The 71,912-nt window shown below is 45.0% G+C and overlaps 1 protein-coding gene across 1 annotated transcript; it reads left to right on the forward strand.

Moving 5' to 3' along the window:
* Positions 1 to 421: 421 nt before the first annotated feature.
* Positions 422 to 60,448, forward strand: ST3GAL5 (ST3 beta-galactoside alpha-2,3-sialyltransferase 5). Its single transcript, XM_040224329.1, has 7 exons — positions 422 to 585; positions 29,175 to 29,298; positions 32,147 to 32,261; positions 44,050 to 44,393; positions 48,153 to 48,339; positions 49,546 to 49,704; positions 54,393 to 60,448. The coding sequence occupies exons 1-7, from the start codon at positions 501 to 503 to the stop codon at positions 54,639 to 54,641; spliced, it is 1,263 nt and encodes a 420-aa protein (XP_040080263.1). The 5' UTR covers positions 422 to 500; the 3' UTR covers positions 54,642 to 60,448.
* The last annotated feature ends 11,464 nt before the right edge of the window (positions 60,449 to 71,912 follow it).

Below are 71,912 nucleotides of genomic sequence, written 5' to 3' on the forward strand. Positions count from 1 at the left end.
CAGGAACTCCAATCCAGTTTTGTCTGCAGGTCCATCCTAGAGAATAAAGCACGTGACTCCATAAAGCCCCTGCATTCAGCGGCTCCGCGTCTACGAGTGCTCTGCGCAGTAAAAGCCTATACTCAGTCCAAACACCTTTTGTTCCTTCACCATCTAACCGCGCGCAGAGCTCTAGAGGGCGGTGGGTGCCCGGGACCCCGCCAGCGCCAGCACACAGTCAAACGCGCGTCCAGCTGGGGGCGTCCAGCTGGGGGCGTCCGGCTCCCCTAGGCCCGCTGGGTGGAGGGTTGCGAGTCCAGGGAGCGGAGGCAGCTTCGGGAGCCCTCGAGCGCTCTGATTGGTTGTCGTGTCCTCGTGACTCCAAGGCCCGCCCCCGCCCCTCCTCCGCATCCGAGCCGGGGAGCGCTCCGTCCCGGACTGAATGGGCGCTAGCGCGGCGCTGGGGGCGGGCCGGGGCGCGGGGCCCGGGACTAGAGGCAGGCTGGCGCCCGCTCCCTAATATGCGAAAGAAGGCGGCGGGTGGCGCGGAGCGGCGTCCCCTGCAGCCGCGAACCGAGGCGGCGGCGGCGGCACCTGCCGGCCGAGGTACGTGGCGCAGCCCCCTCCTCGGCGTAGCGGGGCCCGCTGGCCGGGGGCGGCGGCGGCGATCGGTTCCTGCCCCCGCGTGGCTGGGCCAGGCGGCTCCGCCCCAGCCTCCTACGGGCAGCGCCCAGGGCACGGCTCCCCCAAATGCGCCTGGCGGGGGCGCGGGCTGGGTGTCGTGGCCTCGCGCGGAGCGGACCGGCTCGGTACGCCGCGGCCCGCGCAAGTGTGGACGCGGTGGAGACGGAGGAGTGAACGGCCGGGATGTGCGCTCCAGGCGCGGTGTCCCTTTCCTTTCTGTGTTCCGCAGCGACTTGGGGTTTAATTCATTGCTCGAAGCTTCCGAGCCAGGAGAGCCCAGTTAACTCATTTCCCCGGGACAGGATTGGGGGTCCCTCGGTGACTAGCAGCTCCGGCGGCTGTCTTTCGCATCCATCGGCAAGGCGTGATGTGCAGTGTCTGCAGGTAGAAATTCTCCAGTGATCTTTCGTGCCCACTCTGTGCGGCCAGCCCGGCGGAAGAGACACGTTTTGTGGTGACCTTTGGTGTTTCCTGAATTGTAAGGAGTAGCTTGACATGGGCATGCATTGATATGCGCCTTTAGTGTGTTAAGTAATACAAGATTTTCTGAGAGCATCTTCGACTAGGAAGAAGCTAGGTCCTGCCCAATCCCACAAGAGGTGGGTGACCTTGGCCACGCTGATCCCCCTGTAAGACTCCATCTCCTGATCTGTAGTGGGAGGCTTGTCCTGCAGATGGCCAAGGTCCCTTTCAGGCCCCTGGTTCTGTGGTTCTGATGGCAAATGTGTTCACCAATGAAGAGGGTCCTGCAGAATCACTAGCTCACTGGAAAGACATATTTTATGTCCTCATGTCTTGGTTCATGTCTGTGGCCTTTGCTTCATTAAGTATCAGTCTATTTAAAAGGGAAAATGGTTTTTACCTGCCAGCCTACATCTGCCCGTTTGGTTTACCTGCTCATCAGGCCAAGCATGGATCTGACTTTGGGATTACAAAGAGGAAGGAGATGTGGCTCCTGCCCTCTGGTGTTAAGCTGAGCCCTCCACTTGATAATCTGCTTCCACAGAAGAGAGGAACCTTGGGGAGGAATCCTGTCTGCTGAGTGAAGGGGCACAGAAGCAGAAACTGTCAGGATGAGTTGTGGTTTCACTCGCCTAATCCTGAAAGCTTGACAGGTTAGGAGAATGTCTTACATTTCTAGTTGTAGAGCCAGGAATCACCTGAATTCCAGCCAGGGCTTGGATGAGGAGAGACTGATGTAAACGGGCAGAGCCCTGTGACCAGAGTATAGTGAACCGCTTTATAGGTTTCTCTGGTGTCTGAGGGACGCTATTTCTGTGAGATGAAATGAATCTTGGTTATGAATAGTTGTTGGGTCTTCCTCTAGGCGAGAAAAAAAATGGGTGAGGTGAGAAGGCATGAAGGTGTTTGTGGAAGAGAGAGGGAGAGGGCTGACAGGCATCAATGATAAACATGCACATTAATGACTGCTTATTTTGAAAATGCTTATAATTTTGGCTTAAACTGCCAGATTGTTTCACATTAGGTTAGTATTGAATTTTTTGGAATTAACTTACTAGTTTTTATTGGAATATAGTTGGTTTACAATGTCATGTTAGTTTCTGCTGTAAAGCCAAGTGAATCAGTTATATATAAATATGTGTTTGTTGTTATTTAGTCACTAAGTCGTGTTCGACTCTTTTGCATACATGCTAGACTGTAGACTGCCAGGCTCCTCTGTCCATGGGATTTCCCAGGCAAGAATACTGGAGTGGGTTGCCATTTCCTTCTCCAGGGGATCTTCCCAACCAAGAGATTGAACTTGCATCTCCTGTATTGCAGGCAGATTCTTTACCGTGGAGCCACTGAGGAAGCCATAAATATATATATATATATATATATATTAGATTCTTTTTCCATATAGGCCATTCATATACAGTACTGAATAGTGTGTATACTGTGCTATACAGTAGTTCTTGTTTATCTGTTTTATATATAGTAGTGTGTATATGTCAATCCCAGTCTCCCAAGTAACCCTTCCCTCTTCTTTCCCCCTTGGTAACTGTAAGTTTATTTTCTACGTCTGTGATTCTATTTCTGTTTTGTAAATAAGTTTGTGCCATTTTTTTAGATTCCACATAGAAGCGATATCCTATGATATTTGTCTTTGTCTGACTTGCTTCACTCAGTATTACAATCTCTAGGTCCATTTATGTTGCTGCAAATGGCATTATTTTGTTCTTTTTTTCTGGCTGAGTAATAGTGTTGAATTTTAAGACTATGTTCAAGGCAGGATAAGAAAAAACCCTTTGTTCTTTGATGTGCCTCCTCCAGTCCTCCCCTATTTGCCCTGCTGGTCTGTTTGGCAGGAGTTTGTCTAGCAGGTTGGCTCTTGGGAGGTGAAAGAGACAATAGAGAGGTTTCAAGTCCTCTATGGGAGTCCATCCAGGTGCTGGGGGCAGAAGGGAGAGTCTTGGAAGAAGGGTCACGGCTCCCTTTGCACACCCTTCTAGTTCCTGAGAAGCGGTTTAATCAATTTAACTTGAATTGCCTGTGGAGATGCTCCCAGAGGGCATGCTCTGTGTTTTTGGTTCATCTGGGAAGGCTTGGCAGAATTAAAGCAACTGGAAGTATACACACATTAACAATGGTACGCACTCCCTAACTGCCGAGAAGCAGCAGCAAGGGGCTGGATCAGTATGAGGGGTGGAAGTTAGCAAAGGCATCCAGAAGTGGGTGAATCACTGGCTTAGTGTGGGAGGAAACCATCACTATGGATGGTGACACGTAGGCCATTAGGGAGAGAGACCCAGCTTGAGCACATGTACAGAGGGGGAGCAAGGAAGATGTAGCGAGCAGAAGAAAAATGAGGTTAGAGAGGTACAAGGACATTACCAGGCTTGTCTTACTTAGAAGAGCGTTATCTTGTTTTTCTAAGTATAGCATACATGCTAGAAAAGTAGGCCTAAGTGGATTACTGTCCAACAGATTTTACAAATTCAGCATACAGTGCTCTGAGATCAAGAAGCAGGAGCACCCCGTGGGTCCCCTTTGAGTCACTGCATCCTGGAAGAGAATCCCTGCTGACTCTCGAGCTTGTATCACTGGAATTCTGCAGTGTCTGTCTTCTTTCCTTCGGACTTGGGTTTCTGAGACTCACTCCAGATACTGCCTCTCGCTGTAGGGTGCTCACTCTCATTGCTGATTGGGCCTATGGGTGAAAAATACACGATATCTTTGTCTGTGCACTGTTGATGGACACTTGGGCAGTTGGCAGTTTTGGCTATTAGTTAGTGCTGCCATGACTGTTTTCATACCTGGCTTGTGTGTGTGCATATTTCTCTTTTTAACAGCTTTTAAAAATATTATGTTTATTTAATTTTTTAATTTATTGTGGCATTTGGGTTCTGTTTCCCTGGCCAGGGATTGAACCCAGGGCCACTGCTTTGGGAGCATGGAGTCTTGACCACTGGACCACCCGTGTGCTCAGTCACTCAGTCTTGTCCAGCTCTTTACGGCATTATGGACTGTGGCCCACCAGGCTCCTTTGTCCATAGAATTCTCCGGGCAAGATTCTAGAGTGGGTTGCCGCTTCCTACTGCAGGGTATCTTCCAGACCCAGAGATCGAACCTGTGTCTCTTGTGTCGCCTATGTTGGCAGGCAGATTCTTTACCACTAATGCCACCGGGGAGGCCCCTGTATGTGCATTTCTGATGAGGGTTTATGTAGGGGTGTGATTCCTGGGTCATGGGTATGTGTATACTCAGCTCTGCATGGGTAGTTCCTCACTACTAAGTGATTAGCTCAACATTGGCTTTGAACTGGGGAGACGGAGGAAGGACTTGTGCCAGGAGCCACGATGAGTTACCACGTGGCTGTGCGCTATAGATTCTCGGCTAGTGCAGTCACCTCCAGGCTACAGGCCGCCCTGGGTCAGGCGGCAGGACAGGCTGAGCCCTGGGAAGCCCTTTAGCTCCCTGAGCCTCTGTGGTCAGGGAGTGGTTGTCTCTGGCCAGACTGCCACAGACAGCCCTGGGAACGTCTCCCTTACCTTTTCTAACGCTGCACTTTCTCTGCTTTGTTTTTAGTTATGTGACTTGCGTTCCCTGTACCTCTGGGTTTCTACTGAAGAATTCCCCCACGTCTCTAGGAGGCAGGAGGAAGCATACAAGTTTAGTTTAGTTCTGGTTTGTTTTGTTTTAGTCTTCCTGGGAAATCAAAACTTTGATATTATATATATATGGCTTGGGTTCCATTTCTACTGGACAGAGGCACTCCAAAGGAAGAATAAACAAGAAAACCAGATACCAAATCCTGGATGACTAAGGACTTGATTGCAGAAAATGACAAGCAAGTTTATTTCTTGTTTGATCTTTTGAGGCCATGCAAGACATTTTTGCTCCCCTTTAGAGTGTGGAACAATATCCAGAATTAAGTAATATTGGGTGGTTCATCAACTCTTTATACCCATGAATTCTTTCTCTTTTCAAGTTTTAAATATCTGGAATTAATGGTTCTGTTTCATGTGATGTGATATGATTAAAGAGGAAAAAATTGATACAAATAACACATTTGAAAAGTCTGTTTTGATGGACTAGGACGTTGTGTTTTGGACATGAAGTCTGCCTTTAAGACGAGGTGTCATTTTCATAATTAAAGGCTTACATGTGTTGAGTTCAAAGCAGAAGCAGTTTTTCTGTTATTCATATAGTGTTCCTTCTTCTCTAGTCCTTTCTCTCCCCTCAGCTTCTACTTTTATATTCTCTTCTATATTGTTCTCCATCTCATTTCTGCTTTTCACAAACATCTTGTTTTCATTTCCAATCTAGACTCCAGCAACAAAAGAGGAAGACAGAGTTGTGGTACTTTTTTTTTTTTCAAATAGGGCTGCCAATACTCTCTGTGCTTTGCTTGTCGTTTTCTGCAATCAAGTCCTTAGTCATCCAGGATTTGGTATCTGGTTTTCTTGTTTATTCTTCCTTTGGAGTGCCTCTGTCCAGTAGAAATGGAACCCAAGCCATATATATATAATATCAAAGTTTTGATTTCCCAGGAAGACTAAAACAAAACAAACCAGAACTAAACTAAACTTGTATGCTCCTAATAACACAGCTCCAAACTATACAAAGTAAAAAGAATGACAAAAAAAAGTTGACAAATGTGACAACATAATGAGAGATTTTAGCATATCTATTTCAGTAACTGATGGAACAAGCTAAAAAAACCCAATAAGGGATTGATTTAAAAAGCAAAGCAATTAATAAGCTTGATCAAACCAATCAAATAGAAAACATAGTTCCAGCAAGTGAAAAGTATACTTTTACAAAAATTGAACATACACCAGGTCATAAAGTAAGTTCTAACATATTTAAAATAATTAGTATCATATTGACCAAATTCTCTGAATGCAATGAAACTAAATTATGTATCAGTTTTAAAATATAATTTAAAAACATATTTGAAAATTTAAATTTGAAAGTATTTAGATTTGAATGATCAAGAAGTAATAGCAATGAAAAAAGATATGTCAAAATTTGTAGAATGAATTGTACACCTAAAGCTTGTGCGTTGCAACTAAATAAGGTAAGGGAAATATGTGGTCTTAATGACTTGTATTTGCAAGGAAATAGGCAAAAATTAATAACCCAGTCAACTAAATTAAGAAGTTAGGAACTTAGCAATTAAACCCAAGAGATTAGAAGGATTTTTTTAAGACAGGTGAATTAATTTTAATAATTTATTTTCATCAAACCAATATGTATAAAATATTATTAAATTAATATAAAAGTTGTTTTTGAGCTATTTTACATTCTTCTGGTCAAACTTAGTTCTTCAAAGCCTTGTGTGTATCTTACATGAGAACATATCTCAGTTTGGACAAGCCATATTTGAATTACTCAGCAGCCACGTGTGGTTCATGGTATCTTTGTCTCCTATAAACATTGAAGGTATTTATGGTGATAAAGAGGGCAATCAGAGCCAACAGTAGAGGGGTTCAATTATCTGCCAAGAGAATCGAGATTCATGAGAATCTAAGAGTGTTTTGTGGTTCGCGGTGGGTGACTCTTTTTGAAAATCTTATATACTACTCTCTACAACAAACCCACATACTATAAAATATAGGACAGAAATAAAGATAAATGCTGTACTGACTCACTATATCCTTACCTGTTCTAGACATATTATATATGTATATGTATAGGCCATGTTATATACACGTTATATATGTATATGTATAGGTCACATGTTGCTGCTTGCTATGCCCCCAGGCACATATATGTTATATTATGTATATATAGACATATGTATATGTATGTTCTTTTAATGTTCACAGAACCCATATGAGTTTAGTACCATTATTATCCTCCTTTTACAAATGAGGACATTGAGGCTCAGGGAGGTCAAGAAACTGTAGGGGATGGAGCAGGGATTCAGACTCAGGCAAACTGACCTGGAGGTGGTGGATGAGGCAAATGCATCTCTGTTTTTGTAGCACTCAGCGCATTCACACCCCACATCAGAAGAGCTCCCATCAAAATTCCTGAGAGGATGATTTGAGGTGGTCTCTGGTCCAAGTTCCTGCCTTTCCAGGCACAGTATCCTCACTCTGCTGGGTCTCCATGGCAACTTCCTCACTGGTCCTGCCTCACAATGGGACTTCCCCGTCTCCAGTCCTGCCTCAAGAGACGTCTCTCCAAAATCCAGTTCCAGTTTAAATCCCCCTCCCACAGTTGCTTCTTTTATCTTAGGATGAAATTCCAACCCACCATGGCATGGTCTGCTTCCTTTTGCAGCCTCTTGGTATGTTGTTCCCTCCAGGACTGGACCTTCAAACACTCACTTCTGTGCCAACTGTCCCTGCTCAGGGGCACCTGCTTCCCCAACCCCCGCCAAGTCCTATCCATTATTCCTTCCAGAAGTGGGGGGAGGCTTTTCTAAGCTCCCTCCCAAACACACAATACACTCATGTCCCCTAAATGTAAAATATCTCCTAACACTGCCCTCATATCCAATGTAGAATAAGTTAACAAGAAAAATGAGGAAAATATTAACATTGGTGATGGGTCTACTTGTCTAATTTTAAAAATGAGATGAGAGCTTTTTGAAGAAGAGGCTATATCTGTGTTGCTTCTTGCTATACCCCCAGGCACATACTCCCTGCCTGATTAAAAACGAGGTTACGTGAATGACAGTATGCCTGTTTGGGATCCTGCCCAAGAGCTGGTTTTCCAGATTTTTGGAGCAGAGAGTAAAAGGGACATGTGATTTAGGCATAAAAGGAAATTGTATGTTTTAGTGATGCCTCTCACAGGCCTGAATACATGTTGTCGGTTTTAGGAATTCAAACACTCTTAACTTGTTCTGAGCTTAAAACGACTCAAACAAAGGTTTCCTCTGCCTCCTGTGGTTTTTCCCTCTCTTTCAGGCTCTCAGCGGCCAGGGCCTGGCAACCTTTGGGTTGTTCCCAGTCACTGTTCCTCCAGACAATGAACAGAAAGTTCATTGTCACTTTCTGATTTGTCGTTTTATATGACTATTTTGGTTCTTCTGTTCCTAAGGACAAAAAGTGTTCTTGAATATAGTCAGCCCTCCATGTTGACCAACTGCAGATCAAAAATGCTCAAAAAGGAACATTTCCTGAAAGTTCCAGAACACAAAACTTGAGTTTGCTGCGTGCCAGCAGCTATGAACATAGCATTTATGTTGTATTAGGTATTATAAGTAATCTAGAGTTGATTTAAAATATATACGGGAAGAGGTACATAGATTATATGCGAATACTGCATCATTTAATATAAAAGACTTGAGCATCCATGGATTTTGGTATCCAAGAAGTGGTGGTCCTGGAACCAATTTCCTGTAGATATCAAGGGACTACTATACCAGATTACTACAGAAACTGCCTCCCGAATCCTCCACCTTCCCTTCCCCACTTAGCAGCTATCTGCTCCCTGAGGAATATTGCTAAGGTCCTATTTGGTGACATCTCTTCATAATCTCAAAGCATAAGAACCTATACCCCGACTCTTTCTTCTGGGAGGTGGAATCTTGGTTATTTTAGAATTTGCACACTCACTCGCCCATTATACTCCAGTTTAGGGAAAGGTCTCCATGTTGGAGCTTGAGTCCCAGAGTTGCTGTTGTTAACTGTTCATTCTACTGACTTTCACTTTTTCCTATTAAGTATTATTTATGCAGCCTGACTACTTGTATTCCCTTTAGATGAAGAGGGAGATCTTCCACTGAGAAGGTAGCTTTTAGATTTTGCTGTATTTGTGGCATTCAGGAGGGTGCCACAGATGTGTTCTGCTGTAGCACCTTCTGCATGTCTAATTTGCTGTCACATGGGTGCCCACCGCCCAGGAGATATTACATAAGATGTTTTGTTAGAGCTTGGGAGGGACCTGAGCAGTTCTCTGGGCAGTTACCTCAGTTTACTCCAGTGTCCTGTCTTATCCCTTCTGGCCTCCTCCTCTTATCCCCCTTTGTTACCCCTACCTTGGCCGTGAAATCATCTCAGTGCATGGTGGAACAGAGACAGCTGGTGGGGCCTTCTTGCATGCTTTGCTTTTTTTTTTTTTTTTTTTCTATTAGCAGCCTGAATTTGTTATGCAGGCTGGATCTCAGCAGGCTGGGTGCTAAAAGAACAGCTGCTGCCAGCTCAGTCACCAAGTTCTGTGGCCTCTTCCTTTACTACTCTTGTCAGCCCCCATCTCTCTGTCCCTCTCCGTCTCCCCTGCTCCATCAGCCCTGGCTGCGGTGGTCATCAGAGCCCCTTGACCATCCCTCCCGTGGCCTCTTACATCCCTGTGTGAGCTCTCTGCCCTCCTGCTTAAGGACCACTTAGGGTCACCTCCTCCTCTGGGGCCAATTTGGAAGCCCTCATTCCTTCTTTCCTAAAATTTTTGATGTTTATTCATTTATTTGACTGTGCCAGGTCTCTAATGCAGCACGAAGGATCTTTAGTTGGCATGCGAACTCTTATTTGCAGCACTTAGGATCTAGTTCCCTGACCAGGGATTGAACCTGGGCCTCCTGCATTGGGAGCACAGAGTCTTAGCCCCTGGACCACCATGGAAGTCTAATGATTCCTTCTTTGCTACATCTTCTCTCACTTTCCCCAAGATCCCCTGTGACCTGGCCGGAGCAGCCATCCTGGGCATCTTGGCATGCCAGTCCTCCCATCCAGAATACCTGCCCTCTCTCTCCTTTGTGTCTCTGAGGTCCAGTCTATCCTTAAAGGACCCATTTATACTTTGTCTCCTCAAGGAGGCTTCCCTGATTTCATCTGATGGCACTAGTGTTCTGTTGCCTGGGGCACCCCAGGCATACGGCCACGCCTCCGCTTTTTGGCATTTTGAGTATTTAGGTATTTTTGTTTTCCCTGGTTGGAGTTTTCGTTTCAAGAGAAAGGCTATGTCTTAGTTTTCTTTATATTCCCTGTGCCTGATATATGCTTATTACATGTCTGTTTAAAGGATCATTAGGTGAACAAAGCAAATTATACAACAGTACAGACCAGCCCTCCCCAGCTGGGGCTCTGCTGCTGCTGCTGCTGCTAAGTCACTTCAGTCGTGTCCGACTCTATGCGACCCCATAGACGGCGGCCCACCAGGCTCCGCCGTCCCTGCGATTCTCCAGGCAACAACATTGGAGTAGGTTGCCATTTCCTTCTCCAATGCATGAAAGTGAAAAGTGAAAGTGAAGTCGCTCAGTAAGTGTCTGACTCTTCGCGACCCCATGGACTGCAGCCTACCAGGCTCCTCCGTCCATGGGATTTTCCAGGCAGGAGTACTGGAGGGGGTTGCCGTTGCCTTCTCCAGCTGGGGCTCTACAAGAGGATTAAGCCTGAATGCTCTAAGGCCACCATGATAGTGGGTTGACCAAAAAGTTCATTTGGGATTTTCCCATAATATCTTACAGAAAAGCCCAAATGAACTTTTTGGCCAACCCCAATATATTATGAATTAACTTCTCTCCCATGCTTCTGGAGTGATTTGAGTTATTAACCATCCTTGAGAAAATTAAAATAGACACCCAATCCTATTACGTAGCATGGAGAGCTCTGCTCAATGTTGTGTGGCAGCCTGAATGGGAGAGGAGTTTAAGGGAGAATGAATACATGTGTATGTGTGACTGAGTCCCTTTGCTATTCACCTGAAACTATCGAAACATTGTTAATTGGCTATACTCCAATATAAAATTAAAAGTTAAATAAAAAGAGGAAATAGACACATAAATACTTTTCTGTAGGGCTTAACTCTAGTGGAACCCAGCCTGAAGATGTCTAGTATAAGTAATATGATCCCAATCCTGATAAAATATACATATGCCAAGAGGAAAGGCAGATGCAATATAGAGCACAGTGTTAGGGGTGGACATCACTGTGTTGTAGTGTAACAACCAGTGTGTGGTTTCAACATGTTCTTTCTGAAGTTTTTAACTTTGTGATAACAGAGTTTAAAAAATAGTTTTTTGAATAAGCTAAGTTGGAGGTCCTAAACCTGGCTGTGCCTGACTATAAGGCAATGGAGAGTTCAGTTCAGTCGCTCAGTCATGTCCCACTCTTTGCAACCCCATGGACTGCAGCGCACCAGGCTTCCCTGCCCATCACCAACTCCTGGAGCTCACTCAAACTCATGTCCATGGAGTCGGTGATGCCATCCAACCGTCTCATCCTTTGTCATCCCCTTCTCCTGCCTTTAGTCTTTGCCAGCATCTATTCCAATGAGTCAGTTCTTCGCATCAGGTGGTCAAAGTATTAGAGCTTCAGCTTAATGGAGAGTTGGGGCTTTGTTTTTAAATATAGGTCCACTATGAGAACTATATTTAAAAACAAAATCCGGAGTCTGCATTGGCTTATAGTAAGGCACAGCCAGGTTTAGGACCTCCAGTTTGGCTTATTCACAACCCGCTCCAGTATTCTTGCCTGGAGAATCCCCATGGATAGAGGGGCCTAGTGGACTACAGTCCATAGCGTTGCACAGAGTCAGACGTGGACTACAGTCCATAGCGTTGCACAGAGTCAGACACAACTGAAGAGACTTAGCACACACACACCAATAGTGAACCAATCCACCAATAGTGGGTCACTGAACTGACCCTTTAGCCTCTGAGTGAGGCTGACCAGCTGTCAGACCTCTGAACTTGGGTGTTGCCACTACGCACTTTGTAAATGAAGGGCCGTGTCTAGCAGGCATGAGAGAAACTAGCATAGTAATGGGTACTTACAGAATACTTTCAAAAGCAAATCTAGAGGTGTTTTTTCTTAACAGCTAAGAGTGAACATCAGGTGCTGTTCAGTCGCTAAGTTGTGTCTGACTCTTCATGACCTCATGGACTATAGCACGCCAGGCTCCTCTGTCCTTCAGTACTTCCCGAAGTTTGTTCAGATTCATGTCCATTGAGTTGGTGATGCTATCTAACCATCTTATCCTTTACCACCCCTTTCTCCTTTTGCCTTCAGTCTTTCCCATCATCAGGGTCTTTTTCAATGAGTCATCTCTTCAAATTTGACGGCCAAAGTATTGGAGCTTCAGCTTCAGTCCTTCCAATGAATATTCAGGGTTGATTTCCTTTAGGACTGAACATAGCCTGGGGTTATTCAAATTAAGTCTGAGACAAGAGTTTCAATGCTTGTTCTTCCTCATCAGCTGTTGCTTCAACCAGCTCTGTTTTTTTGTTTTCTCTCTGAAGTTTGACCTTACTTGACCTCACACAGAATTTTATCCATATGGTGGGTGCTGGAACCAGTAGATCGGATGAGGAACAGGGTAATTACTTAGTCTCTAAGTATCTCCCATCAAGTCACTTATTAACTACAAAGGGAAAATAGTAACTTGGTAGTTGATAAACTTGCCTTAACACAACTTTGAGCAACTGATTTAACATCAACGGTATTGGAACAAAGCAATGTCAGGGGTTTCCTGAGAAAACACACCAGGATGGACCAGCATCACTTCTGGGAAATTCCTGCCTGAAATGTGTACCTTGAATCTAATCATGAAGAAATGGGCAGATCTCCACTGAGGGACATTCTTCAAAACAAGGCTGTACTTTTCAAAAAATGCCAAGGTCATGAAAGATAAAGGAACTGTTTCTGATTAAAGGAGGTTAAAAAGCTATGACAGCTGAATGTCACGTGCGGTTCTGGACGTGTGTTCCTGTTTTTGCTCTGAGGCCATTATTGGGACTGCTAAAGAGATTTGTCTGATGTCTTCAGAGTAGAGAATAGTATTAAAACAATAATAATTTCCTGATTTTTATCATCATACTTCGGTGTGTCTGGGAGTGTCCTTTTTAGGAAATACTAAAATATTTAGGGTTGCATGTCATTGTGTCCTCAGCTTACTTTCAAGTGGTTAAAAAAAGTAGTATGGATATCATAAAACAGAGTCACCAAGCAAATGTGGTAGAATGGTAACAAGCAGGTTGTCTCAGCAAGGCAGATTGTTTGTACTCTTTTTGCAGTCTCTCTATGTGTTTAAAAATAAAGTTTAAAAGCCCGAAAACCTCCGGGTCGTGGTGTTGCGGCCAGCGTAGCATCACAGGCCAGGGCTCTCGGTGGCTGTCCTTTCCAGGATCACTACTGAAATCATTTCCGGCAACACTGAACTCTCTTCAGAACTGGTTTTGTAGAAAATGGGTTGGAGACCACTCAGTGTGGCTTCACCTGAGAGGAAATTCTTTCCCTAACTTCCTGTTGCTGTCATCACCACTGCTGTCCCAGAAGGCATCATGCCTGCTCTTCTCCCCCGGGTATCTGGTCAGCCAGCTCCAATCCACACATTTGCCTGGTTGAGACTAGACCTACAGCTGTTCCTGCCAAGGAGACTTCCTACGCAGAGTGTAACTTCATGTTATCACCCAACCTGCTTTGAACATGCTAGCAGACGTTTTTGAACATGCTAGCAGACGTCTTCAGAGAGGTGACTTGGCTACCATGTAACAGGCGACAGCCAAACAGTTAAGTATTTTCTTTTTTCTTGAAAAACAGAACGAGTTGCTTTTTTTTTTTTAAGTTGTTTTCCCCCTCAGCTTTATTGGGATATAATTGACATGTAACATGTGTAAATCAAAGATGTACAACATGTTGACTTGATACACTTATTTGCTGCAAAATAATTACCACCATAGCCTTAGCTTAAACCTCCATTACATCACATAATTATCATCTTTTGTGTGTGGGGGGGGGTTAGAACATTTAAAATTTATTCTCAGCAACTTTCAGGTGTGCAATATACTGTTATTAACTATAACCATCATGCTGTGCAATAAATCCCCAGAACTTACAACTGGGGGCTGACACCTCCTCATTGCTCCCACTCCCCAGCCCCTGGTAACATCCACTCTACTCCCTGTTTCTGTGAATCCTGCTGTTTTAGAGTTCACCTGTATATGGTATTCCAGTTGCTCTTTTATTTCTGTGCTGGTGGGTGGGACAGTCATTGGATTATGTTTATCCCCCTTCCTCACCATACACACACAGAGATTCTTGATGGAAAAAGAATTCCCATCAGTGTTCTCCATGTGCTCTGGACACTGCACAAACAACCAATGAATGTGATATCTGGATTCATGGAAGGATCTAGGCTTCATGTCTGCCTCTTGTTAGGATCTTGCTGAGTTTGGGTTAGTTTTTCTGTGTGGATCTGGCTGCAGGTCACTGATCAGCGCATTCATGTATTCATTGGCTCATTGGTTCAACAAATATTTAAGGGCCTTTTTACACCCTAGGTACTGTTTCAGGATTTGAGGTGACTGCAGTGAACAACATTGACAGTCCCTTCTCTAGGAATCTTATGCTTCAGTGGGGAAAGCAGAAAGTAGGCAAACACGAATGAATCCTGATAAGTGTATGAAGTATTCATTGATTCAACAAGTATTTAAGTGCCTTTTACATGCTGCTGCTAAGTCACTTCAGTCATGTCTGACTCTGTGCTACTCCATAGACGGCAGCCCACCAGGCTCCCCAGTCCCTGGGATTCTCCAGGCAAGAACACTGGAGTGGGTTTCCATTTCCTTCTCCAGTGCATGAAAGTGAAAAGTGATGCTAGGCACTGTTTTAGAATCTGAGGTTACAGCAATGAACAACATCAACAGTCCCTTCTCTAGGAATCTTATGTTTTAGTGGGGAAAGCAGAAAGTAGGCAAATATGGATGAGTTGTGATGAGTGAATGAAGCAGAAAAGTGAATCAGTGGGCTTAGGGTAGGAATGCAATGCTACAGAGGGTGATCGAGGAGGCAACTTTTGAATAAAAACCAGGATAAAGATGGTGCAGGAGGGCCATGGATTTGTCCCTGCAAGAGTTGCTGTCTTCTTAACATCTTTGTCACTTCAGTGAAACCTTGAAGGAACAACATCTGAAGTTTCCAGGCATGTTCTCATTTTGGAAAATGTTTATGTAGTCCAAGGGCTCAGACTTAACTTCCTTTAATGCTTTTAAACCTATAAAAATCAGGCAGTTGAATGATAGTCATCATGTATTCTCAACATTGAAGTATACCAGTTAATTAGAAGTAGATTACAAAGCATACCTCAGTAGTCTTGCGAGTGCTTGCATCTTGGTAGGTGGTCAAAATTAGAGTGTAGACTACATACATATTCGGGCTTCCCAGATGGCGCTAGTGATAACCCACCTGCCAATGCAGGAAACATAAGACTTAGGTTTGATCCTTGGGTCGGGAAGATCCCCTGGAAGATGGCATGGCTACCCACTCCAGTATTCTTGCCTGGAGAATCCTGTGGCTTGCAAAGAGTTGCAAAGGGTTGCAAAGAGTTGGACATGACTGAAGTGAATGAGCACACACGCACACAGACTACATATTCACAGGGCAACACTTTTATTTTCTATTTAGAAGACAGGTCCTCATAATTTTTACACAGTTTGCAGGCAGATCAGAAATTCTTTAGGCTAAACTCTATTGTTATTCACAGCTGTGCAAACTTGCTGGTGAGCAGTTTCCCAAACAGCCGCACCCACCCTCATACCTTGGAGGGATCTTGCTTAAAAAGCACATTTGGTATCCTCACCTGGTCCTGCCAGGCAGGAAGGTCTGGGGATGAGGTCTGGGAATCTGTGTGTGTTTTGGAGTGAGTGGTTCTTCTGTGCTGGTCAGGTTGGAGGATCGCAGGCTGAGATGGGGGGGTGGAGGCACTGAACATTCAAATTGAACGAAGGCTAGAAGATATGGGATGATGATTGAGTGTGATCCCAGCATCCATGCTCTCACCAGCAGGTTTGTTGTGGTTTTGACCTCATAAATGAAGTTTCACATTCCTAAAATAGAACCGAGCCACTGCCTACCCAACAGAAATAGGAAAGTCCCATAGAAGAGAGGTTTCCCACCTTTGCTGGTGGGAATGCAATGAGATGATTAAGTTGCATGGATCCAGGAGTAAAAGCGGTCCTTCTCCCCACCAACCCACTCACACCTGTGAACCCCACTTCTGCAGGCTGGTATTTGAACACAGGCCTGTCTGTGCCTGCCGGTTGGTTCCTGTCCCATTTGACAGTTGAGAACAGCACCCCATACCTTGATGAGTTACGATTTCTTGAGATTATGCAACCCAAACCAAATCTAGAAAACGATTAGATACTGATCTTCAGTTTTTGCCTTGCTTCATTACCTGAAATACTTCAAAAATATAGCAGTGCTGGGACTTCCCTGGTGGCACAGTGGATAGGAATCTGCCTGCCAATGCAGGGGACATGGTTTCAATCCCTGGCCCAGGAAGATCCCACACGCCGTGGAGCATCTAAGCCCATGCTCCACAACTACTGGGCCCGTGCTCTAGAGTCTGCGGGCTGCAATTTCTGAGTCCTCATGTTGAAACTACTGAAGCCCATGCGCCTAGAGCCTGTGCTCCACAACGAGAGAAGCCACTGCAATGAAAAGCTCAAGCAGGGTGATGGAGAGTGGCCCCCACTCACCACAACTAGCTAAAGCCTGAGTGCAGCAATGAAGACCCAGTGCAGCCAAAACACAAATAAGTACAAACAACAACAACGGCAAATACAGCAGTGTTGAGGTTTTAATATAGAGAGAGACTTTATCCCAGTGGGTAGTCAACAGACAATGGAAACATTTTTGATTCACCAGCTGGGAGAGAGGGGAGGACCAGAGATGCTAGCAGCTTCTAGTGGATGGAGGCCAGGCATGCTATGAAACAGCCCACATTACACAAGACAACCCCCTGCCACCTACAGCAAAGAATTGGTGGGTTAGTTGTTAAGTCGTGACCGATTCTTGCGACCCCATGGACTGTCCCACCAGGCTTCTCTGTCCTCTGTCCATAATTTCCCAGGCAAGAATACTGGAGTGGGTTGCCATTTCCTTTTCCAGGGGATCTTCCCAATCCAAGGATCAAATCCGTGTCTCCTACATTGCTGGCAGATTCTTTACTGACTGAGCCACCAGGGAAGCCGACAGCAAAGAATTACCCAGCCCCAAATGTCAGCAGTGTTGAGGTGGAGAGACTCTGCAAGAGATCAACTCTTATCTGTGTTATATGTTAGGGTTCAAAATGAGCATTCCTGTTAAAGAAAAAAAAGAGTTCCACAGCTGAAACTGGTTTGCAATTAGCCTCCTAGCTTGTATGAAGATGGCATTCTTCTTGGTTGGACAAAGGGCACAAGTCACCAAGACTCCATGAGCCCCAGGGAAGACACTGGCGGATGTGCTCTTGAGCTTTTCCAACTTAACCATACCCCTTCTCCCACAGCTTCCCCTCCCAGTCGGGTCAGGGTAGAAGAAAGTTTAGTTTAGAGCTTCGTTCTCACCTACTGCTTCTCAGCTTCCGGATCCCAGCCCCGTGGGTTTTGTGACAGTGCCCGTGGGTGGGCTTGGGTAAGACCACACAATGTCTGTATCTGAGCTGTGTGTCAGGCACCACACCCCTAAAAGCCTCCTTCCCTCCCACTTTCCCCACACCATTTAGTTACATTCTTGTCATTTCCCTGGACCTTGGGTTTCTACAAAGTGGGGTCTCAATCCTTCATTTCGCTCTCTCTCGTTTTTTTTTTTGGCCAAACTGCACAGAATATGGGCTCTTAGTTCTCAAGTTAGAGATGGAGGCTGTGCAGTCTGCAGTGGAAAGCAGAGTCTTAACCACAGGACCACCAGGGAAGTCCCTCCATCCTTCATTTCATCTCAGTCCCCCCACAGAGCACATCGGAGGAATTGATGAAATTAGAAGTCATCTTTTTTGTGTGTACAGTGGTGGTTGTCATTGTTCAGTCACTCAGTCACATCCAACTCTTTGTGAGCCCATGGACTGCAGCACGCCAGGCTTCCTTTGTCCTTCACCATTTCCCAGAGCTTACTCAAACTCATATCCATTGAGTTGGTGATGCCATCCAACTATCTGATCCTTTGTCGTCCCCTTCTCCTCCTGCCTTCAGTCTTTCTCAGCATCGTGATCTTTTCCAGTGAGTTGACTCTTCACATCAGGTGGCCAAAGTATTGGAGCTTCAACTTCAGCAGCAGTCCTTACAATGAATATTCAGGGTTGATTTCCTTTTAACATTGACTGGTTTGATCTCCTTGCTATCCAAGGGACTCTCCAGTGTCTTCTCCAACACTACAATTCTAAAGCATCAATTCTTCAGCGCTCAGCCTTCTTTATGGTCCAGCTCTCACATCCATACATGACTACTGGAAAAACCATAGGTTTGACTATATGGAACTTTGACAACAACACAATGTCCCTGCTTTTAAATATACTGTCGAGATTTGTCATAGCTTTTCTTCCATGAAGCAAGGGTCTTTTAATTTCATGGCTGCAGTCACCATCTGAAACTGAAATGATTTTGGAGCCCAAGAAAATAAAGTCTGTCACTGTTTCCATTTTTCCCTATCTATTTGCGATGAAGTGATGGGACTGGATGCCATGATCTTCGTTTTTTGAATGTTGAGTTTTAAGTCAGCTTAGTGGGGACACTTCTATTACTTTTTTAGGTTAGTTAAAGTGATTCAAAATGCATTTTGTTTAGGAACTGTTGTACTCCTTTCTTAAATGCTTGAATTTCCAGAGTGTTATGGACTTGAAATTGTCATGCAGAGTCAGATTTTATTGAAGGTGTCCTTGTCTGATTTCCAGCAGCATTTTCCTCTTCTCTCCAATCCTGGAAGGCTCTGCCCTTTGTTCTTCCTCTTGGGGATCTAATCTCTTTAAAGCAGCCTTAATTGTCCCTTTATCCAAACAACTCCATGCTCTTATCAAGGCACTGATGGCCCTACTGCTGACTCTGAAATATTCCTTGTCTCCACCCTCCTCAGGGGCAGGATTCTCATTCCATGCAGGAAGCAGCCTGAGCAGCATGTGAAACCTTCCTGGCAGCTGGGGATGGTCACATGATGCAGTTCTGGCCAAAGGGACAGAACTGGCAGCCTGTCAGGGATTTCCAGGAAAGTTTTTCCTCCCCTGATGGAGGTGCCTCCACTTCCTCTCTGGTTCATCCCTCATCTCCCTCCAGCCTGGGCTGGAGTTGATACTGGTGGGAGCCAGGAACACCAATGGCTTTGAGAGCCCCTGCACCATCCCTGCTCTGTTTGTCCCTGGACTTACCATGCTGTGAGAAGAAGACACCCCCAGGGACTTCCCTGGGGGTTCAGTGGTTAGGATTCTGGGCTTCCACTGCAGGGGCACAGGTTCGATCCCTAGTCAGGGAACTAAGATCCCATATGCTTCAAGGTGCAACTAAAAAACAAAAGAAAAAAGATATACTCTTTTAGCTGAAAGCCTTGGCTGAAACTCCAGCTCAGATCCCTCCCCAGGGCTCCAACCATGGGGTCTATCAGCCTGATGGCCCACAGGCCCTGGGGACTCACATGTCCTTCTTGTGACATCCCTGACACTTGAGTTCTCCTCCATCCTGCCTGCTTACCACATCTGACCTGCCTCAAGCCCATCTCTTCTGCAGCTGGAAGCCCTTCCTGACCATTTGGCCACCAGCATGGCGGCCAGGGCACAGGGTCTGCTGCTGAGGCCAGCCCTGTCTCAGGCTCGCCACCTCCATCACATCCTGGCTGCCTCCCCAGTGATGCTCGGGCACGTATCATGACCCCCTACCACCACACCCGAATAAAATCTTCAGGGTTTCTTCTTGTGCTCGTCCATGACCTTCTGCCATCATCCATACATTGACCCTGCAGACATAATGGAGTATCTTAGGTCAGGTTCTCTAAAAAGTGAAACTGTTAGTTGCTCAGTGGTGTCTGACTCTTTGCAACCCCATGGACTGTATAGCCCTCCGGGCTCTTCTGTCTATGGGGAATCTCCAGGCAGGAATACTGAAGTGGGTTGCCATGTCTTCCTCCAGGGGATCTTCTCCACCCAGGGATAAAACCCTGGTACCCTGCAGGTAGCCTGTGCTCCAGGCAGATTCTTTACTGTATGAGTCATGGTTCCCTAGAAGCAGAGCCTGAAATAGGAATCATGGTCTCTGCTGTCCCCCAAGGAGCTTGAATTGCTTGCTCAGAGTGATCCCAGGCCTTTTGTACTCCGTTAGTCATTGCCTGGGGACAGAGGGCACATCCGTGGAGAAGCGGGTAGTTGTGTGCTGTGTCAATACTTGCAGCTGAGATGTGGCACCAGCCCTGGGATATCCAGCAAACCCACAGTATTGCCCTTAACTCCTGCCTGTGCCCCCACCCAGGGCATACTTTCTCAGCTGCACCTAACTCACTTGGTCCCCAAACTCCCCAGACCTCTGCTTTGCTCCTTCTGCCCACAGGGTGGGTCTCCCCTCCTCACCTAGCTGCCCCTGCTCCTGCTATAGCTGGGTTTGTTGTCTTTGGCACCAGGGAATGTTTAATCTCTTCATACTTCAGAGCAGCCGTCTCCTCCTGGGGGCAGGCTTTCTATCTTGTCTCCTGTCCGCTTTTATCAAGTATCTAAAACACAAACCCCAAGCACAATTCAAGTAATTATCTTCTCAGCTTTCCCGTGGATGGGTGTAACTTGTACCAGTTGAGGTTCACAGGAGAGACATGAATTGACTTCATCTTGTTGACTGGCTCAGGGTGTCACTCTCAGACCTGCTGAGAAAGGCTGGCTGGAAGGGTGGGTATTCTGTGGAGCCCGGGGTGTGGTGGGGGAGGCATTTCTAGCTGCCTCTGGGATGTCTTGGTCTAGTTATTTATCATCTCAAGTTCCTCATATCATCATGAGTTCAGTTCAGTTCAGTCGCTCGGTTGTGTCCGACTCTTTGCAACCCCATCGACTGCAGCACGCCAGGCCTCCCTGCCCATCACAAACTCCCAGAATTTACTCAAACTCATGACCATTGAGTCAGTGATGCCATCCAACCATCTTATCCTCTGTTGTCTCTTCCTCCCGCCTTCAATCTTTCCCAGCATCAGTGTCTTTTCAAATGAATCAGTTCTTCAAATCAAGTGGCCAAAGTATTGGAGTTTCAGCTTCAGCATCAGTCCTTCCAATGAATATTCAGGACTGATTTCCTTTAGGATGGACTGGTTGGATCTCCTTGCAGTCCAAGGGACTCTCAAGAGTCTTCTTCAACACCACAGTTCAAAAACATCAATTCTGTGGCACTCAGCTTTCTTTATAGTCCAACTCTCACATCCATACATGACTACTGGAAAAGCCATAGCTTTAACTAGACGGACCTTTGTTGGCAAAGTAATGTCATGCTTTTTAATATGCTGCCTAGGTTGGTCATAACTTTTCTTTCAAGGAACAAATGTTTTTTAATTTCATGACTGCAGTCACCATCTGCAGTGATTTTGGAGAACAAAAAAATAAAGTCTGTCACTGTTTCCACTGTTTCCCCACCTATTTGCCATGAAGTGATGGGACCAGATGCCATGATCTTCGTTTTCTGAATGTTGAGTTTTAAGCCAACTTTTTCACTCTCCTCTTTCACTTTCATCAAGAGGCTTTTTAGTTGTTCTTTGCTTTCTGCCATAAGGGTGGTGTCATCTGCATATCTGAGGTTATTGATATTTCTCCCAGCAATCTTGATTCCAGCTTTTGCTTCATCCAGTCCAGCGTTTCTCATGATGTATTTTGCATATAAGTTAAATAAGCAGGCTGACAATATACAGCTTTGACGTACTCCTTTCCCGATTTGGAACCAGTCTGTTGTTCCATGTCTAGTTCTAACTGTTGCTTCTTGACCTGCATACCAATTTCTCAGGAGTCAGGTCAGGTGGTCTGGTATTCCCATCTCTTTAAGAACTTTCCATAGTTTGTTGTGATCCACACATTCAAAGGCTTTGACATAGTCAATAAAGCAGAAACAGATGTTTTTCTGGAAGTCTCTTGCTTTATCAGTGATCCAGCGGATGTTGGCAATTTGGTCTCTGGTTCCTCTGCCTTTTCTAAATCCAGCTGGAACATCTGAAAGTTCACGGTTCATGTACTGTTGAAGCCTGGATTGAAGAAGTTTGAGCATTACTTTACTAGCGTGTGAGATGAGTGCACTTGTGCAATAGTTCGAGCATTCTTTGGCATTGACTTTCTTTGGGATTGGAATGAAAACTGACCTTTCCAGTCCTGTGGCCATCATCACTAAACTACTAAAATTGACTTCCATTGCTGTTTCTTTCCGTAACTGGGACCCAATTGGTCTTGGCCTGCATCTTTTCGGTGCAGGTCTTCATGATTTCTCGATCCGTGTCTGTCCTCGTCCTGTCTTCTTTCTCACCCGGATGTGCCTCAGGCTACCCTTCCCCTCAAGCACCCAGCATCCTGCCCCACTGTCCACGGGCAGCCTGGTGAGGCTTCCTTCTGTCCTGCTGTACAGCACTTCTCAGATACTTCCCACCTAGAAGGGCATGCTCTTTTGGCTGCCATGTTAATATCTAAGCTGTACCTGCTCAGCTTCCCAGACCAACCATGTCATTTTTATTTACTGCTTCATCAGCTTCGTTTTTGTTTTTAATAATCTTGCGTGTATGTACATGTTCAGTTGCTCCAGTCGCTCCTTGTGACCCCATGGGCTGTAGCTTGCCAGGCTCCTCTGTCCGTGGGATTCTCCAGGCAAGAATACTGAAGTGGGTTGCCATGCCCTTCTCTAGGAGATCTTCCCAACCCATGGGTCAAACTGGTGTCTCCTGGATGTCCTACTTGCAGGCAGATTCTTTACCACTGAGCCACCTGGAAAGCCTGCCTTTATTGTTAAAAAACAAAAACAAAAACCCAAAAAACCCTTTACATACAGTTCTACCCACCTATTCCAATACCTACCCTCCCTAAGCAACCCCCACATGGAAGTGCATGGATAAAGACGGCTGAGATTCTCAGCCCCCTACTTCTTCACTTGTGACTTTCAGCAGATTAAGTGTGTCAGGTTAAATGCAGATAGCAGTCCAATGAAGTAGGTGTTTTAGTGATTTAGGATTTAGTGATATCTTGTGTAGGATTATTCCCCCCAGTAAATATTAGTGCCCTACTCTTTGCTGCACCAGTAATTGCCTGTATAGTTTATCTAACAATTTTTCACATACTGCTTTGCAGCATATGTTATACTCTTATCTTGGATAGTTAATTCTTAATTTGAAACTGTTGGTGCCAGATCTACAAGTGGACTGAAAGCCTGGACCTTGCCCTAATGTTTCTTCATCGGAGCCTTAATAAGAGTGATTTGCCCATCAGATATATAAACATTTGAGAAGGAGCTGTTACATTTTCATATGTGAGTGGAAATATGTAATTTTGAAAACCAGGTCTTTTCTGCATAGAAGGGATTAGTGGAGGCTCTTACCCTGGCAGTCTGAATGAAAGGAGGGAGATATTCATCAGCCCGGGGATCTTAGCACTTGGAAGGAGTGGGAGGAGCTGCCCGTGAAGGAGATGGACAAGTTGGGAACCAGGAAAGTGCCACAGGGCAGACGGTGATGGCCTGCCAACACATGTCCTTGGAGGAATGCCTGAAACCACCATCACCTCTGAAACCTCGTAAGAAACGGAATATTTATTCAGTAAATAGGTATTAGTTGCCTATTATGTCCCTCTTAACCATCCTGCTGCTGCTGCTGCTAAGTCGCTTCGGTCGTGTCCGACCCTGTGCGACCCCATAGACGGCAGCCCACTAGGCTCCTCTGTCTCTGGGATTCTCCAGGCAAGAATACTGGAGTGGGTTGCCATTTCCTTCTCCAATGCATGAAAGTGAAACGCAAAAGTGAAGTCGCTCAGTCATGCCCAACTCTTAGTGACCCCATGGACTGCAGCCCACCAGGCTCCTCCATCCATGGGATTTTCCAGGCAAGAGTACTGGAGTGGGGCGCCATTGCCTTCTAGGCACTGTGAACTCAGTGGTGAGCAAAGACACCTGCTCTCTTGGAATCTATATTCTAGTGGGGAAGACAAGAGAGAAATGTCTGTTCAAAAGAAAAAATCACGAGTAACTTGTCTCATGATAAGTGTTCTAATGGAAACTTCAGTTGCATGCCATTCTCCACCAAAGAGAATGTTTTTAGAAATTCATTATCTGTCTTTGCTGCCACGCCCAGGCTCTTCTCCAGCTGCGGAGAGCAGAGGCTACTCTCTGCTTGCGGCTCGTGAGCCTCTCAGTGCAGTGGCTTTTCTGGGTGCACACACTCCAGGGTGCACAGGCTTCAGCAGTTGTGGCACGTGGGTTCACTAGTTGTGGTGCACACAACTTAGTTGTGTCACGACATGTGGAATTATTAACCCACTGGATCACGGGGAAGTCCCAAACAGAGCATTAGGGCACAGTGCACATGGTATAGAGATGAGCATGACTAGGAACCCCTGGGTTCTCCGAAGGAGCGCCTTAGCACCACTTAGCTGTGTGTCAGCTGTAAGTCTGTGAGGACAACTCAGCTTGGCCCTCCTTTTGTTGTGTGAAGGGACGTGGAATCTAATGGTCCCTGCTAAGCTGAAAGAAGATATTCCAGCCCAAGTGAAACTTCATATCGGAAATCAAATTCTCCTGGTTTGAATGGATATACCCCCAGAACATGATCACATGTATATATACCTATGATTTTACAAACCAGCCTTTTTTCTTACAGTATCTTTCTGTGTCAGTAAATGTAGGCACTGAATACTTTAAGCAAGAGCTTCTCAAACTAAATGTTTATATGAATCCTTTGATTCAGCAGGAGTCGGGGGTGGTGAGCAGTTCCAAGATTTCATGCGTCTAACCTCTTCTCAGCAGAGGATGTGGTCACAGATTCTGCTTCATATATCAAGGCTTTAACAGCCGCGGGGAATGTTCCATATGATTTACACCACAAGTTACCAACAAATTACCTATTGCTAGGCATGTTAGAAGGGCTTCCCAGGTGGTGCTAGTGGTAAAGAACCTGGTTGCCAATGCAGGAGACCTGAAAGACCCGGGTTCCATCCCTGGGTTGGGAAGGTCCCCTGGAGAAGGAAATGGCAACCCACTTCAGTATTCTTGCTCGGAGAATGCCATGGACAGAGGAGACTGGCAAGCTACAGTCCCTGGGGTCTCAAAGAGTTGGACACGACTGAAGTGACTTGGATGCACGCATGCAGGCATGTTAGATAGTTCAGTAGAATTTACATTTTACTCTTTGCTCTTATAATTGCTGTTCACGTTCCGTTTTGGTTTGAATCTTAAATATCATTGGTAAAGTACATTTTGGTGGTGGGGAGTTTATCTTGTTTGATGACAGACTGTAGGCGTATAACACATTCGTTCCATGTGGGATGTTTCTTTCTTTCTTTCTTTTTTGGCTGTGCTCGATCTTTGTTGTGGCATGCAGGCCTTTCAAATTTCAGCATGCAGGTTCTCTAGTTGTGGCACATGGGCCTAGTTGCTCCATGTCATGTGGGATATCACCTTCCAAACCAAGGATCAAACCCGCATCCCCTCTGATGGAAGGCAGATTCTTGACCACTGGGCCTCCAGGGATATTCCTGGGATGTTTCTGAAGGTCCTGCTCTGTGCCAGGTCCTACCCCTGCAGCTCAGTCATCCAGGCAAAAGGGTAGAGGAGACCTAAAATGTACACAGGAAATTTCAGTTCATAATGGTAAACAGAGATAGGGGAGTGCCCAGGGGTGATTATGGTGTTTAAAATGAGTTTCACAGAGAAGGAGAGGGTTTAAGGATGAAGGAGCTTCCCTGGTGGCTCAGACAATAAAGAATCTGCCTGCAATGTGGAAGATCCAGGTTTGATCCCTGATTCGGGAAAATCCACTGGAGAAGGGAATGGCAACCCACTCCCGTATTCTTGCCTGGAGAATCCCATGGACAGAAGGGCCTGGTGGGCAGCAGTCCACGGGGTTGCAGAGTCGGACATGACTGAGTGACTAGCACTTCCACTTTTGCAAGGGGAAAATGGTGCAGAGAATGGGGACCGGGACCCTGGAGTCCTGTGCCTTGCACGGGGGAGTTGATGATTGCAGAAGTAGGGATGGAGGTATGATTCCAAGGCACCCAGTCTGTGGTCTGCAGACTGAGTGAAGGAGCAGCTGGGCCATCACGGTGGGGAGGAGAGACCCGTGAAGGAAGCTGGGCATTTAGAAGGGGGCTTGGGAGAGAGAGCCTGCCCAGAAACTGACAGGGCAAGCACAGGAGGGGCTTCCAGAAGACGCTGCCTGTCCAGAGACCCCAGGAAGGAACATGGACAGGATTCAAGAAAGGCCTCTATGGGGCTGGACTGGAAAACTGTGGCCAGAAACGAGAGTGCCTAAAGGATGCAGGTTACCTAAGCCCTGGACCATTGGGGTGGAAGCCTGGAAGGCAAGGGCAGGGGCCAGCGACCAGGGGGCTGCTGTCACCCTGTGCTGAAGCCTGTACTTGTCACAGAACTGGAGGTGCCGTCCCCTCTGTTGGGTAGAAACCTAGGATGCTGCTGGAGTAACCTGCGGGCAACTCCATCACCTCTGCTCCTATGTTATACAGGAACGTCGCTCAGTCGTGTCCGACTCTTTGCGGCCCCATGGACTGTAGCCTACCAGGCTCCTCTGTCCATCGGATTTTCCAGGCAATAGTACTGGAGTGGATTGCCATTTCCTTCTCCAGCGGATCTTCCTGACCCAGGGATCGAACCCGGGTCTCCCGCATTGTAGACAGACGCTTTACCGTCTGAGCCACCAGGGAAGGCTGACGCCCCCGTCCTTGCCTTCCAGTCTTCCACCCAGATGGTCCACAGTCACAACTCAGCAGAAAGCCAGGTGGCACAATGGAGTCTGGGAATGCAATTTGCAGGTTTCAGTCTCAGTGGCAGAGAGGATGAGAAAGAGGAGGAGAGAAGAGGCCAGAGCCCACAGCCCTGTCCAGGGCGCCAGCCGTAGGCAAGGGCAGAATCCAGGTTCTAATAGCACCGTCTGCTTTGTTCTTGGGAAGTCCACTCAGGCATGAAGTGTCATTCTGGTCATAAAAACACAGGCATCATAGAAACTTCCACTTTATAAATGTCTTGATCATAAGCAGCCCCTTGGGAACCTCTGCTTGGCTGACTGTGTGTCCAAGTAACCAAGTATGGTGGTTGAAAACCTTTCAGGGTCTCAGTTGATCTCATTTCTCCTTTAAAAACGAATTCAATAGATTCTTCAGCAGAAGTTTGCTCATGAAGCTCCTGGCATGGTTTTGTTTTGTTTTTTAAATATTCAAATGGAGTGACGCAAGTCTATGAAAATTCTTACATTCTAGTGCTGCAGGGTTAGAATTGGGGAGAGTGTTAATGGTAGCAAAACATCAAATACTTGAATGTCAGTTTGAGAAAAGTTTTTTTCAAAGAAAATGTCACAATACTAATGGGGGAAATGAAGTGAATAATGAGAAGTTACTTCCTCGTGCTACAAGACTAAGTAAAGTAAGGATATGATTTCCTAAATTAATAAATAAACGTACCATAATGCTATATAGGTAGGTGCCTGTACTAGCTGAGATTTAAGTAACAGTTGCTTAAATAAGACAGAAGTTTATTTCTGTCATGCAAGAGTCCAGAGACAGGTGGTCCAAGGTGGACTGGTGGCCCTGTCCACAGGGGTGGCCCAAAAACCCAGGTCTCTTCTCTCTTGTTGCTCCTCCATCTCTTGGGCGATCTGCTATGTCCAGAGTGGCTCATAAGGTGTCAGTATTTCAGCCATCAGGAAGAGGGATAAAGGAGAGAGCGGAGTACACCAAGAGATGCACCCTCAAGTTGTACAAGTTACTTTTGCTTGTTTCCCACTGACTAGAACTTAGCCATGAGACTGTACTTAGCCCCTGGGGAGGCTGGGAAATGTAGTCTTTATTCTGGGAGGCCATGTGCCCAGCTAAAAATCCAGAGTTCTGTTCAACTGAGAGGAGGGGGGAAACTGATATGGGGGGGGGGGATGTTTTGATGTCTACTACAATACCAATTAGAATATTACTTAAAAATTGAGAATCTGAGAATAAAATTAATTCAAAAGATTAAGCAGCGTGCCTGAGGACATACATATTTTTTAAAGAAAAACTTCTTTTAAAATTACCATGTTTTCTTTTTCCCTTAGTGTAACCCTCTTCCTCTGTGTACATTCCTTTTCTTTTTTATGTACACTTTCTTTTTAAATTTTTATGGTAGAAAATTTCAAATATCAGTGAGAATTCTATAGTGAGCCCTGTGTACCCATTGCCTAGATTCAGTAGCAATTTAAGGTTCATCTTGTTTCAGCTATTCTCCCACACACTTATCCACTTCCTGTTTTTTGAAGCAGTTTTCATATCTCCTGTTTTGTCTGTAAATAGTTTCATATGTATCTCTAAAAGGTAAAGGCTCAAAAAATAAATTAGACCTAATTTTGGGATAGTTGTAGAGTCACATGCAGTTGTAAGATACAACACAGATTACTCCTTTCCCCCGCAGTGGTGTGTGTCTGTGTGTGCTCAGCTGTGTCCAACTCTTTTTGACCCTATGGACGGTAGCCCTCCAGGCTCCTCTGTCCATGGGATTTCCCAAGCAAGAATGGATTGGAGTGTGTTGCCACTTGCTACTCCTGGAGATCTTCCCAATCCAGGAATCAAACCCAAGTCTCCTGCATCCCCTGCAGTGGTGGGCGTATTCTTTACCAGAGAGCCACCTGGGAAGCCCTTCCCCCTAATCGTAGCAAAACTGTAGACTGTTGAAGCCGGGATATTGACAGGCGTATAGTCAGGAAACAGAATATTTCCATCCCCACATGGACCCCTCATGTTGCCTTTCCATAGCCACTTCCATCATTCCTTCCCTTACTCCTGACCACTGCTAATCTGTTTACATTTCTGTAATTTTGTCATTTCAGGAACATTATGTAAATCGAATCCTATACTGCGTAACCTTTTAGTATTGGCTCATCTCGAGATTCGTCCAGTTACTGTGTCTATCAATCCATCACTCCTCTTTCTGGCTGAGTAGTATTACATGGTACGGCTGTACAACATCAAGGCTCCTTAGGGAATTCCTGGTGGTCCAGTGGTTAGGACTCTGTGCTTTCACTGCTGAGGCCCCAGGTTCAATCCCTGATCAGGGAACTAAAATTCTGCAAGCCACACAATGTGCCTCCCAACCCCACCCCTGCGAAAAAAGTTTCTTTAAAAGCATCATCTACCAAACTTATTTGCCTCTTCCCCTCTTCCTTCCTCTCCTCTCTTCACAGCAATGCTAAGTGACCACAGCCACATGAAGCTGAGAAGCGATTGCTCACGGCCCTCCCTGCAATGGTACACCAGAGCTCAGAACAAGATGCGAAGACCCAACTTGTTGCTAAAAGACATCCTCAAGTAAGACTGGGCCCTCGGGCCACAGGATGCCTCTGATTTGGGCAGAACTGGGAGAAAAATTCAGTGAGAACTCCTTGGCCACACTTGGTCACGGTAGTTTAAAGGCATGTCTGAGTCAGGGTCCAGAGCACATGTGCCCCAGGTGCCTGCATCGGGTTGTGCTTGGTGGCGGTGCAGTGCTGGCCTAGGGGGTCTCCAGGCCCTGCAACTTCCAGGTCACAGCCCTTCCCACTGCTGTCCAACAAAAGAGGGCTTCCCCTTCGCTATTTCCAATAAGTCTAAAAATGCGGTTAATTAAAATTCCCTACAGGCATTTGAATAACATTTAACATTAAGCACTAAAAAGCATGAGAAATATTCCAGCCAGGTCACCTTTCCATCCTAATAAGAGGTGTGAGTGTGAGCATGCACATTCAGTCGTGTGTCTGACTCTTTGCAAACCCATGGACTGTAGCCCTCCCGGCTCCTCTGTCCTTGGGATTTTCCTGGCAAGAGTACTGGAGTGGATTGCTATTCCCTTTTCCAGGGGATCTTCCCAACCCAGGAATTGAACCTGGGGCTCCTGCCTGCAGGAAGATTCTTTACTGCTGAGCCACCTGGGAAGTCATTAATAAGAGAATTGTTAAAGGGGGGATCTTGTCGGTTTTATTTGGTACCAGCGAAACCAGGTGGTAAATTACCCTTTTTTTTCATGTCTCTGGGTAGAAATCCAACACTGAAATCTAGTCTCTCGCCTTATTTTACTAATTTGGGAAGGAGATGGGTAGAAAAGAAAGTGTATATTAATAAACATCTCTTTTTATCATCATCCAGTAATTATCAAGGCTTCCACATGCCTGGCCCTGTGCTGGGTACTGGCCAAGTGGGAGATAGACCTAGGACCAGAGCTCCATACAGTGTGGATGGGACAGACTCACAGCCAGGAATTACAGTGCCGCAAAATCAGTGCTGTAGACACTGAACCTGCTATTAACCTTTTCTTCCTTCCTTTTTTTTTTTTTTTTTGGTCCATGCTACATGACTTATGGGATCTTAATTCCCCTGATCCCCTGCATTGGAAGCTTGAAGTCCTAACCGCTAGACTACCAGGAAATTCCCCCCTTTTTTTCTTTTCTAATCAAAATAAGGGAATTATTAATGCACTGAATATAATACCTTTACTGAGGGCTGAAGAAAGGAATAGGTAATAACTGCCTTCACAAGATGCAAAACAGATTAAAGGTACTCATCATCTCTGCTCCCACACTTCCTCTTTCCACTTAAAGATGACTAGTATTACCAGTCTTGTGTATGTAACAAATACTCTGTGTGTGTATTTCCCTCCCCACACCTTCAGTTTTTTACACAAATGGTTGCATCCCACTCACTTCTGTATTTGATCCCACAGAAGAATTAAGATACTTGTTCAGGTTTCATGGTGGACTCTATTGAAATGAGAATCAAGAAGTCTTTTTTAAAAATTTGTTTTTAAATTGGCAATTGCTTTACAATGTCGTGTTGGTTTCTGCCATACAATAGTGCAAATCAGCCATAATTATACATATATCACCTCCCACTTCCTAGTGATACTTTCTTGCATCATAATCCTCAGATACTAGGAAATATTTCGCACTATTGTGTACAGTATACTATGCTAGATGCTGTATTTTTTAAACTGTCCCTTTCTTTAAAAAATAGATTATTTTCCCCTTAAGGTTATTCCTTCACTTTGTTTTTTCAGTAACACAAATCATTTAAAGGAGTGTTTCTTAAACTTGATTTAAATTTTTTTAACCTTTACTTTGTCAGTAACTCTTGGGGAGCTTAGTAAAACGAGATTTCTTAGGAATTCCCTGGCAGTCCAGCAGTTAGGACTCGTCATTTCACTGCCTGGCCCCAAGTTCAGTCCCTGGCTGGGGAACTAAAATCTCATAAGCCTCATGGCCTGGCCAAAAAGAATGAGATTTCTAGAACCAGGACTAAACTCAGTTCTTTTCTCCCTGTGTGTGTATGTGTGTGTGTGTGTGTGTGTGTATTTTAAAGTGTAAAATAGTTTTAATTTATCAGTCTTTTAAAAAAAATTTATCAGAGTTTTAAAAATTGTTTTCACAGGTGGTCTTCAAGGTGACTAGTGGTACTGCCTTAGTTCATTCTGTCTCGTTTCTGGGTATAATTTTTTAGAAGAATAATAAGTAGATTATTTACTTTGTTTTCTTTTTTTATGGAAGAGCTCACAGTATATTCTCCCAGTTTTTTTTTATTATGGGAAAATATCTTAGATTTACTGTTCTAACGATTTCTAAGTGTACAGTTTCATCGGCATTAAGTACATTCACACTGTTATACAACATCACACCATCCACCTGCAGAACTCTTGATCTTTTGTACCCATTAAAGCTTGATCCTTTGTACCCATTAAACACTACCCCCTCCTCTGCTTCCTCTAGCCCCTGGCAATCAACATTTTAGGTTCTGTTTCTGTAATTTTGACTAGGTGCATCTCATGTAAGTGGAATCTTAAAGAATTTGAAGGGCTATTTTAAAGTAGCAAACAATTAAAGCTGAGATTCTGTAGCTCAAAATTTATTAATTTTTTTGAAGTCCAATAATTTTTATTGTGATTCAGATTTTACTGTGGTGCCTTTGCAGAAGAAAATTTTTTACTTGTTCATAACAAAGACAGTCATAAGTGACTCATTTATCTTGTTAGGAAAATAAGAAATGCCTCCCTACTAGGTCATCTTAAAGGCTGTACTTTCTTGCCACGCGTCAGACAAACTCAGTTTGGGTTAGGTTTTCAGTTATTTCACGTGTTCTGTCTTGATTATTCCATGACAGCATCATTGTGACTCATTAATCTTTTTTCTAGGTGTACACTGCTTGTATTTGGAGTGTGGATCCTTTTTTATATCCTCAAGCTAAATCATACTACTGAAGAATGTGACATGAAAAGAATGCCTTACATGGATCCCGATCGCATAAAGGTTAGCTATCCATCAGTGTGGTTTAAATTAGAAAGTTCCAAGTGTACACTTAAATAGTAATATCATCTCTGAAGTGTTATAAGTAAATGTTCATGAAAGTTATAAGCAGAAGGGAAATCATTTAACCTTTGCACTTCAAAGCACCCACCTTACCCTCATTGTTCTTCCTTCATTCACTGAAGTCATGGGGTGAGGTTTTGAGCACCAGGGATGGGTTTTGTGGAAGACAGTTTTTCCATGCCCTGGGGTGGGAATGGGGTAGTTTGGGGATGATTGAAGCATATTACATTTATAATATCACTGCTGATCTGACAGAGGCGGAGCTCAAGCAGTAAGGTGAGCAGTGGGAAGTGTCTGTAAATAGAAATGAAGCTTTGTTTGCTTGCCAGCTGCTCACCTCCGGCCGTGTGGCCCAGTTCTAACAGATCATGGACTGGTATTGGCCTATGGCCAGGGGGTTCATGAAGTTAATATGCTGTGATCCTATCAATGTAAATGTTCTTAAAGCAGATCAGAAAGAAATTCTTTTCCTATTTGTCATTTTTGTGTTTAATTTTTTTGTTTTAATGATTTCACATTGTATTTCAGGATTTTTCCTTCAATGTGTATTTATTTTTAAAAATCAATTGTCATATTAAATGCTAATTCCACTGATTGAGTTGCAAATTATCTGGTAATGTTCAGCCCTGGACAATAGATGAGATGATTTTAAGTAAAGTAGCATGGCATTAATGATGACTGACACATATGGGTGCTTTACATATATTATCTTTATAAATTAAATTATATTTAATTGTCATGCAGTGTTCTTTGCATCTTACAGACGAAGCCCTGAGAGGTTAAGCTGCTGGCCCAAGTTCACAGTTAGTTTCAGTTCAGTCGTTCAGCCGTGTCCATCTCTTTGCAACCCCAAGGTCTGCAGCATGCCAGACTTCCCTGTCCATCACCAACTCCCAGAGCTTGCTCAAACTCAGGTCCATCAAGTCAGTGATGCCATCCAACCATCTCATCCTCTGTTATCCCCTTCTCCTCTTGTCTTCAATCCTTCCAATGAGTCAGTTCTTCTCATCAGGTGGCCAAAGTATTGGAGCATCAGCTTCAGCATCAGTCCTTTCAATGAATATTCAGGACTGATTTCTTTTAGGATTGACTGGTTGGATCTCCTTGCAGTACAAGGAATTCTCAAGAGTCTTCTCCAGCTCCACAGTTCAAAAGCATCAATTCTTTGTCACTCAGCTTTCTTTATGGCCCACCTTTCTCATCCATACATGACTACTGGAAAGACCATAACTTTGACTATGCCAACTTTTGTTGGCAAAGTAATGTCTCTGGTTTTTTAATATGCTGTCTAGGTTGGTCATAGCTTTTCTTCCAAGGACAAGCATCTTTTAATTGCATGGCTGCAGTCACCATCTGCAGTGATTTTGGAGCCCAAGAAAATAAAGTCTGGCACTGTTTCCATTGTTTCTTATCTATTTGCCGTGAAATGATGGGACTGGATCCATGATCTTCATTTTTATGAATGTTGAGTTTTAAGCCAGCTTTTTCACTTTCATCAAGGGGCCCTTTAGTTCCTCTTTGCTTTCTGCCAAAAGGGTGCTGTCATCTGCATATCTGAGATTATTGATATTTCTCCTGGCAATCTTGATTTCAGCTTGTGCTTCATCCAGCATAGCATTTTGCATGATGTTTAGTTTAGTTAGTTAGTTTAGTTAATCTAGTATATTGTGTGTGTGTGTGTGTGTGTGTGTGCGCGCGCGCGCACGCTTACGCTCAGTCATGTCTGTGACTCTTTGTGATCTGATGGATTGTAGTTTACCAGGCTCCTCTGTCCATGGAATTTTCCAAGAGAGAATGCTGGAGTGGGTTACCATTTCCTTTTCCAGGGGATCCTCCTAACCCAGAGACTGAACCCACGTCTTTTGCGTATCCTGCGCTGGCAGGTGGGTTCTTTACCACTGCATCACCTGGGAAGTGCATATACTGTGGAGCTGTTCTGAAAATGATTTCGCAATAGAAGTTCATTTGACCCTCAGTATAGTCCTGGAGATAAAGCTATTATTATTATTACCCCTATCTGATAGCTGAGGATATGTAGGAACAGCAAGCTTAAGTAACCTGTCTAAGGTTACCTGAGTGCTCGAGTCAGGGCTTGGACCCAGCAGTGTGGTTTCAGAGTGCAGGCTCTTGATGACTCTGCTCCTTGCCTGGGGAGAGTGTCCACAAAGAAGAAGCCAGAAGTTATAGGTAGTGTGATGCAGAGAGCAGAGAGCTTCAACTTTGACCTGGTTTCAAATCTAAATGCCACTCAATTACAGGGAGACCTTGGGCAAGTGACTTAATTGTTTGGTGTGCGTGCCTGCTAAGTTGCTTCAGTCATGTCCGAGTCTTTGTGACCCCTTGGACTGTTGCAGCCCGCCAGGCTTCTCTGTCCATGGGATTCTCCAGGCAAGAACACGGGAATCGGCTGTCATGCCCTCCTCCAGGGTATCTTCCTGACCCAGAGATTGTACCCCAGAGTCCCCATTTTCTCAATTGTGGGGCACCGATAACATCATCTGTGAAATGGAGTGATCAGAGTCCAGTAAGATAACAGGCATAGAGCCCCTTTTCTAGTTCTGATTTTTACTCATGTGTTTCTAATCTGTATATGCTTGGAAATGCCTCAGATTTTTGGGGGGACAGACAGGTATAAACACATACATGAAAAGAGCGTAGTTAATAAATCCACACATGGCTTGTGTAGAACCCTTGTGTCTCAGGAGTCTTGCTGATCATGGGGCCTTTCTTCCCTGCTGTTTCTGCCCTCAGACGTTTGCCGACTCCGTTCATCCCGGCAGCATGACTTGGTTCCTGCCAGTCTCTTCAGCCCCTGTGTCACGCCACCATCCTAGCCCTGCCTGTATCAGGCACAAAAAAAAAATCCCTTAATCTACAATTAAGTTGTAGATCTTCTAAGGAGAAAAGCCTATTCAAATTCCCCACCCGATTTTTAACTGGGTTATTTGTCTTTTTATTACTGAGTTGTATTAAATTCCAGAGGAAGGAGAGAGGTTACATGAACCACAGTGCAACGTCTCCTCTTTGAACTCCAGATTGTACAGAAAATCCATGGTTAAGTTTTAACAGGCAATTCTTTGCGGACTTAACAGTAATATGCGTGTGTGTATGCTACGTCTCTTCAGTCGCGTCCGACTCTACGACCTTGTGGACTGTAGCCCGCCAGGTTCCTCTGTCCATGGGATTATCCAGGCAGGGATACTGGAATGGATTGCCATGTTCTCCTCCAGAGGATCTTCCCAACCCAGGAATCGCATCTTTAACGTCTCAGGCATTGGTGGGCAAGTCCTTTACCACTACTGCCACCTGAGAAGCCCCTACAGTAATATACATTATATTTAATATTCCTTTGAGGACTAAGACAGATGCCTCCTCTTTGACTCTTCAGAATTCCCAGTAGACAGAAAAAAAGCTCTCCCTCCTCTTCCCTCTAAGCCATGCAACATGAATTCCCCCTTTAGGCTGGTGGGGCCAATTTTAAACTGAAGTTCACTGTTAAGCCAGTAGCAGCCTCTCATGGATGCTAGTGCCCTGCCCCAGGTGGCTTCAGTAAGGATTCCTGACTAGTCCTTGAGCAGGGGGTGGAGGGGCCGGGGTACCTAATGGGCAGGGTCAGCCTCCCAAGCCCCACTGCCTGCTGGAAAAGGGATGGGACAGGAAATGGAGACCCAGGAGGCAGCCCAAGGGGCCAGCCACATCAGCCCAGTTCTGAAAGACTTCTAAAAGATCATTATCTTTTCCAATTAGAAAGTGTCCCAAAATTGTGTGGAAAGGAGAAGGAATGGGTATGTGGTTGTGTAAGTCAAACGGGTTTGTTCAAGTCTCAGTTTGGAAATTAATAAAGTAAGAAACTGAAAACCTGCTCTAATCATGGTGAGATGAGGGGCGTCTTTTATTCTATTACTTGACACTTTTATTAAAAATGTTAGCGCTGTTGACTCTGTCAAAATGCCCTACTTCTCACGGTAGTCATGACTGTGCCAAAAAGCACCTGTCTCAGAGAGCACGGCCCAGGAGAGAAACAGCAAGAGTGGGATGCTGCTAAGGCTGTTGGATGGGGACTAGCAGAAGATGATGCTGAGAGGAGACAGGACCAGAGCATGAAAAGCCTTGAATTCCACTCTGTTTTCATTCAGTGGCTCAGTCCTGTCTGACTCTTTGCGACCCCATGGACTTCAGTGTGCCAGGCTTCCCCGACCTTCACAATGTTCCAGTGTTTGCTCAAACTCATGTCCATTGCATTGATGATGCCATCCAACTATCTCATCCTCTGTTGCCCCCTTCTTCTCCTGCCCTCAATCTTTCCCAAATCAGGGTCTTTTCCAGTGAGCTGGCTCTTCACCTCAGGTGGCCAAAGTATTAGAGCTTCAGCTTCTGCCATCAGTCTTTCCAATGAATATTCAGGTTGATTTCCTTTAGGATTGACTGCTTTGATCTCCTTGCTGTCCACGGCACTCTCAAGAGTCTTCTCCAGCACCACAGTTTGAAAACATCCATTCTTCAACCCTCAGCCTTCTTTATGGTCCAACTCTCACATCCGTACATGACTATGGGAAAAACCATAGCTTTGACTAGACTCTGAGCAGCTCCTAAATTTAATATCTGGTCCCACATCACTAAACAGGAAGAGAAACCCTCTAAGTCCTCGTTATAGAGGAAGTAGATGGGAAACTTGCTGGTGTGAATGGCTGGGAGTTGGTGTGAATGGCTGAGAGATGATGTGAATGGCTGGGAGGTGTTGTTCAGTATGAGCTCCCTACAGAGAAATCTGTGTCCAGGCTTTAGTGGAGACTGACTCATCCTACCAAGAGCGCTTGGATGAATCTGATGATTATGGTTGTATATCAGCAGGAGATCTCAGAGTCATGTGGGTGGGGCTCTGTTAGCTTTGTTGACGACATTCAGCAGCTTGCAAGGCCAGCAGCCTTGTTGGACTCTGAACATCTGGTTACATTCTGCCAGTATGAGTACAGCAGAAGTGTGGCTCTGGCCAAGTGTTTGCTGTGGGTTTTGTGTTTTCTATTTAAAGATATCTCTTAATATGTAGCTCATGCAGAAAGACTGACAGTGGTCTCTGCAGGGTTGCTACGACAGTTTGAGTGTAGTGTAGGTGACAAGTTGCACTTAAGAGATGTTTGAAGAGAGACAAGGTTATAGTCACAGCAATTTAGGTTGGGGCCACATGGTAGCACCATTTTGAACTTGGCCTTCTCTTGGGAACTAAAGACCACACATCATCACCCTGGGGACTGCATTCTGGGCTGTTCATCAAGGCCAAGTTTATGTCTTTGCTCTGACTCCATAGACCCACACTCACATATCTAAAGTAAGCAGAGTATTCCCTGGTGGTCCAGTGATTAGGACTCCATGATTTCACTGCAGAGGGCCTGGGTTTGATCCCTGGTCAGGAAACTAAGATCCTAAATGCCACACAGTGCAGCCAAAAATAAATAAATAAAAAATGAAGTAAGCAGAGTAACCCTGGGCTGAGTTTTAAATCAGTCTAAGCATTCACACTTCCCAACTCATCCTTCTCTCCCTGGTGTCCTTACTTTTCCCCTGACCATCCTTCAGTAGTCTCATAGAGGTGAGGAAACTGAAGCCTAGACCTCGGGCTCATGCTTTAACCAAGTTTACACTATGATAGCAGGGAGATCCAACCAGTCAATCCTAAAGGAAATCCGTCCTGAATATTCATTGGAAGGACTGATGCTGAAGCTCCAATTCTTTGGCCAACTGATGTGAAGAGCTAACTCACTAGAAAAGACCCTGATGCTGGGGAGGATTGAGATCAAGAGAAGGGGGCAACAGAGGATGAGGTGGTTGGATGGCATCACTTACATGAGTTTGAGCAAATTCAGGGAGATGGTAAAGGACAGGGAAGCCTGGCATGCTTCAAAGAGTCGGACACAACTCAGCGACTGAAAAACACCACTGTGATAAAGAGATCTGGAACTGGGTCTAGATCCAGATTGTCTGATTGTTTTCTTCTTAACAGTGTCTTTTGATAAAATATACATGTCATAAGACTTACTGCTTCTCCTTTTAAGCACCCAGTTGGAGGAGTATTATTGATATTATATATTTCTCCCAGCAATCTTGATTCCAGCGTGTGCTTCATTCAGCCCAGCATTTCTCATGATGTACTCTGCGTATAAGTTAAATAAGCAGGGTGACAATATACAGCCTTGATGTACTCCTTTCCCAATTTGGAACCAGTCCATTGTTCCATGTCTGGTTTTAACTGTTGCTTCTTGACCTGTGTACAGATTTCTTAGGAGGCAGATCTGGTATTCCCATCTCTTGAAGAATTTTCCACAGTTTGTTGTGATCCATACAAAGGCTTTGGCATAGTCAATAAAGCAGAAGTAGATGTTTTTCTGGAATTCTGTGCTTTTTCAATGATCCAGTGGATGTTGGCAATTTGATCTCTGGTTCCTCTGCCTTTTCTAAATCCAGCTTGAACATCTGGAAGTTCACGGTTCATGTACTGTTTAAGCCTAGCTTAGAGAATTTTGAGCATTACTTTGCTAGCATGTGAGATGAGTGCACTTGTGTGATAGTTTGAATGTTCTTTGACATTGGAATGAAAACTGACCTTTTCCAGTCCTGTGGCCACTGCTGAGTTTTCCAGATTTGCTGGCATATTGAGTGTAGCACTTTCACAGCATCATCTCTTAGGATTTGAAACAGCTCAACTGGAATTCCATCACCTCCACTAGCTTTGTTCATAGTGATGCTTCCTAAGGCCCACTTGACTTTGCATTCCAGGATGTCTGGGTCTAGGTAAGTGATCACACCATCGTGGTTACCTGGGTCATTAAAGTTGATTCATTGGAAAAGACCTTGATGCTGGGAGGGATTGGGGGCAGGAGGAGAAGGGGACGACAGAGGATGAGATGGCTGGATGGCATCACCGACTTGATAGACATGAGTTTGGGTAGACTCTGGGAGTTGGTGATGGACAGGGAGGCTTGGCATACTGCAATTCATGGAGTCGGAAAGAGTCGGACATGACTGAGTGACCGAACTGAACTGAAGGTCTTTTTTGTATAGTTCTTCTGTGTATTCTTGCCATCTCTTCTTAATATCTTCTGCTTCTGTTAGGTCCATACCATTTCTGTCCTTTATTGTACCCATCTTTGCATGAAATGTTCCCTTGGTATCTCTAATTTTCTTGAAGAGATCTCTAGTCTTTCCCATTCTGTTGTTTTCCTCTATTTCTTTGTATTGATCTCTGAGGAAGGCTTTCTTATCTCTCCTTGTTATTCTTTGGAACTCTGCATTCAGATGCTTATATCTTTCCTCTTCTCTTTTGTCTTTCACTTCTCTTCTTTTCTCAGCTGTTTGTAAGGCCTCCTCAGACAGCCATTTTGCCTTTTTACGTTTCTTTTTCTTGAGAATGCTCCTGTACAATGCCACGAACCTCTGTCCGTAGTTCTTCAGGCACTCTGTCTATCAGACCTAATCCCTTGAATCTGTTTGTCACTGTCACTATATCATTGTAAGGGATTTGATTTAGGTCATACCTGAGTGGTCTAGTGGTTTTCCCTATTTTCTTCAATTTAAGTCTGAATTTTGCAATAAGGAATTCATGATCTGAGCCACAGTCAGCTCCCATTCTTGTTTTTGCTGACTGTGTAGAGCTTCTCCATCTTTGGCTACAAAGAATGTAATCTGATTTCAGTATTGACTATCTGGTGATGTCCATGTGTAGAGTCTTCTCTTGTTTTGTTGGAAGAGGGTGTTTGCTATGACCAGTGCATTCTCTTGGCAAAACTCTGTTAGCCTTTGCCCTAATTCATTTTGTACTCCAAGGCCAAATTTGCCTATTCAGGTGTCTCTTGACTTCCTACTTTTACATTCCAGTCCCTATGATGAAAAGGACATCTTCTCTTAGTGTTAGTTCTAGAAGGAGCATCTAGTAAGTTTATAGTTATACCTCCATCACCACAATCCCATTGAGAACATTTCATTACACGTTAATTCCCTCTCACCCCTTCTGTGGCCAGTCCCTACCCTCAACTACCAGCCCCAGGCAACCACTGGCTGGTTGAGATTTTATCATGCTATTCTCTCTGTGACTTGGTTATTCAGATTTTTCTGCCTTTAACCAGGTAAAAGCTATAGACAGCTAACCCATGGGAGTTAAGCCAGAGTTTACAAACATGGAAGTGAAAGTTTCATAATGTAACCCATACCTTTGGTTCATGTGGTCTGTGGCTGAGTTGGGTTCCTACACATGTCCAGTCAGCTCCAGACTTCAGACCCCGCTCCAACCCAAGTGCTGTTCCCTGTCCTGAGTTTAAATCGATAAATAAAACATTGCCTTTTACTCAGAATTATGCCATTTACCTATATTTCTGAGAAGGACTGTCCTAAAAATTATGGGGTAGAACTGAACATGGAGATTCTACTGAAGAAAATTCATTTTTTAATACCCCTCTGTGGATTCTCACTTTGTGGTTTTCCATGGCAAATGGCTATGTCATTGACAACTGAAGCTGCCTGATGTCTGTTTATTCTTAGTCATGGGCAGTCAGCAGACTCAGCCTGGAAGTCTTTCAGAAACTGAATCTCCTGTGTCCCTGTGTCGATTCAGGAGCAAAGGGCTTCCTGTGTCTTTGAGAGAGTCTATAGTTCTCTGCTTGGCGGTGGTCCTCACTCAGGATGGATGTCAGCCAGACTCACCGTGTCCTTCCTCACCAGCCTGCTCCGGCGCCCAGCTTTGGCACTGTCTGCAGCAGAGAAGAGGAAGGTTGTGATGCTTCCGGTCTTGACTGCAGCTCTGCAAGGCGAGCCGTCCTCCCCAGGCATTTTTCTTCTGAGCTTTGAAGCCGGGAAGAGGAAGGAGGGAGGCTGAGACTTCTGTGGGGCGTGTTACATGTTTCAACAAATTGAAACAAAAGAGGAAAAGGAATTGCTGTGGTTTTGGCCATTTCCAGTGGCACTGAGAACTTTGTCACTGGGATGGATTTATTGCACCTGCTATGAATGAGGGACAGGAAGGGTCACCATCAGAAGGTGCTCTGCTTATGGTCTAGAAAATTCACTTTGAAGCCTGAGATGGACTCTCTGCCAGAATGGAAATTTCACTCCTTTCAAATTAAAGAGAAAATTTGGCGGCCAGAAGAGTCATGCTCCGGTCTCCGACTCCATCACCTAACCTCTCTTTCCGGTCCTGAGTCAGTCATGAGGCTTCTGTCTCCTGGTACTTTTCTGATGTTCTTTTTTATCCCAGGAGATTTGTAAAACAAGATGCTTGGGATATGCTTCCATAGTGAAGAATTAGACCTTTTGTTCTCTAAAAACTGTTGTTAATAACCCTCAGGCCTGGGGTCTAGAGACAAGTATGTACAGTACATGTGGTCCCTCTGCTTGCCCTGCCCACTCAGTCTGGCGTTAAGTGCCAGTGGTTGGAGAGCATCACTGAACTTGGAGGCATGGTCACGGTGAGGCCTCCATTCAGGGTCTTCTGGGGTCACAGCTGGCTTCTTGCTTGGCTTTCTCACTGATTCCTTGCAAAGATGCCAGTTCAAACTCTTGCTCTCAGTGGTGACTGTCAGCTGCTCTCTGTGGGCAGAGGCTAGGATCATAGGAGCCTGGGAGGCGATCAGACTAGGTGACCTGCCAGCTCAGCTGTGTCCTTCTGGGTGAACCACCCTGAGCCCACAAAGTGAAGATAGGACCATCTTGCGAGGTGTCCTAGGTGTCATGCTGGTGACTTGAGACTGACATGTCTGCAGCACTGTCCGAGGCTCCAGGAACATCACTTTCTTTCTCCCGGCGTGGGGCCAGATCCTCAAGATAAAAAAGATATAAACAATGTGCTCTTTCCAGTACTAATAACTTTTTGAAGCTGTGATTTCAAAAATAGGGAGGGGGTTCTGCTATATTCAGAGAATTGTTTCTACAAAAATTTTATCATGCAAAAATCAGACAGGACTTTGAGAAAAAAACATAGTTGAGGCAAACATTTAGAACTGTATACAGCAATAATAATCCTCATAATAGTACTGACACGGTTCAAAAGACATGTTCAATACTAAAAATAAATATCCCAGCAAATAGAGGGCCACACACCCCCCCACACACACATACACACGCGCGCACGCATGCAGTTTGATGGAAGGAGGGATAAGGCAAGGCTAAGGCTGCAGCATGTAGTGATGAGGACGTAGAGCACAGCGATGAAGGAGAACTTCCTGACAGACGGTCCCAAGGCAGCATTTGGCCAGACTGAGCCAAAGGGCAGACTGTGGGGTGAGTGGCCATTTATTCCATGTTTGTCCGTGTCCCTGCTGCCTTCAGCCAGGCTAGTGTACTTGGCCTTCAGCAGTCATTTCTTGTTGATGCAAAACATTAACGTTGCAGGGAAAATTGTATACAAAACCAAGGCAATTTTTTGTTGACAGGACAACGTTGCAGGTTATACCTAGTTTCCATTCCAGGCTGTGAAACTCATTACCCTAACTGATAAATAATCCTGGTTTTCATCCCACTAGATAGGAACCTGAAACAGGACATCTGTTTTTTTTTTCTCTTTCTCTCTCTCTCTCTTTTGGCTACGCTATACAGCATGTGGGATCTTAGTTCCCCAACCAGGGACTAAACCTGGGCCCCCTGCACTGGGAGGATGGAGTCTCAACCACTGGAACCAGAGAAGTCCTTAGGAATCTTTTTTCTTTTAAACTATGGTTTTAAAAAATACCATAAAATTTAAATTTAATTTAAAATTTACCATATTTATTATCCTTAAATGTAGTTTAGTCCTGTTAAATATATTCACACTGGAACATTTCCGTCTTACTAAACTGAAACTGTCCCTTCCCTCCAGCCCCTATTAATCATTGGTCTATTCTAGAATAGAACAGAAACCACCATTCTTTCTATTTCTGTGAATTTGACTACATTAGATAATCTCTATAAGTGGAGTTCTACAGTACTTGTCTTTTTGTGACTGGCTTATTTATATGAGTCTGTCTTTGCGGTTCATCTGTGTTATAGCACGTATCAGGATTTTATGAACCATGAAATCTTCTGAGAAGATTTTTAAAAAATGAAATCTTAAACACCTTTTTGAACCCCGGATTTATTTGAACAAGCTAGGCCAGAAGGATGGGAGGTGGGGGCCTTCCTGTTTCACTCATGCAATGAAACATCTTAATTGAGTTTTATCTCCTTTTCATGTGCTTCTCCTAGATTTTCCTCTCAAATGTCAAGCATAAATTGACTCTTTTTAAAGTTTATTTATTTTTGGCTGTGCTGGATCTTTGTTGCTGCACATGGGCTTTCTCTAGCCGCAGAGAGTGGGGACTTCTCTCTAGTTGCCGTGCGAGAGCTTCTCACTGCGCTGGTTTCTCTCGTTACAGAGCACAGGCTCTAGGCACCCGGGCTTCAGTAGTTACAGCGCGTAGGCTCAGTCGCTGTAGCTCATGGGCTCTAGAGCATGGGCTAGTCGTGGCTCACATGCTTCATTGCCCCTTGACAAGTGAAATCTCTGGACCAGGGATTGAACCCTCATCCCCTGCATTGGCAGGAGGATTCTTAACCACTGGGCCACCAGGAAAGGCCCATAAATTAACTCTTAAATGCAGGTGTTATGTGTTACAAGTCAGTCATCCACAAGGGAGCTATGTCAAACACCGCAGGGCCAAGTGTCCCCTGTCAGAGTGTACTTCTAATGCCTGCAAGCCTTTGACGTGCAGGTCTGTGTGCTTCTTTCCAGAGAGCCCAGCAGTATGCCCAGCAAGTCCTGCAGAAGGAGTGCCGACCCCAGTTTGCCAAGAGGTCAATGGCACAGCTCTTCGGGAGCAGGTACAGCTTGGACCTGCCACCGTTCGTGACGAAGGTCCCCATGGAGAGTGAGGCTGCGTACAAGTACGACCCTCCTTTCGGATTCCACAAGTTCTCTGGGAAAGTCCAGACCCTCTTAGAACTCTTGCCAGAGCATGACTTTCCTGAACACTTGAGAACCAAGAGCTGCAAGCGTTGTGTGGTCATCGGAAGCGGCGGGATCCTCCACGGACTGGAGCTGGGCCATGCCCTGAACCAGTTTGATGTCGTGATACGGTACGGTGGCTTGAAGACCAGCCTCTGTCCTCTAGGCTGTAGCTCACTGCCGTGAGTCAGGGCAGCACCACAAACAGGAAGCACCCAGAACAACCCCACATGTCCCTGCCTTCTGGGGACTCACGTTTTGAGAAGTTGAAACAAAGACATGAAATGATTGGATGCTCCAAACTGTGCGGTACTGACCCTCATTTTGGTAAAAACCTTTTCAGTGGAGTTGAGGGTTGGAAGGATGGGTAGATTCAGATAAGCCAGCGAAGGAAGAAGGCTGTGCTAGGCAGGGCCCGGAGAAGGATGTGGGGAAGGGGGACATACTTGAGTCAGTGGGACACCTGGCTTCTAGGAGTGGGACTTGGGGAGGGTGAACCTGGAAGGTGGCCCTGGCTGGGACCAGAAAACACACAGAAGCATTTAAACACCAGATCCCCCCCTGGAGGAGGGCCTGGCAGCCCACTCCAGGATTCTTTCCTGGAGAATCCCATGGACAGAGGAGCCTGGGGGACAACAATCCATAGGTTTGCAAAGAGTCAACCATGGCTGAAGGGACTAATCACACTCACTACAGGCAGTAGGCAGTTATCCTGAATTGTAGGATTTGCTGATAGTTTGACAGTCATGTTAGGAAACACCAGGATTTCCAGTCTGAGGTCTAAGGTATTAGTGGAACCACTGGAATAGTTGAGGAAAATCTCTGGCTAGTGACGAAGGATGACAAGATCCATCTCAGACATTTTGAGCCTGAAAGTGGTGATATGTCCACATAATGCCTTTGTCACTAGTAGCTGTGATTTGGGGCAAGTTTCCTTGCTGTCCTGTGCCTTGATTTCCTCATCTGTAAATGGAGGCCATGATGGCACAGAGCTCATAGGGTTACTATGAAGACAAAATGAGTTAACAGGTGTAAAGCTTGTGAAACAGTGTCAGACTTATGGTAGATGCTCAGTGAAAAATGAAAGTGTTAATTACACAGTCATGTCCGACTCGTTGTGACCGCATGGATGGTAGCCCGCCAGGCTGCTCTGTCCATGGAATTCTCCAAACAAGAACACTAGAGTGCTGTTAGGAGCTATGTTTGGAAAATGTATAGGAAGGAGGAGGAGCTATGGAAGAAAGGGGAGGGGGTGTAAGAGGTTTCTAGGAAAGAACCAGACTTTTTTGTAAGGGCCAAGAGAGAGAAGAAACAAGGAACAAGTTTTGAGGCAAAATGTGTGAAGTATGGGAGTAGGGTCAGGGCTTCAGGGGTGTGGAAGTTGTTGAGGTGAGGGTGGGTATAACTGCTTCCTTCCTGTGGGGGCTTCCTGTGTGCCAGACGCTGTCCTGGCTCTGGTGGGTCTCATGCCTTGGTGAAGCCATCCTGTTAGCCAGTGTCAGAGATGAGGACACAGAGGCACCAGAGGGCGTGGAGTTCCGACCAGACCCTGACACTCCAAAGGCAGAGTGCTGAGGCTTCCAGAACCTCAGCCCCAGCTCTGTGTGAGCAGCTGAGCGATGTCCACAGGCAGCACTGGAAGAGGCAGACGGGACCCTGTGCCCATCTTAACAGTACACGAGTGGGATACGGGAGGAGACAAGGTGAGAAACTGGGGTGCACACTCTGGCCAGAGGAGAGGGACTGTGGAAGAGAAGGGCGGCCTTGAGCTGACCTTGAGGAAAGGTGGGATTTGGCTAATGAGCGGCTTCAGCAAAGAATGAGACTCTTCAGGGACTTCCCTGGTGGTCCAGTGGCTGAGACTCTGCACTTCCTATCAGGGGGTCCCTGGTCAGGGAACTAGATCCTGCATGCCACAGCTAAGACCTGGCACAGCCCAATAAATAAGTAAAAATTAATTAATTAAAAATTTTTAAAAACAAACAAAAAATGAGAATATTCAGAGCATGTGACAGTGTCTGGCTCATAGGAAGCACCCAGAAACAGCGGTTTCATCGTCTCTCATCCCAATATTGTTCACAATCCCTAAAAGAAAGGTGGGATTTGACCTTGAAGAAAGGGGGCAGGGAAATCTGGGTGAGGAGCCCTGCCTGGCCAGAGGAGAGTGAAAGAGGGGACGGGGCTGGCTCGATGACCACTGATGGTGGGGCCAGCCTGGGAGGCATGAACGTCATGCATCGGCACTGGGAACCATGGAGCGCTGGGGACTAAGGAGGGAGACTCAGCCAGATGGTAACAGAAATCAGTTGAAAAATTTTTTGTGAGTAACTTTTAGGTTTAAAGTAGTTCTACAATTAACAGGAAAGTTGCCAGAGTCATACAAAGAGCTCCCCTTTTCCCAGATTCCCCAGCTGATAACACTTGATCACACTGGCTTTATAATTTTCTCTTTATATTTTATTATTCTTTTCTGAATCCTTTGAGAGTTAGTTGCAAATTTCAAGCTCCTTCTTTACACCTAAATACTTCAGTGTGCATTTCCTAAGAACAAGGATATTCTGTTATAGAACTACAAGATGATATTCAGAATAAGGAGATTAACACTGATGCAGTAGAGGCTTATTTACAATCCTTATTCAGGTTTCACCAGTTATTCCAGTAGTGTCCATTATTTAAAAAGAAAGGAGAGCCTTCCCTGGCAGTCCAGTGGTTAAGACTCTACCCTCTACTACAGGGGACACGGGTTCAATCCCAGGTTAGGGGACTAGGATCCCACATGCCTCACAGTATGGCCAAAAAATTTTTTTAAATAAATAAAGGAAAAGAAAAAGAACATAACTGGCCCAGGATCACACTCTGCATTTAGTTGTCATGTCTAATAATATCTTTTAATAATCTAGGACTTAGGTATCTGAGATCTAGAAGAGGAAGTAAAAGTAGAATGGATGTCAATGTATGGCAAAACCAATACAGAATTGTAAAGTAAAATAAAAAATAAAAAGAAAAGAAAAGAAAGGTTTATACAGATGTGATAATACAGGGAAAAGACCAAACAGACTTTTCTTGAGATTTCAAAACTATGTACCTGGGTGAGTGATACTGCTTTAAGAAGAATTCTTAATGTTTCCCCCAGACCATCCACACTGGCAAAGCCTCCATCGATCTAACAGTGGTCAGTACCCCAAATTCCTGCTTTAATTTAAGACCAGGTCGCACCGTGGTAACTTAGCCGGTAAAGAATCTGCCTGTCATGCAGGAGACCCTAGTTCAATCCCTCAGTCGGGAAGATCCCCTGGAGAAGGGAATGGCGACCCACTCCGGTATTCTTGCTTGGAGAATACCCTGGACAAAGGAGCCTGATAGGCTACAATCCATGGGGTTGCAAAGAGTTGGACAAAACTGAACGACTTTCGCTTCACTTTGCACTTGGGCCCAGTGCCTTCCTCGGGCCCAACCCTGTCTGTGTAACTATGGTTTGTGTCTGCTTTGCCGTGGTTTCTAGGTTTTCTTTTCTGATTATCTTTTTGAAATTCTGGCAAGGACCACTAATATCCGAGCACAATGGAAAGCTTTCAAGGAAACATTACTTGTGCCCAGAGAACACACAAATGTGTTTAGGTTGGCTTAACATGGCAGGACTAGATGGAATTGCTTGTCATTCATAGATTGGATCTCGGAGGATGTTGCTAGTTCGCAGACTGAAGACTTCGCTCATCAACACCTGGAAAGGGCAGAGCTGAGGGATGATGGAGCTGCTGGAGGGGAGGCACCCTACTCCCAGCCATACCCTCATTCCCAGTCCTTAAAAGATGTGGAAAACACGCTGCAGGAATTTTGCATGTGATTAAGTGGTTAATGTCAGTTTATCTTTGTCCTTTTTACTTAAATAGGTTAAACAACGCACCAGTTGAAGGATATTCGGAGCATGTTGGCAATAAGACTACTATAAGGATGACTTATCCAGAAGGTGCACCTCTGTCTGACCTTGAATATTATTCCAGTGACTTGTTTGTTGCTGTTTTATTTAAGAGTGTTGACTTCAACTGGCTTCAGGCAATGGTCAAAAATGAAACCCTGGTAAGCACTAGAAATTCACCCATCGGATGTGCCTTTGTAAAAAGTGAAGGACTCTCTAACTGGAATTATAGGGTTTTTTGTTTTTGTTTTTGTTTTTTTTCATTTTTAAGTTAACGTTCATGCTTTTGTGTTGTCTTTCAAATAGCCACTCGTTTTGTCGAAGCCCCTCAGAACTCCCCTTGGGAAATTGCTTTCAGAACCCAAGTCACACATGGAAACCGGTATCATTACTTAGTGGAAGTAAAAAGCATGGGGCCAAAATTGCTATGATTGAGGTTGACCACCCAGCTGATTTACCAGACTTGAATTTACATGGCTTCTGGCTGCTGTCAGAAATTAGACTTATGTGCATGAGTATAAATTATTATCAAGGCTGCTCAGAAGAATATCCATAAATTCTCTGAGGGGTCCTTTCAAAGAGAGTCTCCAAAAATGCTTTGATTGGTGGTGCTCTTGTTGGAGTCAGTCCACAGCGTTCCAGAAGGGCAGATGTGGATGAGATGGCCCTGACTCGGTATTCCTTTTGTTTTTCTTTACAGTAATTTATCATCCTACTTTATGAGGCCCCCTCCATTATGCTGAAATAAATTTTAGAGGTCAACTTTTAAGGAGTGTGTGTGCATTTATATGCACTTGCACAAACTGGCCGACTGTAAAATTAACAGGACATATCAAACTCTTTAGAGAAGCTTCACATGATGGAGAATTTGTGTCTCCAAAATTTGTTGGGGTCCTCTGGATTTCCTCTGGGTAGTTTTTCTAGTTGAAAGATGAAGCACATATGAAATGATTTACAGTCAGACGAGAGAGATCACCAGACTGGAAGTGGAGTAAGTGGCTGGGGGCCGAGGTGTGGTGGGGCCTGAGCACAGATGGGCCTCAAACTGAATCTATTTGCTTGATCTTCCCTGGACAAAATGATGGCTTTGGATCCTGAAAAGACCTACCATCTGAGGCCATTACCTTAAGAACTTCTTTCCCCAAACTGATAAAAGTTGCTTCTGCAGTTCCTTTCCTTGCCCAATGCCACCTTCCTGATCAGATCCTTACCGTTGCATGGCTCTGTGACTTTGCCACAGAATGCAGAACCCAAACCCATGTGGGGCCACACCCACAGCTTTGCCCTCATTAGCAGGGGCCACATTCTCCCCCTCCTCTGATATCTTTATTAACTCTCCCTAATGATTGCTTGCTCTCTTTCCTTAGCCATTTTGGGTGCGGCTCTTCTTTTGGAAGCAAGTGGCGGAAAAAATCCCACTACAGCCGAAACAGTTCAGGATTTTGAATCCAGTTATTATCAAAGAGACTGCCTTTGATATCCTTCAATACTCTGAGCCGCAGTCAAGGTTCTGGGGCCGAGATAAGGTATTTTTGTCACTGCTGATACGTTACTGTTCCTCTGTGTGTTGGAAAGGAGCCTAATCGATGCCTTTCAGTTAGGCTCAGCTGTAGACCCAGGAGCATCTTCCAGAGATGACACCTCATCATGTTCCATGTGTGTTTACCCCTCGACATCTTGACCTTAGAGGCTCCCCATTGTTTAATCCTTTCACCCCCAGTGGTTCGTCTCTTTAGTATAGTTAGCACTTCAATCACTGAGATATTATTTAAGGTATTCTTACTCCAGGAATCCATAGAAAGTTACTCCAAGACTCCAGAAAAGTTGGCTACAATTTAGCACTACAGGCCACTTAAGAGAAAATTGACATTTATCATCACTCCCGAGAACCCTCATGGCCTGCAGTCTGTAGGGTTGCAAAGAGTTGGACACGACTGAGCACCCACATGCATGCATACATAGGTGATGGCAAATAGGCAATTTCTGTAGATCAGGGGTCCACAACCTCCAGAATCTAATGCCTGATGATCTGAGGTAGAGCCAATATAACAATAATAGAAATAAAGTGCACAGTAAATGTAACATGCTTGAATCATCCCGAAATCATCCCCAGCCCCCAGGTTCGTAGAAAAATTGTCTTCCACAAAACCGGTCCCTGGTGCCAAAAAGCTTGGGGAGCCCTGCTCTTGAGCAGTGCTTTTCCATTGATGGCTGAGTCCCACACCCCAAACATTCCGATTTCATCTGTCTGTGCTGTGGTCTGTGCACTGGGATTTTCAAAGTTTCCTGAGTAGTCTTGTTTTGCAGCCTACTCTGAGAACCTTTGTGCTGTAGATGGTTCACTGCAGTAGATTCTTTACCTGCAGGCAGCTTGTGTGGCTCTGGTCGGAGATGCCTGTATCACCTGTTTCTTCATAATCTAAAGAACTACCTGTCCTAAGTCGCCTCAGTCGTGTCCCACTCTTTGCGACCCCAGGGACTGTAGCCCACCAGGCTCCTCTGTCCATGGGATTCTCCAGGCAAGAATACTGGCATGGGTTGCCATTTCCTTGTCCAGGGGATCTTCCCAACCCAGGGATCAAACCTGCATCTCTTAGGTTTCCTGTACTGGCGGGTGGGTTCTTTACCACTAGGGCCACCTCCTGTGTCTCTAAATGAAACTTTTGTAAAAGCAGTGGAAATCATTTTTAAACAGGATTTTAAGCAAAGCGTTTATATATAAGGGAGAGCAAGGGATTTTTAAATGTGAGGTTCTGCTACCCACACCAGGGGCCTGAGATACCTCCTAGGAGGTGGGACTGATCCAGGAGGGAATTTGCAACACTGAACTGGACTCGGGGGGTCCTCATCCAGTAGACAGATGAGCAGCTTCTTCTGTTTGCCCTTTGAAGCAAATTCGAAATAAAAAGATGATTTAACACAACTGTGTAAATTTTAAATTAAGAATTCTGCGTTTGTTAAGGAAAGTAAGTATCTGAATGTTGTTGTTTAGTTGCTAAGTTGTGTTTGACTCTTTGTGATCTCATGGACTATAGCCTGACAGCCTGCCTCTGTCCATGGGATTTCCCAGGAGAGAATACTGGAGTGGGTAGCCATTTCCTTCTCTGGGGGATCTTCAGTAAGAGCTGAATCTGAATCTAACTCTGGCTCCAGCCTCGGGCTTGGGTACCCAGCTCAGGTGAAACAGTTCACATGGTGGAAGTGGTTCCCGTCACAGGCCGCCATTTTCCTCGGGGGCTCTGCCCTCCATCCATGGGGAGCCCAGGAGGGCCATGTGATTCCTGCCATTGCAAGAACATGGTCAGGATCCGTGGTGCCTTTTCCCTCTCGGAGGAAAGCGGCCCTATCCCCTACCAGTGACGGTCAGGTCTCTGCCTGGCTCTAGCTGGCCTCCCCTACTCAGAGCACATACGGTGCCCCAGAATGTGGGTTTACAATTTTTAACCTGTTGGCATCACTTTTAACAAAACAATTTTTCTAAAAAAAAGATAACATACTGCAGCAAGACTCTTAAACTAAGTTATAAGAGATTTCACTATAAATATACCTAGATTTCTATATCTTTTAAATGGCCTGGTTTCTTTATTAGATAGTATTAATAGAGTATTTTTACTTTATTTTACTCCATAGTATGTTTTAAGCATAGGCAAATGCTCATTTTTTGGTTTGCAGGTCAATTTTATTTTAAAAATAACCTTTAAAAATTTAGTTACATAAAATATGAAATTGCTAAATAGAAAAGGGTATCAGAAACAAAGTTAGTGGGAGGAAATTTATCATAGCAACAATGGAGTAAATACTCTCAAAACATTAAGTAGAAGTGAAGTTGCTCAGTTGTGTCTGACTCTTTGCGACCCCATTGGCTGTAGCCTACCAGGCTCCTCCGTCCATGGAATTTTCCAGGCAAGAGTACTGGAGTGGGTTGCCATTTCCTTCTCCAGGGGATCTTTCCGACCCAGCAATCAAACCCGGGTCTCCCACATTACAGGCAGACGCTTTACCGTCTGAGCCACCAGGGAAGATTTTATTAAATCAAAAAGAAAACAATGAGCCAAAAAAGAAATGGGAAAAGAATTTGAACAGACATTCACAAAAGAAATTAATTCAGCCAAGGAATAGATGATAAAATGTTCAGTTTCACCAGTAATCAAATAAAAGGGAATTAAACCTACAATGACATTTTTTGCATGTTTTCTTGGCAGAGATTTAAAAGCTTGATAATGTCCTTGTTTGGCAGGAATGAGGTAGAATTTAAGTTGGCACTTTTTCTGGAGGGTAGTTTGGCAATGTATGTGTCAATTTAAAATATGAATAGGGAAATTGGGAAGGACTCTAAAATTTTTATTATAAGGAAATTAGAGGTAATCTGCCAGGCTATTCTAGGTTCATCATAGGCAAGGTCAAATAGCCAAGGATTAAAATAGCCTATTGAAATTGATGCTTTTGAATTGTAGTGCTAGAGAGGACTCTCGAGAGTCCCTTGGACTGCAAGGAGATCTAACCAGTCAATCCTAAAAGAAATCAACACTGAATATTCATTGGAAGGACTAATGCTGAAGTTCCAGTACTTTTGCCACCTGATGGCAAAGAGCTGACTCATTGGAAAAGATACTGATGCTGAGAAAGATTGAAGGCAGGAGGAGAAGGGGACAGCAGAGAATGAGATAGTTAAGATAGCATCACTGACTCAATGGACATGAATTTGGCAAACTCCAGGAGAGAGTGGAGAACAGAGGAGCCTGGTGTGCTGCAGTCCATGGAGTCGAAAAGAGTTGGACACAACTTAGCGACTGTGACTGAACAACAACAAATTCTTGACCTGCTGGGTGCGAGCTGGCTGCAGTTGGAGAAGACAGGACACCACCTGAGAGTCCTAAGCCCAAGAGGCAGGCTTTCTATGGATCAATTTCTCTTGGTTTCTGTTTGCAACTCTGCAAAATGACTGTTGAGTTCCTTCATAATAAGGGAGGCTGACTTGAGAGGTAGACACGGCACACTGGGGGTCTGGAAGCAGTTGTTTCCGAATGGTGGACTACCTGGATGTTTCCTGATCCCACCTTCATCTATGAACTCTGAAGGGTTCCTTGTTGTCCTAGTTGACAGAAAAGGACAGTTGCTTGTAGAAGCCACAGAATCGGCTCAGATGAATATGTTAGTAGATGCAAAAGAATATCAAGTAGTAGATGGGCAGTAGCCTCCAGGAGGGCTCTCTGTATTCCTGTCTGCCACCCTGTGTGTTATCTTTATCTACAAACTGCATTGGAAATTCAGAGAGCACGCTTCCAGGTGTACTAGCGGCAAGATGTCGGACATGAAGAGGGAACCGCGATACAGTCAGAATTCAGAATTGGACATTTGACATTCTAACCCAAAGCCAGTAAGGGTACATTTGAGGGGGAAAAAACCCAAGTGTGAAAGCCCATAATTTGAGGTTAAAAATGTACTTGCTTGATCAGAGAGTAAGCAGAAATTAACTGCGCAACAGGACATGTGAAAATGACCTAGGGACATTATTTGCCAGGAAAACAGGTGGGGGCCTTAACCTGCAGGTAAGGGGTGAACACAGTCTTCACAGGGCAGGTTCTGAGTCCCCTCTGTTCTCAGGCAAAGGCTGTATGGAGCCAGGAGCCAGTCAGGACAGGGTGGGCTCCAAAATCCATGTCCCAAGAAGGGCTATGGCTGCTTATCCCAGAGCAGCCCATGTGGACTTCTGCATGTGAGAGGGGACGAGTTTGATTCACCATTATGGTCATCCTTTGTATGGCTGGTGGGTGAAGGTTTTAGAAAGAATACCTTTTAGCTTTGTGCTTAAAGGACCCGCCAGGCTGCCTTTCGCTGATATGTTCAAAACATAGGGACTTCCTTGGGGGTCCAGTGGTTAAGACTTCATGCTCCTAATGCAGGGGACCCAGGTTCAATCCCTGGTCAGAGAACTAGGTCCTACATGCTGCAACCAAGACCTAGTGCAGCCAAATAAATAAACAAATACTTTAGAAAAGAAAAAAGAATTCACATCACAGACCATGTTTTTAGAGTCCAGATTCTTGACTTGGAGGGCAGGTCAGACTTTAGAATTAGGTGACATGTAAAATGGTGCGATATATAAAGTTGCAGTCCCGAGTACGTATTTGCATTACTTTGCATAGCATGTAGCGAACCTGGAAAGCAGTGACCTGTGCTAAGACCTTTTTTCTTTGTCTCTTCTCCTTTGCAGAATGTCCCCACGATTGGTGTCATTGCCGTCGTCTTAGCCACACATCTGTGCGATGAAGTCAGTTTGGCGGGCTTTAGCTACGCCCTCAACCAACCCCGAACCCCTTTGCACTATTTCGACAACCTCTGCATGGCTGCCATGAACTTTCAGACCATGCACAATGTGACAACAGAGACCAGTTTCCTTCTGAAGCTGGTCCGAGAGGGCGTGGTGAGAGATCTCAGCGGAGGCATCCACAGTGAATTTTGAATCCAAAAAAACCTCACTTGAAAATGCAGCTCCGGGGGACTTCCTTGGCCACCCAGTGGTTAAGACTCCGTGCTTCCAATGCTGGGGGCCCAGGTTCAATCCCCATTCTGGGAACTAAGATCCCGCATACTGTGAGGCACAGCCAAAAAAGAAAAAAATGCAGCTCTGACCCAGAGGGCTGTTTTTCACAGCCTTCTTGATGAATCTCATCCTGCAAGTACTTGGAAGTGCAGCCAGTGTTTTTTAATTTTTAATTTAAAAAACAAAAGCAACCACAAAAGTTCTGCTGTTCCCACTTTCTCCCCCTATTTATTTGAGGCCAGTGTTTTTGCACAAAATTTTGTAAGTTAATTTTGAGAATGGGAAAGACTTTCCAAAGAGAATTGTATGTCATGATATTTTATTGTATGGTAAGGAAGTTATTTAATTTGTAAAAGCTCTGTTCCTGTCTACTGCACACAGAATCCCAGGTCATTAAGTGGAAGAAGGGAGGTGACTCCTTTGATGACTGTCCCGAATGCCTGATTCTGGTTCTCTGTTAGTCTATTTGGTGGGACGAATGTCAGACGCACTTTCAGGGTGACATGCTCGGTAGTTAAACCACTGGTTGGGCCAAGCTAGTGCGTGAGGCCTGGGCCACTTGGAGAATTCATGGTCCCTCTCTCTTGATCTGCCTTCCGCCAGAAGTCTTAGAGGAAGCAAGCAGGAGAAATATCCTGGAGGTCGCTGGTTAGGGAGGGATACTGAGACACTCTCTGTGTCCTCAGAGTACTGCAAAGCTGCCCTGGGTGGCAGAAGCCACGATCTTCCCTGCAGTTAGGACAGCTCTTAGATTTCCAGGAGTTTTTAACTTGTCCTTCCAAACACTTTCCACTGTCTTCTCTGAGGTGGCTTATAAAAATTAGGACAAAACCTCTGTTCTCCGGAGTCATAGAGGAGTAAACTCTTTCTAGGAATGTTTTCAGAAACACTGAAATGAAGTCTTCCCAGTGTTATAAATTGCCTATTTAAAAAAAATTTTTTTGTTGTTTTGAATGCCTACTTGGCAGTGTGTACCAGGCAGTGTGCCGGTCAAAAAAAAGAATAAAAGCTTTTGAGGAACTCTTATGAGCTAGTTAATTTGAGTGTTTTTTTTTTTTTTAAGGAAAGAAGTTTATAAGTGTAGTAAAATGTCCTTCTTGGATGCTGCTGCCAGGCAGGACCTCACTGTAGGGACAGCAGAGAGGGGATGAAGGGACCTCCTGCTACCCCTGTGTCTCTCTCTTCTCCAGCTCCCTAGGTACTGCTGCCCCCTCCCCCTGCAATTCTTATGTCACCCATAGCCCTGGTGCAGCTCTGACCCCCAGCCAAGTCCAGTGGCTCCCACATCTGCCAGCTCCTCGGCCTGGGCAGGGCAAAGAGCTAGATCATAGCCCTGAACGAGTCCCTGAGATCTCCAGGGTCCTGCGGCCAAGCTCAGAAGGGCCCAAGTAGCAAAATAGCATTTCTCTGATTTTATGTCTTTTCTTAAAACTTTTCTATGGATTTTGCTTTCTGCTCTTTAAGACACATCTCACCTGTTAAATGGTGAGACTTAAGGGCTTCCCTGGTGGCTCCGTGGTTAAGAATGCACCTGCCAATGAAAGAGACATAGGCTTGATCCCGGGTCCGGGAAGATGCCACATCCTTGGAGCAACTAAGCCCGTGTGCCACAACTATTGAGTCTGCACTCTAGAGCCCAGGGCACTGCAGCTACTGAAACCCACACGCCTAGAGCCCATAAGCAAAGCTACTGCAATGAGAAGCCTGAGCACTGCAACTATGGGGTAGCCCCACTCGCCTCAGCCAGAGAAAAGCCTGCAATACTGCAAAGACCCAGCAATAGCCACAAACACACACAAAATATGTGTATATATATATTTAATGGTGGGACTTAGCTTTGAATATTGAGACTCAGGAAGATGGTCAGCATCTGTCCTGTGATTCAGATCAGTCCAGGCCTGCACCACACATCTCCACCCTCTCATCCTCAGGGGCTACTTAGAGAAGACCCCATGGACTGTAGCCACCAGGCTCCTCTATTCATGGAATTCTCCAGGCCAGAATACTGGAGTGGGTTGCCATTTCTCCAGGGAATCTTCCCAACCCAGGGATTGAACCCGCATCTCCTGTGTCTCCAGCAATGGCGAGTGGATTCTTTACCTCTGAGCCAGCTGGGAAACTAAAGCAGCCCAGATGTTTATTTAAGAAGACAAGAAGCAGCTAGGGGCTAACACTTGGACAGCTTTCCCAGGAGGCTTGTGTGCACCACCTCATGGGTGTGTGTGGTCTCCTGTGCCCCTGCCTTGCACAAGCGTTGGGAAGCGGTCTGTCCAGCGCTTTCCAGCTTTCATTTCAGCGAATGTCAGCCTTGGGCCTATGCCTCTCAACTTTTCATTTCTAGCAGGCAGTACATGCTCTAAATCAGTGGTCCCCAACCCTTTAGCACCAGGGGCTGATTTTGTGGAAGGCAAGTTTTCTATGGATCAGGGGGATGCAAGTGATGGGGAGCAGCCATAAACACAGTCGAAGCTTCACTCAGTTGCCCTCCGCTCACCTCCTGTGTGCAGCCCAGCTCCTGACAAGCCACGGACTTCTTAAGAGTCTTTTGGACTACTAGGAGATCAAACCAGTCAATCCTAAAGGAAATCAACCCTGAATATTCATTGGAAGGACTAATGCTGAAGCTGAAGCTCCAATACTTTGACCACTTGATGAAAAGAGCAGACTCATTGGAAAAGACCCTGATGCTGGGAAAGACTGAAGGCAGGAGGAGAAGGGGGCAACAGAGGATGAGATCGTAGGATGGCATCACTGACTCAGTGGACACGAGTGTGAGCAAACTCCGGGTGATGGTAAAGGACGGAGAAGCCTGGCAAGCTGCAGTATATGGGATCGCAGAGTCAGACACAACTTAGTGACCAAACAACAACAAATGAAGGTCCCTGGACAGCTGCCTGTGGGACCAACACCTGCTTCCCAGGTGCTGACCCTCAAGACAGACCACATGCTCAGCTCTTGAACTAAAGCACAGACCACCAGGGGAAGGGACTGAGGACACAATGCACTTCTTGCCCTTCCCTGGAGGTCCAGACACCCTGACCCAAATTTCTCAGTCTGTTTCTCTTCTTTCCTACATCCCAAGGCCATTCTAGCCTGTTTTTGTGTTCATAGAACAGGGAATTTATTTGTATTTACCTACAACCAACACACACACATATATATATTATATAATTTATAAATATATATATTTAGCGAAGAAAATCAGTTTCAAGAAAATCGGTTTTAAAGACAAAGAGGGAATTCCCCAGCAGTCCAGTGATTAGGACTCGGAACTTTCACTGCCAAGGGTGGTAGTTCAATCCTTGGTCGGAAACTAAGATCCTGCAAGCCTTGAGGCATGGCCAAAACAAACAGTAAAGACAATGAGTTCATTTAAAATACTGGTTTGTTGTTGTTTAGTCTGCTAAGTCCTGTCTGACTCTTTTTGCGACCCCATGGATTGTAGCCTGCCAGGTTCCTCTGTCCATGGAATTTCTCAGGCAAGAATACTGGAGTGGGTTGCCATTTTCTTCTCCAGGGGATCTTCCCAACCCAGGGATGGAACCCAAGTCTCCTGCATTGGAAGGCAGATTCTTTTTACCACTGAGCCATCTGGGAAGCCCATAAAATGTTGGTTAGGTCTTTGATATGAAATACCTCTCTAAACTACCAGATGGTAACAAATTAGCAGAGATAGAATGTGCAGATAAGAGCAATTAATGACTAAAGTCAAACTCAAAAGTAGTTTCATTTTGTTACCAAAACATATCCAGATATCCTCTCAGGATGACTCATTTGGGGTGGGAAGAAATTGACCATCAGTCCTAAAGCAATGAGAATTTGAGAGTACATCTGGAACTAAGTTATAAACTCTTTAGTGACAGAATTTTAGACTTTCTTCCATCTATAGCACCCACACAGCTCAATGGGCTTCCCTCATAGCTCAGTCAGTAAAGAATCTACCTGCAATATAAGAGACCCGGGTTCGATTCATGGGTTGGGAAGATTCCCTGGAGAAGGAAATGGCAACCCACTCCAGTATTCTTGCCTGGAGAATCCCATGGGCAGAAGAGCCTGGCAAGTTACAGTCCATGGGGTCGCAAGAGTCGGACATGACTTAGCGACTAAACCATAGCACCCACAAGAAGACCTTGCCTATTGTAGGCATTAAATAAACATGTTTGATGTTTTAAGATTTTTCTTTCTTTCTTATGGCCGCACCGGATCTTCATGGCTGCACACGGGCTTTCTCTAGCTACAGCTAGCGAGGGCTACTCCTTGTGATGCTGAGGCTTTTCAGTGCAGTGGCTTCTCTTGCAGAGTTCTAGGCATATGGGCTTCAGCAGTCGCAACAGGAGGGCTCTAGAGCACAGGCTCAGGAGTTGCTGGGCACGGGCTTAGTTGTTCTGAGGCATGTGGAATCTTCCCAGACCAGGAATTGAACCGATGTCCCCTGCTCTGTCAGGTGGCCACAGAGAAGTCCAAATATGTTTGATTTTATTTGATATCTTTGATGGAATTTGAAGACAGTCAGCAGATGGTTTAAGATTGTTAACGGTGAACTCTTGGGTCTATAAGCTGGGTTAAGGAAGTCTTTTATGCTAAGGAGAAGGGAAATACAGGTGATTCATGCAATAAATGCAGTCACAGTAAGCGCTTTGGGCAGGAAAGAGCTCTCTGCAGGAGATTCCTTGGCACTGACTTTAAACCAGGCTCTTCTCACCTCAAGCCCTCACACATCTTTCAGATCTTTTGATCACACGATACCTTGCCTAACGTGTTGGTTCTTTCTGTTGATCAAAGAAGCAGAAATCTTGAGAACAGACTGTGAACAAGAGAGCACCTAAAGAAAGATCAGAAGTCGACAAGGCTGCACACCGTGGGGGATGGCGAGGACTCTGACTCCCTGTCTCAGTGATTAACTGAGATTACTTTCCCTTTTTCCCTTTAAAAACTTTCAGGGCTGAGCATAACCTTTGGAGATGGTTTTGGGGGGTGGCATTGAGTCCAACCTCTCCCCAGACGGCTGGCACTCTAACTAAAAGTAACTTTCCTTTCTACCAACAGTTGTCTCTGTCTTGCCTATTGATTTTTTAAAATATCTATTTTTTGGCTACGCTGGGTCTTTGTTGCTGTTCTCAAACTTTCTCTAGCTGTGGTGAGCAAGGGCTGCTCTTTGTTGTGATGCTCAGACTTCTCACTGTGGTGGCTGCTCTTGTTTTGGAGCACGGGCTCAGTAGTTGTGGAGCCAAGGTTAGTCGTCCTGTGGCATGTGGAATCTTCCCAAATCAGGAACTGAACCCGTGTCCCCTGCATTGGTAAGCAGATTCTTTTCCACTGGACCAGCAGGGAAGTCCTCATATGTTGATTTTTGAGCATCAAACAGCTGGACATGAGTTCTGTAATATCACTTTTTCTTTATATAATTATCCTAACGATTTAAATGATATTTAAAGAGTGTGTAAAAGCTTATTAAGTCTGTTTAATGGCTGTATCATGTCCATATGTTTTTGAAAACCAATTTATTGCGGAAGTTTCTAAAATAGAAGTTTAATCTGTGTACCTTATCTTTTCAAAGACCTGCCGAGAGGTATGTATCGCAATGTGGGTTGGGGTTTCTGACTCTTAACAGGAATTCCTGAATCAAAGGTTCTATGATTTGCAGTCAAGGCAGTCTTAGTGAGTTTACTGTATGGAAATTGGAAACCAAGATAATACATCTCTATTTTACCTACCCATTTCTCTTTTTTTTAAAAAAAAAACTATACATGGTTTACTCGATAAAGATAATTTTTAAAAGATGATAAGGACTTCCAGTGGTCCAGTGGGTAAGAATCTGCCTTGGAAGGCAGGGGACTTGGGTTTGATTCCTGGTTGGGGAACTAAGATCCCACATGCCACGGGGCAACTAAACCAGCAAGCAACAGTTACTGAGTCCACACACCACAACTAGAGAGTCCCTGCACTGCAGTGGAAGGTCCTTCATGACATCATGATGATCCAGCATGTCCCAAGTAAGACTGGAGGCAGACAAATGAATAAATACATACTAAAAAGAAAATTGCGAAAGATGCGACTCATTTTGAACTGTGCAGTCTTTAAAATAAAGGTGGACACAGGAATCCCCTGTTTGTCCAGTGGTTAGGACTCAGCGCTTTTACTGCTGGGGCCCAGGCTCAATCCCTGATCAGGGAACTAAAATCCCACAAGTCATGAGGGGGGGCCAAAAAAAAAAAAAACCTGCCTTCTGACTCAGGTCTTGTTCTGGAGCTGCTTCCTCTTCCAGTATAAAGAGTGAGTGAGATTCAGATTATACAGGCATACACATACTCCAAACAAGCAAAACTGTAGATTCCAGTGTAAACCAAAAGTCTTGTCCCAAAACAAAAGATTGAGAGGAATGTCCCAGCAGTGGTCTTTTCCTCCCTGTCTTGCCTATGGCTCATTTATGTCACTTTTCTTAGCAAATTTGACCTAAATTTAGGTGTGCACTGTGGTCCTGAGGGGTGAGCTGAGGGGAAGTCAGAAGGACAGACCTCTGTCCTCTTACTAACCTCTCCTGCTCTCTCAACACCACCACCATGCATGATCTGGAAGCCTAATCAGGAACAGGAAACCATCTGGTTGACCTTTTGCTCTACAGCCAAGCATTTCCAGTTCATGCATGCATGCCGGCCTGGAGCCCCGCATCTGGAAGGGGTGGTCAGGCTCAGTTCCAATTACACTGTCCAATTAGCAGGTCAAATATCCTGATTTTGACTTTAAACAGTATAATCACCATACTCATTGTTTTATATACTTATTCCTAGTGACCTATTTTTTGTTTTTTAAAAAGTTTTTATGGGTCTTCCCAGGTGGTGCAGTGATTAAGAGTCTGCCTGCCAGTGTAGAAGATGCAAGAGATTTGGGTTCGATCCCTGGGTTGGGAAGATCCCCTGGAATAGGAAATAGCAACTGGCTCCAGTAGCTTACCTGGAAAATTCCATGGACAGAGGAGCCTGGCGGGCAAGAGTCCATGGGGTTGCAAAGAGCTGGATACAACTGAGTGACTAAGCATACACACACACAAACAAAATATTGATGCCAAGACATTCGGAGTAACTTTCAGAAAGGGTTCTCCTAACCCTTGCACCTCAGCCTGCAGCTGCTTCAAAGTCTTTCCAGAATTTTCCCCAAACCTCTCTCTATAAAGAGCCAGTCCTGAGTTTCTTCCTGTCTTCCCTTTCCTCTGCCCACCCCACCCCCTGTTCACATCCTATACTGAACATTGATTTAGCGTCTCTCCAACTAGAAAGAATCCTTTCTCTTCAGGAAGTTGGCAGAATTGAGCTGACAACTGAGGAGTTTCTGGCCTGGAGCAGGGAGCCAGATTGAAAAACCACAGACTTGTTTCTGTTTGTCAAAGATCAAAACTTCCTGTAGAAACAAAGGACTATCTGATTTCTGTTGTCCAATTTTAGATACTTCTGGAAAAATAAAAAACAATGTTAAATATCATTTAGCATTAAGATATGAAATAGAAGGAAAGCTAATTTAGATCATTTTTTATTTCCTTAGCCTTTTTGAAGTCTCTGTGTATGACCTTTGCATAACAAACTTGTGTTGCAGTAACCCTGCATCTGTCTGGCTTATGCACTGAGGAAATCTAAAACCTCTATTAACACCCATTGATACAGCTCTTTTATTTATTTATTTATTTTTTTGGTGGCAGAGGGAGGGGCCATGCTGCACTGGGTCTTGGTTGCAGTGTGTGGGATTTCTCTGGTTGTGGCATTCCGGCTTAATTGTGCAGAGGCACGTGGGATCTTAGTTCCTTGACCAGGGATCAAACCTGCGTCCCCTCATTGGAAGCCAGATTCTTAACCACTGGACCACCAGGAAAGTTCCCAGCCTTGTTGTATGAGAGAAAGGAGAGGGAAGTATTTTGAAGTGTTGATCCTATGGGCCAACAGACCAAAGTCGGTATGTCCACAAACAACAGCATGCTTTCACATTATTGTCATCATCTGGGTCAAGGGTCTGTTGTCTCCATCTCTGGGAGAGGGTCTGACCAAGTCAGAACAAAGGCCATGTTGACTCCTACCTGCTCCAGATGCAGCCCCAAATTCTCCAAAACTTGGAATTGAAACAAAGTTTCAGTTTTTTTTTTACACACACACTGAAATATATCAGCTCCTAGAATACAAAAGTGAGACCAACAGTGAGGGGTCCTGCTGCCGACTTGATTCTGTGGCTCTGGCTAACCATTCTGGCAGACTGTTCTGTACTGAACACCATTTGGTCAAATGCTGAAAACAGCTGATGCTCTGCTCATCGTTCCAAACAGACGCTCTTGGCTGTATCTTAGTACTCAGTACTTAGTACTCAGTACTTGGCTAGCCCCCGACGATCCTGTCCTGTGACACCTGGTGCCAGCTATCTCTGCTTTGCCAGCACAGTCACTGTTAGTGCAACAGCCTTCCTAGAACCATGACTGGACCCTGATGGACAGGCTGCAGACAGAATGGACCCTGGCCTCCCGCCCCACTGTTAGAGGGAAAGGAAATAAAGACCTGAGCATGACGACACAGGCATAGAGCAGAGGGGAGGGCATTGTGGAGAATGTAGGGGATGCCCAGGGAGTCAGCCTGAGACCAAAGGCTCAGTGCGGGAGAGGGGAACAGCCGGGAAACAGAGCAAACGGACTGATGGAGGTGGCACCGCACAACCAGCTTTATCAGGGCAAACCCAAAAGGCAAGCATAGATAGACTCAGGGTCAAGCTTCCAGAGGCGGGAAGCCCTGTAGGCCAGGGTAAGATGAATATCAGGGTAAGATGGAACCACCAGAGGGTATTCGTGGTGTGTCCAACCTGCTTCAGTTTATACTGAAACATATCTTAGAGGCTGGCTGCAGGTAGAAGGATAATGGAGGTGGATTGGGTGCGGAACCCTGAAACAGAAAGGATGAGAAAAACCAAGAAAGGTGATTTCACTGCTGGTAAGACTGAAAAGTAGGTGGTGCTGGAGAGCTGGGCCTGGTGAGTAACTCAGCCCTCCTGTACCCCTTGTACACGGCATACATGACGCCCCTGTATGCTTTGGGACAAACTACATCCTTTTCTGGGTTTCTCATCTGTTAGAGATGTTCAGGCTGGATTTAGAAAAGGCAGAGGAGTCAGAGATCAAATTGCCAACATCCACTGGATCATCGAAAAAGCAAGAGAACTTCAGAAAAACATCTACCTCTGCTTCATTGATTATGCTAAAGACTTTAGACTGCGTGGATCACAACACACTGTGGAAAATTCTTAAATAGATGGGAATACCAGACCACTTTACCTGCCTCCTGAGAAACCTGTATGCAGGTCAAGAACCAACGATTAGAACCAGACATGGAACAATGGACTGGTTCCAAATTGGGAAAGGAGTATGTCAAGGCTGCATATTGTCACCCTGCTTATTTAACTTCTATGCAGAGTACATCATGCGAAATGTCAGTCTGGATGAAGCATAAGCTGGAATCAAGATTGCTGGGAGAAATATCAATAACTTCAGATATGCAGATGACACCACCCCAATGGCAGAATGTGAAGAGAAACTGAAGAGCCTCTTGATGAGAGTGAAAGAGGAGAGTGGAAAATCTGGCTTAAAACTCAACACTCAAAAAACTAAAATCATGGAATCTGGTCCCATCATTTCATGGCAAATAGATGGGGAAACAGTGGAAACAGTGTCAGACTTTATTTGGGGGGACTCCAAAATCACTGCAGATGGGGATTGCAGCCATGAAATTAAAAGATGCATGCTCCTTAGAAGAAAAGCTATGACCAACCTAGGCAGCATATTAAAAAGCAGAAACATTGATGGCAAAGGTCTGTCTAGTCAAAGCTATGGTTTTTCCAGTCGTCATGTATGGATGTGAGAATTGGACCATAAAGAAAGAATGGATGCCTTTGAATGGTGGTGTTCGAGAACACTCTTGAGAGTTCCTTGTCCTGCAAGGAGATCCAACCAGTCAATCCTAAATGAAATCAGTCCTGAATATTCACTGGAAGGACTGATGCTGAATCTGAAGCTCCAATACTTTGGCCACCTGATGCGAAGAACTGACTCACTGGAAAAGACCCTGATGCTGGGAATGATTGAAGGCAGGAGAAGGGGACAACAGATGATGAGATGTTTGGATGGCATCACCAACTTGATGGACACGAGTTTGAGCAAGCTCCGGGAACTGGTGATGGACAGGGAAGCCTGGTGTGCTGCAGTTGGACATAACTGAGCAACTGAACAACAAAAAAGAGGGCATGGGGAGGGAGGGTTGTGGGGAGGGCAACACAAATTAATTTCCCTTTGAAAGAGTTAGTCGCTCAGTCACGTCCAATGCTTTGCGATTCCACAGACTGTAGCCTGGAAGAAATTGTGGGTGCTTGCTCAGTTGCGTCCGACTCTTTGTGACACCATGGATGGTAGCCTCCCAGGCTCCTCTGTCCATGGACTTTTTCAGGTTAAGAACACTGGAATGGGTTTCCATTTTCCTTCTCCAGGGGATCTTCTCAACCCGGGGCTTGAACCTGTGTCTCCTGCCTTGGCAGGCGGATTCTTTACCACTGCACCTCCTTGGCAGCCCAATAGGGAGAAAATCCCAACACTAAAAGGAGTGGCTGCTAGAATGGGCCACAGCGCCACCTCGCCACCTTGTGTCTGTACGGTGTACGGCAGCTCTCAGAGCACAGGGCTTGCAGAGCAGGGAGTCGGCCCCTTTCCTGAGCAGGTCAGGCCGCCTCTTCAGCTGGGGTTACTTGCCTCCTTCGTGGTTGGCCCCTTTCCTATGCAGGTCAGGCCTCCTCTTCAGCTGAGGTTACTTCCCTCCTTTGTGGTTGGCCCCTTTCCTGTGCAAGTCAGGCCTCTTCTTCAGCTGGGGTTACTTGCCTCCTTCCCGGTTGGCCTCTTTCCTGTGCGGGTCAGGCCGCCTCTTCAGCTGAGGTTGCTTCCCCTCCTTCCTGCTCTATCTCTGACCACTTCTCCTTGGGTTCACCTTCACCCTCCGAGTCTCTGCTCTTGACCTTCTCTTCTCTTCCCCTTTGATTGTAATCTCTTCCTGAGAAATCATCCACTCTCACAGGTCACCCTGGCTCTCTTTTCTCCCACACCCAGGTCTGCAGTGGGGCCTCCCCCTCAAGTCTTCAGAGCCACAGCCTAGCCTGTCAGTCTCCTGCAGGACATTGCCTCCTCCCCAGCTAGCGTGGATCTCAGACTCCAAGTGCAGAAAATTCTAGGGCTCTTCCCCTAAATGACTCAGTTTAGGCAACTGATAGGCAACATCTCACAGGTAACAAATTCCTGGTGGCTCCGATGGTAAAGAATCTGCCTCCAATGCAGGAAACCTGGGTTCAATCCCTGGATCGGGACTATCCTCTGGAGAAGGGAACGGCAACCCATTCCAGTATTCTTGCCTGGGAAATTCCATGGACAGAGGAGCCTGGTGGGCTACAGTCCATGCGGTCACAAAAGAGTCAGGCAGGACTTAGCAACTAAACAGCAACATTTGTAGCATTATCTAATATTATCTAATAGGGAAGTGTGCTACTCAAGATCATGATCTTATAATGCTTAGTCAAAAGTAGCAGAGACCTTTGACCTATGACAAAGCAATTTCAATCCTGGGTACATAATTTAGTTGCTGATAAATTCTCACACAGGTCTAAAAAGGAAACGTATAAAAATATGTATCATAGCATGTTGGTGGATGCAATCTAGGTGTCCACCCTGGAGGAGCAGATGGGTCCAGTGTGGCCCATGTACACCCCACGAAGTACCACATAGCAGTTAGAGTAGAGGCAACCGGACCTGCTGTAGATGCTACAAGATGGATCTAACTTCAAATCAAAGAGCTGAGTGTAAAAAGCAAAGAACAGAATGAGACCTTTGTCAGTCCAGTGGGCAAAATGGAAAGCACTGGAAATATTTTAAACAGAGAGGCTTGAACACAAAGCATTAGTGATAAAGGGGTTGGATTGCTTAGGAACAAAGTGGAGGTTAAAGCTACTTACAGATTCATGCCTGCAGGAAGCAAAGAGCAACAGTGTTACAAGAACCACCACCACTGCTCCCTGGAGAGCTGCTCCCAGAAGCCCCCTCCCCCACCCCACAAAAGGCTTTTCCCATCTTCCCCTTCCAGTCTCCCGCCATTGCCTGCCATCATCACCAGAACCTCACAGGTAGAAAGGCAGGAGAGTTGGGGATTATGGTTTTTGGATTTCCAGACCCTGCAGTGGAGATGATGGTCTAGACAAGCAATCAGGAGACAATGCACGTGACCCAGCAAAGCCCACCTCTTTGCTCCTCAGCATCCATGATTGATTGATTTAGTTGCTAAGTCATGTCCGACTCTTGTGACTTCATGGACTTTAGCCTGCCAGGCTCCTCTATCCATGGGATTTCCCAGGCAAGAATACTGGTGTGGGTTGCCATTTCCTTCTCCAGGGGATCTTCCCGACCCAGAAATCAAACCTGGATCTCCTGCATTGCAGGCAGATTCTTTACCAACTGAGCTATGAGGGAAGCCCAGTACAACCCATATTTAAACTTCTGAGTGACAGTGATCACGACACCCTGACAGCAGGAGGCAACCATCACCATACTTTTGTGGACATGCTCACTCTGTCCACAAAATATTATAAACCAGGTTCCGCTAGTCACTGCCTCCATCTCCGGGCAACGTTAATTTCTCTTCTAGTTCAATCACCAATCCCACCTGAATTTTCTGTTACCTAGAAACAATCCTGGAGGGACTTCCCTGGTGGTCTAGTGGCTAACTCCCCATGCAGGGGGCCTGGGTTCAATCCCTCGTTGGGAAACTAGATCCCGCATGCCACAACTAAGAGTTTGCAGGCTGCAACTAAAGATCTAGCATGCCACAAGGAAGACAGAATATCTGGCATGCCCCAGCTAAGACTAGCACAGTCAAATACATTAATTAATTAAAAAAAATTAAAGTACATGGATGCTCATTGTATTATAAAGAAAAAAAGAAACAATACTGTTATGTTAATATCATCATTTCTTATTTTAGGCAAAATTTTTAAATTAATTAATGTCTTTATTAAAAAATTTTTTGTTTGGTTGCCCTGGGTCTTTGTTGCTGTGTGTGGGCTCCTCTCCAGTTGTGGTGTACAGGCTTCTTGCTGCAGAGCACAGGCTCTAGGCGCATGGGTTCAGTGCCGTGGTCGTTGTTCAGTCAGTCCTGTCCAACTCTGGGATCCTATGGACCGCAGCACACCAGGTTTCCCTGTCCTTCACCATCTCCTGGAGTTTGCTCAAACTCTTGTCCACTGAATCAGTGATGCCATCCAACCATCTCATCCTCTGTCTTCCTTTTCTCCTCCTGCTTTCAATATTTCCCAGCATCAGGGTCTTTTCCAATGAGTCCCTCTTTGCATCAGGTGGCCAAAGTATTGAAACTTCAGCTTCAGCATCAATCTCTCAAATTGATATTCAGGGTTGATTTCCTTTAGGATTGACTGGTTTAATCTCCTTGCAGTCCAAGGGACTCTCCAGAGTCTTCTCCAGCACCACAGTTCAAAAGCATCAGTTCTTCGGCCTCAGCCCTCTTTATGGTCCAATTCTCACATCTGTACATGACTACTGGAAAAACCATAGCTTTGACTATACAGACCTTTGTCAGCCAAGTGATGTTTCTGTTTTTTAATACGCTGTCAAGTTTTGTCCTAGTTTTTTTCCAAGGAGCAAGTATCTTTTAATTTTGTGGCTGCAGTCACCATCCACAGTGAATTTGGAGCCCAAGAAAATAAAGTCTGTCACTATTTCCATCATTTTCCCATCTATTTGTGGTGAAGCGATGGGACTGGATGCCATGATCTTAGTTTTCTGAATGTTGAGTTTTAAGCCAGCTTTTTCACTCTCCTCTTTCGCCTTCATCAAGAGGCTCTTCAGTTCCTCTTCACTTTCTGCCATATGGGTGGTGTCATCTGCATATCTGAGATTGTTGATATTTCTTCTGGCAATCTTGATTCCAGCTGAGTTTCATCCAGCCTGGCATTTCCCATGATGTACTCTGCATATAATTTAAATAAGCAGGGTGACAATATACAGCCTTGACATACTCCTTTCCCAATTTTGAACCAGTCCATTGTTCCATGTCTGGTTCTAACTGTTGCTTCTTGTCCTGGTTTCTCAGGAGACAGGTAAAGTGGTCTGGTATTCCTGTCTACCTAAGAATTTTCCATAGTGTGTTGTGATCTACACACTCAAAGTCTTTAACATAGTCAATGGAGCAGAAGTAGATGTTTTTCTGGGGTTCTCTTGCTTTTTCTGTGACCCAGTGGATGTTGGCAGTTTGATCTCTGGTTCCTCTGCCTTTTCTAAAACCAGCTTGAACATCTGAAAGTTCTCAGTTCACATACTGTTGAAGCCTGGCTTGAAGGATTTTGAGCATTAACCTTCTAGCATGTGAAATGAGTGCAATTGTACAGTAATCTGAACATTCTTTGGCATTACTCTTCTTTCAGATTGGAATGAAAACTGGCATTTTCCTGTCCTGGGGCCACTACTGAGTTTTCCAAATTTGCTGGCATGTTGAGTGCAGCACTTTCACAGCATCATCATTTAGGATTTGAAATAACAACTGGAATTCCATCCCCTCCACTAGCTTTGCTCACAGTGATGCTTCCTAAGGCCCACTTGACTTGACACTCTAGGATGTCTGTCTCTAGGTGAGTGATCACACCACCATGGTTATCTGGGTCATTAAGACCTTTTTTGTATAGTTCTTCTGTGTATTCTTGCCACTTCTTAATATCTTCTGCTTCTGTTAGATCCATACCATTTCTGTCCTTTATTGTGCCCATGAAATATTCCCTTGGTATCTCTAATTTTTTTGAAGTGATCTCCAGTCTTTCTCATTCTATTGTTTTCCTCTATTTCTTTGCATTGATCACTTAAGGCTTTCTTACCTCTCTTTGCTATTCTTTGGAACTCTGTGTTCAGATGGGTCTATCTTTCCTTTTCTCCTTTGCCTTTCACTTCTCTCCTTTTCTCAGCTATTTGAAAGGGCTCCTCAGACAACTATTTTGCCTTTCTTTTTCTTGGGGATCGTTTTGATCACAGCCTCCTATAAAATGTTACAAACTTCCATCCCTAGTTCTTCTGGCACTCTATCAGGTCTCATCCCTTGAATTTATTTGTCACTTCCACTGTATAATCATAAGGAATTTGATTTAGGTCATACCTGAATGACCAAGCAGTTTTCCCTACTTTATTCAATTTAAGTCTGAATTCTGCAATAAGAAATTCAAGATCTGAGCCACAGTCAGCTTCCTGTCTTGTTTTTGCTGACTGTATAGAGCTTCTCCATCTTTGGCTGCAAAGAATATAATCAATCTGATTTCAGTATTGACCATCTGGTGATGTCCATGTGTAGAATCTTCTCTTGTGTTGTTGGAGGAGGGTGTTTGCTGTGACCCGTGTGTTCTCTTCCCAGAACCCTGTTAGACTTTGCCCTGCTTATTTTGTACTTGAAGGCCAAATTTTCCTGTTACTCCAGGTATCTCTTGACTTGCTACTTTTGCATTCCAGTTTCCTATGATGAAAATGATATCTTTTTTTTTTCAGTGTTAGTTCTAGAAGGTCTTGTAGGTCTTCGTAGAACCATGCAACTTCAGTTTCTTCAGCATTAGTGGTTGGGGCATAGACTTGGATTACTCTGATGTTGAATGTTCTGCCTTGGGAATGAGCTGAGATCATTCTGTCACATTTGAGGCTGCACCCAAGCACTGCATTCAGTACTCTTATGTTGACTATGGTGGCTACTCCGTTTCTTCTAAGGGATTCTTGCCCACAATAGTAGACGCAATGATCACCTAAATTAAATTCACCCATTCCTATCCATTTTAGTTCACTAATTTGGAAAATGTTGATGTTTACTCTTGCCATCTCCTGTTCCAGTTTACCTTGGTTCATGGACCTAATATTCCAGGTTCCTATGCAATATTGTTCTTTACAACACTGGACTTTACTTTCACCACCAGACACATCTACAACTGGGTATCATTTAGGCTTTGGCTCAGCCTCTTCATTCCTTCTGGAGCTATTTCTCTGCTCTTCTCCAATAGCATATTGGATGCCTACTGACCTGGGGATTCATCTTTCAGTGTCATATCTTTTGCCTTTTCATACTGTTACTGGGTTCTCAAGGCAAGAATGCTGTTCATCAACTATATCTCAATATCTTTAAAAAAGAATCCTGAAGACATACATTTGAAGGGAAAATTGGACTTGAAGTAAACGTATAAAAAAATTAATAGATGTTAAAAAAAAAAAGAAACCCCTTCCCTATTTGTGCTGAGCACCAAGGCAGTAGGGCAGGTGGGGGTGAGGACAAGCGCTCATTCACTGGTATAAAAGTTAGTGAAGTGTGAGCCATTCCCCAGGAACCTCAGTGCAGATCCTGGAAACCCAGGCCCCAGAGATCATCCAGCACTGTGCTTAACAGTGTAGCCTCTGGAAGAAGCAACTCAAGTCCAACCTGTACAACCTCCTAGATGTGTGGCTTTGAGCAAGTTCCTGACCTCCCACGGTCTCGTGCTTTTGAACTGTGATGCTGGAAAAGACTCTAGAGAGTCCCTTGGACAGCAAGGAGATCAAACCAGTCTATCCTAAAGGAAATCAACCCTGAATATTCATTCGAAGGACTGATGCTATAACTGAAGCTCCAATACTTAGGCCACCCAATGTGAAGAGCCAACTCAATGGAAAAGACCCTGATGCTAGGAAAGACTGAGGGCAGGAGGAGAAGGGGATGACAGATAGTGTTACCAACTCAATAGACATGAGTTTGAGTAAACTCCAGGAGATGGTGAAGGACAGGGAAGACTGGAGTGCTGCAGTCCTTAGGATCATGAAGAGTTGGACAGGACTGAGTGACTTAACAGCAACAACATCTGGAATAGAAGATGGAATGAGATCATCTGCATAAAGTGTTCCATAAATATTAGCTATTAACATTAATAGCCATCTCTGTGAATTATTTTTTTAAGTCTGACAGTAGACCACAAAGGACTACTCAGATTTTAAATTAATATTCCCTTCATAACATAGAAATTACCTAGTTATCCTCAAGCTGTTATGTTCAGTTTACAAATCTTGTTATTCTGTTTATAAATATGGCAACATGAGTCTAGTGTCTTTCAATTCTATTTGATTAATGATCTGTT

This window comes from Oryx dammah, unplaced genomic scaffold (genome assembly GCF_014754425.2).
Source record: "Oryx dammah isolate SB20612 unplaced genomic scaffold, SCBI_Odam_1.1 HiC_scaffold_25, whole genome shotgun sequence".
In the NCBI taxonomy this organism is placed as follows: domain Eukaryota; kingdom Metazoa; phylum Chordata; class Mammalia; order Artiodactyla; family Bovidae; genus Oryx; species Oryx dammah.

Coding starts and splice junctions, on each gene's coding strand:
- ST3GAL5 (XM_040224329.1), top strand. CDS start 501: ATGCGAAAGAAGGCGGCGGGTGGCGCGGAGCGGCGTCCCCTGCAGCCG. Junction 32,262..44,049: donor TGGATCCCGATCGCATAAAG/GTTAGCTATCCA, acceptor GCTTCTTTCCAG/AGAGCCCAGCAGTATGCCCA. Junction 49,705..54,392: donor GGTTCTGGGGCCGAGATAAG/GTATTTTTGTCA, acceptor TCTCCTTTGCAG/AATGTCCCCACGATTGGTGT.